Source organism: Nelumbo lutea, chromosome 2 (assembly GCF_056320005.1).
Source record: "Nelumbo lutea isolate HS-2025 chromosome 2, American lotus-T2T, whole genome shotgun sequence".
Classification (NCBI taxonomy): domain Eukaryota; kingdom Viridiplantae; phylum Streptophyta; class Magnoliopsida; order Proteales; family Nelumbonaceae; genus Nelumbo; species Nelumbo lutea.
The window spans coordinates 24,676,062-24,733,654 of record NC_142685.1 but is presented as its reverse complement, the minus strand read 5'-3'; the positions used below and the strand labels follow the sequence as shown (position 1 = coordinate 24,733,654).

At 39.0% G+C, this 57,593-nt stretch overlaps 2 protein-coding genes across 12 annotated transcripts; both read left to right on the top strand.

Moving 5' to 3' along the window:
- The first annotated feature begins 347 nt into the window (after positions 1 to 347).
- LOC148869271 (sodium/pyruvate cotransporter BASS2, chloroplastic-like) lies at positions 348 to 26,491 on the top strand. Of its 11 annotated transcripts, none has more exons than XM_088970196.1 (13): positions 348 to 959; positions 1,149 to 1,260; positions 1,454 to 1,574; positions 1,718 to 1,759; positions 1,892 to 2,005; positions 2,130 to 2,192; positions 15,663 to 15,790; positions 16,240 to 16,321; positions 16,788 to 16,839; positions 16,966 to 17,063; positions 17,189 to 17,347; positions 25,944 to 26,033; positions 26,139 to 26,491. In XM_088970196.1, exons 1-13 carry the CDS (start codon positions 839 to 841, stop codon positions 26,214 to 26,216), a joined length of 1,260 nt encoding a protein of 419 aa, XP_088826322.1. In that variant the 5' UTR covers positions 348 to 838; the 3' UTR covers positions 26,217 to 26,491. The 11 variants fall into 11 exon arrangements, with proteins under 11 accessions (XP_088826322.1, XP_088826320.1, XP_088826321.1 ...); XM_088970194.1 differs by having other exon boundaries at positions 1,451 to 1,574; XM_088970195.1 differs by having other exon boundaries at positions 367 to 959; positions 1,152 to 1,260; positions 1,451 to 1,574.
- Positions 26,492 to 40,733: 14,242 nt separating this feature from the next.
- Positions 40,734 to 44,126, top strand: LOC148869270 (putative indole-3-pyruvate monooxygenase YUCCA4). Its single transcript, XM_088971899.1, has 4 exons — positions 40,734 to 42,038; positions 42,179 to 42,427; positions 42,543 to 42,665; positions 43,430 to 44,126. Exons 1-4 carry the CDS (start codon positions 41,406 to 41,408, stop codon positions 43,739 to 43,741), a joined length of 1,317 nt encoding a protein of 438 aa, XP_088828025.1. The 5' UTR covers positions 40,734 to 41,405; the 3' UTR covers positions 43,742 to 44,126.
- The last annotated feature ends 13,467 nt before the right edge of the window (positions 44,127 to 57,593 follow it).

Below are 57,593 nucleotides of genomic sequence, written 5' to 3'. Positions count from 1 at the left end.
TAACATAATAATTTAGATGATTGAACCATTGATTTATAAAAAAAAATCATATTAATTAAAAATTAGTGGTTCAAATTACATTTTTTTTCCTACCAAAGCAACCAAATTTGAGTCAAGAAAACGTCTTGAGAAAATGTATAATAATGCATGTGAGCCACTTCTGTAATGATTTCTATCGGACAGAAGGTAGTATGTGATAAAGGTAGCAGGATTTTTGGAAGTACATAATAAATGTGAGGAAAGTTTGTACAGTAGGTGAAAGAATCTAATAAAAGATTAATTAGGGGTAAAACATAAATTTAATTAGGGGAAATTTAAATTTAGTTTTACGCCTAAAAAATTTCAGTGAAGTGACAAGTGAGTGAAGATTTTAGAACAGCTGATAAAAGATTCAGCCTTTCGGAAAATAAATAAAAAATCCAACATAAGGAGAGGACTCGTGCCATTAACGTATTCAATGATTCATTGTACCATTTGCAATTGCAAATAACAATTTACGGCTCTGAAGATTCCAACCTGAGTCAAGATCAATGGCACTTAATCGGGATTCCTGGAGCTCAGTAACGACACAACAAAGAGACTTTTCAGTTTTCACAGTCAAGTGTGTGATCGTGACCTGGCATGAGCTAATCTGTGTGGTTCATCGGTCTCCACGGCTGATGAACCATCCACAACAACAATTTTGGAGCCAACCATTGTCTCTCTCCGTCTCCTGCCCTCTTCGCTTACTCACAGAAAAGCCATGATTTCTTATTCCCAATGAACAAGAAGAACCCATCATCTATTTGACCATCTTCACCATCATTCTTTGTTCTGGTTAAGGTTGCTCTCTTTTATCATGGCTTCTTCAATGGGTTCCATGTCTAGATTTGTTCTGAAAGATACTAAACTAAAGATGCCAAGTGGTCTTCACAGACGAACCTCTTGTTCTTCTGTCAACGGACTTCAAACCCATTTGAGTATGTGCATTTATTCTTACTTTTATATGTAATGTCTGTTTAGTTGACTTTGCAATTACGCCTGCGATGTTGGGTTTTACTTATTTGAGTATATACTGTGATCTAGATTGTTTGAGAGTACTATGATAGATTCTTATACGATCTGCTGTTCTTCTCTTTTTCATGCTCTTCCCGTCTTCAATTTTTTAGTAGACTTGAGAAGCGGCTCAGTATCCAATAACGGAACTCAGATTGTTCTAAACATTGTTGGGAGTCCTATTGTTGCTTCCTCGTCCCCTTCCTTAATTGCTCATGCTTCACGGTATGCTTCAATATGGATTGATTGACATGCTTTCGAATGTTTTCTGTTCTTATACCAAAACTCGGTACTTGTGTGTGACCACACTATTAGATCTTTGTTCACTGAAACTGGAAATTATGTTTTTGTGCTTTGGCATAATGTTTAATGACCATCGCATTCCACTAATAATTTGCTTTGTGTTATCCGGCAGAAGCAATCAAGTACTATGCAGAGCAGCAGAAACTGTATCTGGAGAGGTTCCTAGTAGCACTCCCAGTGGAATGAGCAAATATGAGAGAATAATTGAAACATTAACAACTCTTTTTCCTGTGTGGGTATGTTTCGTACTAGCATTTCTTATAAATTCTTGGATGGAATTCAACTCCTCCCTTCTCATTTACCAGTTAAATTTTCAGTTTTCATTTAAAACATTGTTTGGTGAGGACAAGTTTTCTCATTATTCATTTCCTTTTGACAGGTAATATTGGGCACAATTATTGGTATATATAAGCCAGCTGCGGTAATGTCATCAATCTGTCTTTTCCAACTACATCAATGAATCTAGATTTTCATCTAATTGAAACATTGAATGAATTTTGTGAGTCCAAAACTCAAATTGCTTAAATACTTAATCTCCTGGGTCCTCCTGCAGGTCACTTGGTTGGAAACAGACCTTTTCACTGTAGGTTTGGGTTTCCTCATGCTTTCGATGGGATTGACCTTGACATTTGAGGATTTCAGACGGTGTCTGCGCAATCCATGGACTGTAAGAATCTAACCTCTTTGTGGATCCTTTGAAGTATCCCCAGCACTAAGCTAATGCCTGTTGCTATATTGCTAATTCCTTTTCATTTAACCCATTCAAAACTAGTTAACTCTTCTGTTTGCAGGTGGGTGTAGGATTTTTGGCTCAGTACTTTATTAAACCCATGTTAGGTTTCGTCATTGCAATGGTATGTCTTTACCAGTGATGTTAGTATCTCATACTTTTACCCCACTTACTGATATTGAATTCTGTCACAAATTGATTTTTTTTTTTTTTTTTGGGCTTTTCATTTAGACAGAAGGCATTCAATTTGATGCCCAAATTCTAGTATGTACGTTCCAGGTGTTAATGTTCGATTATGTCTGTTTTCTATCATTCTTGGTTGGAATGTAATCCAAGGGAATTATAATTTGCTCTTCCATACCTTTGCAATACCTGGGCTTTTATGAGGTCCCAATCAATTTAGAACTTATCCAAAAGATATTAAATGTTGAAAATGATAGAAGTAGGCTTTTCATTACCAACTTTGGTATTTTTGTAGTAGAAAATGCTTCTTCAGAGCTTTAGACATCTCAGTAGATCATTTCTTTACTATTCTTATGTTTGAATTCAGGCTTCCTTTCTTTAGTACCATTTTCATTTAAAGAGACCTATTAAGTTTGTATAAGTTTATTCTACTGGAGGATGCTTTCTTATCAAAATTTTGTCACCCTACCATGTTAATCCAAAGGGTTTCCTCCTCCATTTACTACCTAGCAGTCTAGCACTGTGCACAAATCATTTAATTTCAGGTTTTATTTTGGATATAAGTTGGGAATCATGAAAAGCAAGAGAACATGAGAATATGTACATTACACACAATATATGGGAAAGAAGCTTCACCCACTACTGAAAAATTATAATACAGTATGGAGCCGTCATTGCAAGGGAAAACCCTCCCTACTCTTTAGTGCACATCTCTGCATTATCAATACCATCCACTGCCCAATTCAGTTCTCTACAAATTGATCTTATCTGAACTTTCATGATAGCCAAGATATACTGAATTTCATTAATTAGGTGAACTAGACTTCAAGGTCCACTTCCCACATTTTGGCAGCTCTGCCAAATTCCCTTCAATTCAAAATGAAGAAATATGATACCGCATGGCAATTCAAATTTCTATTAGAAGGGTTGTGAGTTCTGCTTTTATGGAGTCTGGATCTCCTATGGGATGACTAGTTGCCAAAAAAAAAGTGCTCCATCAGCCCTTAAGAAAGATCATTCAAATCCCAGTTGGTCATAGTTCCCTTTAAAGCTTCTATAGAATTGAAATTTACTCTCTGTTCAGGGGTGCTGGATGTGGTAGCTATGTTAGATTTCCTAGGCAGGCCACCAGGAGATAATTGAAGGATTTAGTTAGATTCCTTCTCAAATCAGCAATATGAAATTGTAGAGAAGTTGGGCCGAATGGCCCATAGGTTGTTTATTATTCTTGTTATTTTGGGCTCATCTTGTCAATATTAAGTTATTTTTTAAGTTCTTTGTAAATTCTTGCCCAACTAAGGGTCTCCTTGTAATTACTCAAATATATCTAATAAAACAGTGTTAGAGGGCTGAGATAGAGAGAGTTCGAAATCCTCTTCTCAGAACCCTCATTGCAGAACACTCAACTCTCCTCTCCTCTCTTCAGTTTCAACATGGTATCAGAGCGTATCTGAACTTGAACATCCTAGGGCTGGAGGCTTAGTCACGTACTGCCTGATTCTTGGAGGTCATTGGACGAGCCCAAGACTAGAATCTCTTGGAGAAGGGGTTCGGTGACCAGGAAGAATCAGAGAAGAAGAAAAAAAAGGGGAAGGGGAATAGCTCGGTTCTGTTTTTGAAGCTTGACTGTGTTTGGACTGTTGAAGCTCGAACTGTAAGTTGTGCTCAGTTTTCTGGTTCTATTTTGTATTACCTTCGACTGTGTTTGGACTGTTGAAGTGTCCGAAAATCCTAGCTGTTCTGTACTACCTTCAACTGCATTAAATCTGGTTTAACCCAGAAATTTCTGGGCTGTTTTTTTTCTTCTTCTTGGACTGTTAAAACCTGCCGAAACATCCTTGTAACAAGGCTGTGTATTGTTACTCTTGTTCGGCTGTTTTAGGGGGCTGTACGAACTGTTTTTGGGGTCTTTTCTCTTCCTTGACAGTGGGGTTGTCTCTATTGCCCACACTGTGTTTGTGAAAAGGCCTATTCAGCAATACCGATTGGTACTTACTCTTCTTGGCTGAGTGTACAACCTTGAAAAGGTACTTCGGCTGAGTGCACAGTGCCTAGGAGTTTCTGATTACTTCTTGAAGCCTGAACTCAGTGAATTGTCTTCTTGTGGTCGGCTGAACTCAATGTGTTGCCTCCTTGTGGTCGGCTGAACTCAGTTATTGCTTGTCCTTATTCAGTATACTTGTAGAAGTCATCTGAAATCATATTTGGAGTGTTTACATGATGTACTCCTCAGAGTTTGAAAACAAAAGTGGTGCTGAATATGGAATGGGTTAGGGGACTCCAAGTGATTCCTTATTGACTGTGACCACAGTTAAACTAGATGGAACTAATTATCTGGCATGGTCACAATCAGTAAAGATTCATGTTTGTAGTAGAGGAAAGTGGGGGTTCATTTCCGGGAGTAAGAAGGCTCCCCCAGAAGATGATCCATCCTACGAGAAGTGGATGCAAGAAAATTACACTGTCATTGGGTGGCTTGTGAACTCAATGCAGCCACAAATCAGTCAACACTACCTATGGATGAATTCAGCAAAAGAAATTTGGGACAGTGTTGCAGAAACCTATTCCCAAAAACTCAATGTGGCCCGGGCATATAAATTGAGAAGTGATGTAAAGAATTTAAGGCAAGGAGAGAAACCTCTTGCTGTATATTTCTCAACCCTGAAATCCCTATGGCAAGAGATTGACCTAATAGAAGCTGTAACTTGGGACACCGCTAATGATGCAGAGACCTACAGAAAAATGGTTGAAAGGAACAGGGTTTTTGAGTTCTTAACTGGACTAAACCCGGAATATGATATCACAAAACATAATATTCTTTCCAAGGAGTGTATCTTTGTCACAAGCTTATGCATTGGTGAGTAGTGAAGAGAGCAGAAGGGTTGCTCAGGTTCAAGGGGCTGATATTAATGATCACTTTGCCAATATGGGGATTAAACCTAAAGGGAATGTTGGAACTTCTAGTGGCACAGGAAAGAAAGAAGTTGTATGTGAGTACTGCAAGAAGCCAAGGCACACCAAAGACAAGTGTTGGAAGTTACATCCTAATCTTGTTCCCATTCGGTTTCAGAAAAAAATATGATAGTAAAAGATCAGGAAGTGCAAATGTAGTTGTCGGGCCAGATTGTGAAGAGATGTCTATTTCTGCACAGTTGGCAGCCATGAGAGCAGAATATGAAAAGTTTGGGAAGATGATCAGTCAACTGAGTGATGTGACGTCTGCTTCCGATCCTTCAGGAAATTCTACTACTTCAGCATTTGCTCATTCAGGTATAAGGGCTTCTGCTAATCATGCTACCTCTTCAGGTAATCTCAAGATCCCTTGGATTATTGACTCAGGTACTTCTGACCATATGACCAATTTGTCTACCTTGTTTGTTTCATATGACTTACTTCCTGGACGTGATAAAATCACTTTAGCTGATGGTTCACTTGCCCCTATCTCTGGTAAGGGAACCATCAAGGCTACGGATTCCTTATACCTACCTTCTGCCATTCATGTACCTAAATTAAATACAAATTTGTTGTCTGTGAGCAGTTTAACCAAGTCACTAAACTGTTGTGTAACATTTTTTCCTTACTACTGTGTTTTTCAGGATCTGGAGTCTCAGAAGGTGATTGGGAGTGGCCATGAGGCGAACGGAATATACCTGCTTGATACTCCGGGACAATGCACTGATCATCTTGGGAATGTTGCTCTTGGATCTGTCTCTTCAGAGTCTATTAGTCGGATTATGTTGTGTCATTGTCGTTTTGGTCATCTGTCTTTTTCGGCCTTGAGTCATCAATTCCCTGAACTGTTTAAGGGAATTAGTCTGTCCAGTCTTCATTGTGAGCCTTGTGAATTGTCAAAGCATTGTAGAAGCAAGTATCCTTTGAGAAATAAAAGATCTTCTGTTCCTTTTAATATTGTGCATTCTGATGTGTGGGGGCCTTACCACTTACCCTCCATGGGTGGCTATAAATATTTTATCATGTTTATTGATGACTTTTCACGATTCACTTAGATATTCCTGATGAAATCTCGTGATGAAGTTCCAAGACTTGTAAAACAATTCCATGAATTTGTTCTAACCCAATTTGATACCAGGATTAAAATCTTCAGATCGAATAATGCAAAAGAATACCTTGAGAAAAACCTATCCTGCTATCTTTCTGACATGGGGGTTATTCATCAAAGCTCATGTGCTAGGACCCCAGAACAGAATGGGGTTGTTGAGAGGAAAAGCAAGCATATTGTTGAGGTTGCAAGAAGTATCTTATTTGCCTCACATGTTCCTACCAGGTTTTGGGGTGATGTTGTACTTACTGCTACCTATCTTATAAACCGCATGCCATCCGGGGTTTTGGGGTTTAAGTCTCCCTTCACTCTTCTTCATCCGGACAAAGACCTTTTTCCTGTTCCTATTCGTGTCTTTGGTTGCACCTGTTATGTACATGTTCCAAGTGTCCAAAAGCATAATTTGAACCCAAAGCCCAAAAGTGTATCTTCCTTGGTTATTCCCCCAAACAGAAGGGTTATTGTTGTTTTGATCCAAAGTCTGGCAGTCGGTATGTCTCAATGGATGTCACCTTTGATGAGTTTTCCCCTTTTTATGGTTCCTCTCCAGAAGGACATTGTCCACGGGGGGAGGATTTGACATAGGTGTTTGCTCTTCCTCTTCTTGTCCCTGTTGAGTCCCTTGATGTGTCTGCCTCTCCCTCAAATGAATCAAGGTTGGATCAGTCGTTCCATTCTCCTTGTCCCGGTACCCTACCCCTTCGTCCTATCCTCAATCCCAAGGTGTATCAAAGGCAAAGATCCAGAAATGTGCAGGTTGTTTCTCCTACAACACATAAGCCTCCTACACTTCCAGTCACAGAAGAGACAACATGTACTGGTTCAGCACCTTTGGATTCATCCTTCCCTGACCTTGATATTCCCATTGCTGTTAGAAAAGGAAAACGGAAGTGCACTGCACACTGCATTTCCAAGCACCTTTCTTACAGTTTGCTTTCACCTTCATATTTTGCCTATCTCTCTTCTGTTGCTTCTCATCCTATTCCCAGGTCTGTGTCAGAAGCTCTTAAGATTCCAGAATGGAGGGATGCTATGAAATCTGAAATAGATGCCCTACACAAGAATGACACATGGGAAGTGGTGGATTTGCCTGAAGGGAAGGATCCTGTTGGTTGCAAGTGGGTCTTTACTATCAAATACAGAGTTGATGGCACCATTGAAAGGTACAAGGCCAGGCTGGTTGCAAAAGGCTATACACAGACATATGGGATTGATTATTTAGAGACTTTTGCACCTGTTGCCAAGATGACATCTGTGAGGGTTCTTCTATCTTTAGCTGCTACTTTGACTGACCCCTTTATCAATTGGATGTGAAGAATGCATTTCTGAATGGTGAATTACATGAGGAGGTTTACATGTCTCTTCCTCCAGGGATGTATGGAACTGATATAAAAGGGAAGGTATGCTGGCTGAAGAAATCTCTTTATGGACTAAAACAGTCCCCTAGAGCATGGTTTGAGAGATTTAAAACAGCACTTGTTAACTTTGGTTATGTGCAGACACAGTCCAATCATACTCTTTTTGTGAAGAGGAGTGGACCTCTGGCAGTATACCTCATTGTGTATGTAGATGATATTGTAGTGACGGGTAATGATGCCTCAGGAATTCATGATCTAAAATCTTTTCTCCATACAGAGTTTGAGATTAAAGATTTGGGGGAATTGAGATACTTTCTTGGCATAGAAATGGCTCGATCCAAGGATGGGATTCTTATCTCCCAAAGGAAGTATGTTCTTGACTTGCTCTCTGAAACTGGAAAGATGGGTGCTAGACCAGCTGCTACTCCTATTGATATGAGTCATAAACTCTCAGCCTCAGAAGGGACATTGTTAGAAGACAAAGGAATCTTTCAGAGACTTCTTGGGAAACTTTTGTATCTATGCATGACTCGGCCAAATATTGCATATGCAGTCAGTTGCATTAGCCAATTCATGCATGCTCCTCGAGACACTCATTTGGCAGCTGCAGAGAGAATCCTATGTTATTTGAAGGGCTCCCCAGGAAAGGGCATTCAGTTTGCCAAGCATGGTCATATGAAACTTGAAGCTTACACCAATGCTGACTGGGCCGGGAACATTGATGACAGAAGATCTACCTCTGGGTATTGCAGCTTGGTAGCTGGTAATGTTGTTTCTTGGAGAAGCAAGAAACAATAGGTTGTTGCTCGGTCTTCTGCTGAAGCAGAATACAGGGCCATGGCACCTGGGATTTCTGAATTATTATGGCTAAAATCTTTGATGGAAGAACTTGGAGTTGAATGTGACAAGCCAATGATGTTGTACTGTGATAATCAAGCCGCCATCAACATTGCTCACAACCCAGTGCAACATGATAGAACCAAGCATATTGAAGTTGATCGACACTTCATTAGGGAAAGGGTCTCTTCGGGTGAAGTGTGTCTTCCTTTAATCACATCTGAAGGACAGTTGGCAGATTTTCTTACCAAAGGCATTCCCAAGGCAAAACTTCAGCATGATACCAGCAAGCTTGGCATGATTGACATCTATGCTCAGCTTGAGGGGGAGTGTAGAGAAGATGGGCCGAATGGCCCATAGGTTGTTTATTCTTCTTGTTATTTTGGGCCCATCCTGTTAATATTAAGTTATTTTTTAAGTTCTTTGTAAATTCTTGCCCAACTAAGGGCCTCCTTGTAATTACTCAAATATATCTAATAAAACAGTGCTAGAGGGCTGAGATAGAGAGAGTTCGAAATCCTCTTCTCAGAACCCTCATTGCCGAACACTCAACTCTCCTCTCCTCTCTTCAGTTTCAACAGAAATGCCTTCAAAATTGCCTTGTTGCCAGCATCCATGATCTAAGAAGAAAAAAAGAACTCAACCTCTTAAAGCAATATAAAATGCCTCTACATTATCAAAAGTGTGCCTATTTCTTTCTTCCCCCAGACTATATTATGTGTTTCCATTATATTTTCCCTTTAAATAGGTCTATACCCTATAAAATAGCTTCACATATCTGTGATGCTGCTTGGGCCACCTATTTGTAATATCCCACACTTTCACCAAGTCCAAAAAGAAGTCTACTTACTATGCAATCAAGAAGTAAACATGTGGTTGGTTTCCCATCCCAAAGGCACATCATGCATGCATGGGGAATGTGTAGTATCCAATACTTTTCCCTTGTTGCAGGTCCCTGGTGTTAATCTTTCCATGAATAGGTTCCCACATTAAAAAGGAAACTCTAGGTGGAACAGTTGAGACACAGAATCTTTTCTCTAGGAATTTTATAGATTTTATTTTCTTTCATACCTCTCGTTCTGTGCTTCTGGTGTTTTTAATGTTGTTTTATCACAGGAACAACCGGAACTTCTGACCTTTCATACAGACATACAGACATACATACAGACATACAGACAGACCAGAGGGAGTGTGCCATGGATTTAATCAGACCAGCAGACCTAACTAATGAGAAATATGTTGATACAACCATGGAGCTTAATGTGAAATATTCTAAGGATGGTGGTAATTTGTTGATGAGTGCTACTCTTTATTGTCAGCTTGTTGGGAGCCTTATCTATCTCGCACTCTCACTATAACTCACCCAAACATCTCTTATGTTGTCCAAGTTGTGAGTCAATTTGTATCAACTCTATGTTGATCTCACCTCTCTACAGTTTACAAGATCATTCATCACCTATGACCCAGGTGATTATTTTTCCCCTGTTCAACACCCCTTTAGCTTTCAAGTCTATGCTAATGCCAATTGGACAAGATGCCTTGATACTTATTGCCATGCTACAAGTTGGTGTATTGTCCTTGGTTGCTCTCTAATTTCTTGGAAGCGTAAGAAGCTGCATACTGTTTCTAAATTCTAATCAAAAGCTGAATACAGTGTCATGTCATCAACTTGCGGTGAAATTATTTAGCTCAGGCTACTGTTTACTGACCTCAACATTTCATTTACCTTTTTGATTGCTTTGTATCCTGATAATATGTGTTCCATCAAGATCACTTCAAACTGGGTTTTCTATGAGTACACCAAACACATTGAAGTGAACTGCCACTTTATATGTAATTAAGTCCTTGTTGGGGTTATTACTTTCCTTAAATAGCTATAGGCTTCCAACTTGCATATATCTTTACTAAAGCTATGACCAATGTTGCATGAACACAAACATGGGAGTCTGAATCTGATGTGTGTCCAAGAGTTGACTCAACAAGAAAATATGGACTTGTGAACAATGGAAAATTGCATACTATTAAATAGCTTTTTCCAAATTCTAAAATTATATACTTAAAAGAAAAGGGGTCTAAATGTTGCCTTTGTTAGTAAGTAACATTAAATATGAAAAATAGCAATCATCTTGTACATTAGCTGTTCATTTTTTCTTTTTTCAAATAAGCTAGGGAATAAAAAGGAAATGTTATGTAGAAGCATTCCTCAAGAATCCACAGTGTCAGAATCTGACGTGTCCAACACAAACACATCACCCGTTTAGAAGAGTCCATGCAGCACTGGCTGTAACGCACTGATGCCATGGTTTTCTTATTGGAAAACTGATGTTGTCACATCAGTGAGAGAAGACCCAACCAACTCTTCAAACCTTCTCTACCTGTTCTCTGTTTAAATTTTTTAAAACTATTATAAAGAGCTCAAACTGCCAAGAAGTAAGTAACATTAAATATGAAAAATAGCAATCATCTTGTACATTAGCTGTTCATTTTTTTTTCAAATAAGCTAGGGAATAAAAAGGAAATGTTATGTAGAAGCATTCCTCAAGAATCCACAGTGTCAGAATCTGACGTGTCCAACACAAACACATCACCCGTTTAGAAGAGTCCATGCAGCACTGGCTGTAACACACTGATGCCATGGTTTTCTTATTGGAAAACTGATGTTGTCACATCAGTGAGAGAAGACCCAACCAACTCTTCAAACCTTCTCTACCTGTTCTCTGTTTAAATTTTTTAAAACTATTATAAAGAGCTCAAACTGCCAAGAAGTTCTATAGCTTCCTTGTTTCAAATAGGAGATCTTTTTCTGCCCCCCCCCCCCCCCCCCAATTCTCAGCCACATGATGCAGCAATAAATAGAAATCTACAAGTGCCTGCTTCTTTGCCATTTTTTTATTGGAAACAGTGGCCTTCATTAAAAATAGTAATTAACCATCATATTACACTGTCAACCACTCAGAAAATGAGTGTTGACTGCAATCAAGTTCGAAAGTTACAATACAGCCCAAAAAAGTTCTCCCTGAAGGCCCCCCTGCTTTGCCAAACATACAGCCACAGAGTTGGCTGACCTCCTTACCCATTTGAAAATTACCCCAGCCTCCCTTGCTAAGCAAAGTATTTCCCTTATTTGTTGTCTAAAAGTCCATACACCCAGAATTTTTGTTTGCACCCATCCTATAACAGTTTAGAATCTCCATCTACCTCAAAGTTTTGAAATCCCCATTGCTTGGCCAATCCCAAGCCTTGTAGTAGAGCCATAATTTCAGCTCTCAGAGAGTCTTCCACACCTATGAGACCAGAATATAGTGCCATCAGTCTGCCCTCCCCATGCCTGAAGACTCCCCCAGCTCCAGAGGGTCCTGGATTACCAAAGGAACTTCTGGCAAAGTTTAATTTTCTACCCCTAGGAAGATTCCGTTGTTCCTTTCCTCCAAAGGATGGCTGCTCTTGTTTCCCTCCACATCACTTTACCCCTTTTCTTTGATAGTGTGAAGAAACTTGGGTCAAAAAGGCTTACCACATCCGGGGGAGGGGTCCACCTACAACCAAATAGGAAAGAAAACCAAGTCCACACAAAAGAAGCAAATGGACAAGATAGTAAAATGTGTAATTGTGTCACCATTTCCCAAGCATGAGGAGAGAGGCAGTGATTTGACCTCCTTTTTTTGTAATTTATCCATAGTATTGATATTCTGGAGCACCACCGTCCAGCAAAGGCTCTTATTTTGGGGGGTACAGGATTACACCAAACTTCGCTTGTAGGGAAGGAAACTACCGAGTGTGAGGATTGAAGGAGGGCAGAGTAAAAGGAAGCACAGGTAAAAGAGCCAGAAGGGGACACTGACCAAAACCTTGTGTCCTGACAAGAACGGTCCAAGAAAGCACTACTAAGAAGGGAAATGAGATCATCTACTAGGCCCATTTCAGATTCCCTTAACCCTCTCCTTAATCCCAGATCCCAGGAGTTTTTATTAGCATGCACAGAAGAAATCACTCTCCCTTTGTCGTGGGATAGGGAACAATGGACTCAAAGAAATAAATACTAGAATAAGAGCCAAAAGGTTGAGGAAACCAAATTGATGTGATTTCCATGTCTGATAAGATATTCTATTAATCTCTGACATGTCACATTACCATGTTGATCACATTTACAGATGAGCAAATCAAAGTTTGATAGGCTCACTATCTCAGGGCATCTTGGTCTGACTTAAGATATAGACTCTACTGTGGATGCTATCAATTTGTGGTCCATAAGGGATGGGGGGATTTTTATCTCATACTTCATGTTAGATAGCATAGTTTTTCCTAGTATCAATTATCAAACCAATTATCTGGTTATATTCCTTAACACTTTGCACTATCCTGGTAACTCAATTTATTTTATCATCTTATTTTATTGAGATGGTCATTCTGTTTTTTACCCCTTTTCCTTTCCTTCTTTTAAGTGGAAAACAGAGCACTAAACAGAATAGCTTAGTTTTGCTTACTATCAAACTAATTGTTCAATTGATAATGGACTGAGGATGATGTAAGGGTTAAATTAACCTGTAGTATGCATTAATTTTTTTTATTCTCCCCATGTAATCTTAAAAAAAAAAAGAAAAAAAAAATCAATTGCGTGTTAGTTTCCCTCTGAAAGTGGCATTTTTTGGTAACTCAAATTTTATCTTTTCTTGTGTTCATGATATGGTACTCTTTTTATTTCTTTCCTTTTCTTTTGGTGGTGGGAAGTGCATTAGGCCATCTGCTTTTTTTTTCCTTTTGAAAAAAAAGCTAATATATGATTGTATTAATAATGAAAATGTACAAGGTCCTCTTTACAGAGAATCTCTGTACATATAAACAACCCAACTAAGGACCCCCCACAAAAATTGACAGCCCAAAAAGAAGAGGATGCGCAATATCCTCTAAATAAGCTAAGAATTGGCATTCAACTTCTAAAGTGGAGGGCTTTGGCCTAAAGTAGAGGGAGTGGATCGGAAGCTGCTTGGCAGTGGCAAAGAGAGGTCTTTGCCAAGGAGACCCCTTATCTCCCTTTTTCTTTATATAGTACTGGAGGCTCTGAGCAGACTCATTAGTCGTGTAGTTTCAGGAGGTTATCTAGAAGGCTTTAAAGTGGCGGATGATAGTGATCCAATCACACTCCAGTTTTCTGATGATTCTTTAATCTTTTCAAGGCCAAGTTGTTGTGATCTGTTGTTCTTAAGGTGTCTCATCATCTGTTTTGAAGCTGCATCTAGTTTGAAAATAAATCTCCAGAAATCTGCTCTTATCCCTGTTGAGGAGGTCCCCCAATTGAATGAGTTGGCAGCTGTTTTGGGTTGTGGAGTGAGTTCCCTTCCTTCAAAAGTTGTGGACCTTCCCTTGGGAAAGCATTGTAAAGCAAAAGAAATTTGGAACCTAGTTATTGATAGAACAAAATTCAAGTTGCCTGGTTGGAAGAAGATTTACCTTTCAAAGGGGGAGTGATCACTCTAATCAATAGTGTCCTTTCAAATCTGCCCATTTATTTCATGTCTTTGCTTAGGGCACCGAGTACTATGTTAAGCTGCATTGAGAAACAAAGGAGGGACTTCCTTTGGGATGGCATAGAAGATCATAAAAAGCTACATTTTGTGGCTTGATCAGAGGTTTGTAAACCAAAACAGCAAGGGGGTTTAGGCATAAAGCCTCTCAAACAAGTAATAGTGCTTTACTTGCCAAGTGGCTGAAGATTTGCTACAGAGTGTGATGTGCTCTGGAAAAATGAAATTAAAGACAAGTATGGGGAAGCTAGTTGCGGATGGGAATCTGGCCCAGCTTCAGAACCATATGGAACTAGCTCATGGAAGGGCATCTTACAAATCAGGGAGGTGTTTTTCAGTTGTATCTCTTTCAAACCTGGTTCAGACAAAGAATTTTGTTTTGGAAAGACAGGTGATGTGGTACCAAACCCCTTTGCTTGGGCTTCCCATCAATTTTTGCTTTGGCTCAGGATAAGGAGGCCCGGGCATGTGATTACTTTGAGGTTATCTACAACCAAGAGTAGTGTGGATCCTGAGACTAAGAAGAGAGGTAAATGACTGGGATCTGGATTCATTGACTGTCTTGTTTCAAAGTTTGGAATAAATCTAGCTTCATCCGACAGAGAGGGACAGGATTTGGTGGAACAAAGAGAATTCTGACCTCCTTACAGTGAATTCTATGTTGCAATTTTTGCTAAATTCAGATGGGACCTCGCCCCCTTAGGTCTGGTTGTGGAAGCTCAGGATTCCTCTAAAGGTTCAATTCTTTATTTGGGCTGCTACAAAGAGTAAAATCCCTACTATTGATGTGTTTGAGAAAAAAAGGAGTGGCCCTAGTCAATCATTGTTGTTTGTTCAGGGAGGACGCTCAGCATCTCCTACTTCTATGTAGTTTCTCTCACAAGGTGTGGTCCCATGTTTTAAATCTTTTTGGCATGAACTGGGTGACATCTCCCGATCTTGCATCTTTTCTGTCCTCTTGGTGGGGGCAGGCATTCTCCAAGAGTGGTAAGGTCCTGTGGAATGTCTCTCCTTTGGTAGTTTGCTGGTGCATTTGGAAGGAGCAGAACAATCACTTGTTTGAAGATCGAGTTGCTCCATCAGAAAAAATGTGCGGGAGTGTGGAAAAAATTCTGATTAAATGGATGTTCACTGGTGGTCTCTTCAGGGGCTTTCAGTTTAAGCATCTTGTTGGCTCTTTTCCCCTTGTAGCGGGCTGTTGAGAAAATCTCTCCCTCAGCAGTCTCATTTTATCTTTTTACTATAATGAAATGTTCGCTGCTTCTCAAAAAAACTTCTAATCTCTTTAACAGCATAATTGATCACCACCTCCTCTGGAGTTTCTTTCCAACCAAATGGCCCAAAGGATTGCCAGAGGAATAACTGACCATAGGAACTTGCCTTTCCTGTTCATGCCTGTGATGTGCACCATGACAATAAAGCTTGAACAAATTTGTAAAATCCTCTGTTTTAGGTGATTTTCCATATATTATTTCAGCATTTGTAAAATCCTAAAATGTTGGGTTTCTGTATGAATCATCATTGCCTTGTTAGCTTTTGGTGCCAAAAATCATCTGGATTAACTTAGACATTCTTGATTTTGTGTCCAACATTATTGTGAAGTCTGAATCCTAAATCTGCTCTCTGATTTGCAGAGTCTAAAACTCTCAGCTCCTCTTGCAACTGGTCTAATTTTGGTCTCATGCTGCCCTGGAGGGCAGGCATCAAATGTTGCAACCTACATATCCAAGGGAAACGTTGCACTCTCAGTTCTTATGACAACGTAGGTCTACTTTCTATACTAGCTTTGGTTCGGTAAATTGGATGCTAGGTAATCTCTAATTGTAATTTGATATATTCAAGGTAATTTCTCTGTTTTGTATACATACTTTTATGTATTTATCAGATGATAGCAGTCAAGATTATGATTTTTTTAAACTTTACATGTGAAAGGTTTTTTACATGTCATAAGGGATCAAATTTGTGTCAAATATGCTGTTTAAACTGTCAATCTAACCTATAATATGATATTCATATTGGACGACGAATACTTATAACAGTGTTTAAAGCATGATATTTTGTAAGTGGCAACGAGTCATGATATTTTACTGCATGCTGATGTTTGGAAGTTTCTCTTTTGTCTGAGTGATTTCATGTTGGACAATTGGCTTAGGATTCATGTTCTTGATAAGATATTCATCACTAATCATTTCACCGGTTGGGATCCTGTAGGTGTTCAACAATCGGTGCTATTGTTATGACACCACTCCTCACAAAGCTTCTGGCAGGTCAGCTTGTTCCAGTTGATGCAGCAGTAAGAACATACCTCACTTGATATAGTTTTTCAGTAAATTGTCCATAAGTATGCTCACAAAGAAGCTGATAACTTTGAGATAACTAAGATATGTGTCAAGTAGGATGGAATCCAAACAGGAATTCTTGAATTCCAAAACCAACTTGGTTGGATGATATTGGCATCTAATAGATCATATTATTTTAGGATTGGAGTAAAAGAAGCAACTCTGAAAAAGGTCCAGGAAATTAAAAAAGAAGAAGAAAAAAGAAAGAAAAGGGAAAGCTATTACTTCTTCCTATTCATTTATGTATTACTATATAAGAGTTTCCTACCAAGTTCCTGTCAAATAGTTTGTAGACTGTTCTCTTAATCTTTCTGATGGAATACAGACTTCAACCAACGATGTCTTTGCAAACAGGCTTATTACGGAGAATTGCCTTCTGCCAACTACTAATGACTAAAACTAGTCGTTTTATTTTTGTAGGGCCTTGCCCTCAGCACTTTCCAAGTAGTGTTGGTGCCAACTGTTGTTGGAGGTAATCAAAAGGTTTTCTTCTCTCAGTAAAATTATGCCAGTGGTTCAACAGTTATCACTATCACTTTAATGCAGTTCATAGCTTATCTGAAAAGTGATGCAATCCTACATTTGGTCTATGTTTCAGTATTGTCAAATGAGTTTTTCCCCAAATTCACTGCGCAAATAATCACAGTCACACCATTAATAGGGGTTATCCTTACCACATTACTTTGTGCAAGCCCTGTAAGTTAACAAATCTATTGGTAAATGAAGTGTTGAATTCAGTTGTGAAGTGGTTATGATAGCCTTAGACTTGGTCATTCTAACTATATTTGAAAAATACTAACGTCAACTTGTATATATGCAAGATTGGGCAAGTTTCAAATGTCTTGAAGTCTCAAGGAGCACAACTTATAGTGCCTGTGGCCATCCTACATGCTGTTGCATTTGCTCTTGGTTATTGGGTTTCAAAAATGTCATTTGGGGAATCCACTTCTCGTACCATTTCTATAGAATGTGGGATGCAGGTATTTGTCTTTTTTCTTGATAGATATATCGATATTTTCCTCATCTATCATATTCACTGAACCTAGTAATTTATAATATCATATGAAATAGTGGTGTTTTGTGTCATGTTCCCTTCACAATGTATGGCATCTTGATCTGATAGAACATTATGTCTTACATCAATCATTGATATTCATATCTATTTGCAATCCACTATACTTTACATACCATTTGCTGGTAACCTGGAAAAGTTAGAATATTCACTATTTGGATGCTATGTGGGCACCATTGGAAGGAAAAGAGGTATAGGGACTTTCCACTTCAACTTCATAGGACAAAATTGTTTTTCAAATTAGTGTGACAAGACCTACCTATTACCTAAATAGAGATTTTTCTTTATTTATGATTTCTAGGAACACGTGATTGATATAAATTTGAGTAATAATTTGTGTGTTGTTCAACAAGGTTCTTGAGCACCATATCTTGTCTGCAGATGAGCCTGAGACATCAGATCAGACCATACAACTCTGTTTTTCATGGTTTTTATGTTGTGCCTCTCGAGGAATAGTTGACTATAAACTCAAATTCTGAGGTTCTTGAGCACCATATCTTGTCTGCAGATGAGCCTGAGACATCAGATCAGACCATACAACTCTGTTTTTCATGGTTTTTATGTTGTGCCTCTCGAGGAATAGTTGACTTTAAACTCAAATTCTGAATAGTAGGAAACTATTAAAGGTACTGACAGTTAACCACAGATGAATTAAGATTAAAATCCTGATATTGGACTCCATTGCACTTGAAGCCGATTAACTTACACCAATACAAGTCCAGCATGACTAAGAGATTTCCTTGTTTGGTGGCAACTTGTAATAACTGATACAAATTGTGACCAATCAAAACAAAGAATATTTAAATTGTCAAAGTCAAACCAATGTTGTTTTAAGTGCTATGGCATGGCAATGACTCCTATGAGAGTCAATGTTCAAGGAATTGGGAATGATAACAAGGACATAACATTTACACGACTACCAGAAGCATCAAAACATGGTTCTTTGGTAGAAACAAACTTGTTGTGCTTGTTCGAATAACTATAATTTCATATTCTTAAGACTTTTGGTACCGGTGTGATAGACATATTAATTCTGATGTAGTGTTCAGAGGAAACTCAATAGTCTCTATCTTATGAGGACGGAAACTTTTAGCAATATGCCTAGTGCATCAAGGACTGAAACCCCCATCAAATGGAAGACTTAAATTTTCTGGTTTCTCTATTGGCAACCTGAGAGATCAGGAATAGGTGGGGTGTATAGAGAAGCTAATGGGAAAATTTTTTTTTGTCTACTTAGGCGTGATAGGTGAGTGGGACTGATTAAAGTTTGAGCTAATCCCATTGGGTCAGAGTTTGGTTTATCCCTTTGCCTGGGGGGTCTTGGTGTGAGAGGGAGGTGACTTGCATGTTGTACTAGGTTAGATGATAGCACAATCAGATGGCCCATGGACACTCAATCATTAAATTGGAGAAGAAAGATCTTTGACATCTACTTGGACAGCTCAATCAGATGGATTCCAGGGAAACAAACACCATGACTGATGACTTGGAAAGAGAGAAGGTAGGGAGAAATCAGTAGTATTGGGGAGCTAAGAACTTGGGCTAACTGCTTGTACTATTACAGCTTCTTCCTTATTTGTTTTTTTCTTGATCTAGAAGTGGTAATTGTTACTGCCAAAATTCGCAACAAGGATAGAATCGGAAATTTTCTGATCTCAGCTAAGAGGGTGTCACCTTGGCTCGGTACCTCAGTTGCTATGGAGCACCTACAACCAGAGGAGAACGTCAAAGGCCCCAGGGTGATATCCGGGGGGCATGGACTCCAGCGGTTAGGTCAGTAATACCAAAAAAAGATGAACTGAAGAGCTTGGTGAGACATGATATTAGGTAAGTTGAGATGAAGTGAGGTGTGCTGAGGTGTCTAGTGTGCATCATGCATAGAATCTAGTGTTATGTATGGTGTTGAAACAAATGAGGGGCTCACCTATTTATAGGAGAGGAGCTTCATCCAAGAATGGGCACATCACTCATGTGGTTGGAGCTCTGCCCACTTGTCACACCCTGGGTTGACATGTTATGTGCATGTGGTAGGAGTGGGCCCACTTTGAATGTGGTGGCATTGATGCTCTGATGGATGTCCATGTGCTACTTTCTTGGTTGACCAGATGTACATGTCATGAGTTGGTATCAAGTTGGCCTGGTCAGGTCAGGTCAGCTTGGCTAAGTCAACTGGGCTTAGGTGAGCTCAGCTAGATCAATTCGGCCAGGTCAGTCGGGCATAGGTGAGCCTGGTCAATTTGGCTTGGCGAAGTTAGCTGCTTTTAGGTTGTCTCAACCTTCTAAGGTGAGTTTGGTCAGTTAACCACTTCACCCCCAGCTTGTTCCCACTTGGCGACTTCTAACTGATCGGTTTTGGCCGTATTAGTAATCATTGTGGTCCCCTCATCTAGAATCCCTACCAGATATCTGGTTGTACTCTTTGATCAATGTTATGTGTGTAATTGACACAGCGTGGAAGCAATGAGAAACCGGGCTGGCTATGCAAGCACCGGGCGATCGCTAGCTTCTAGCGAAGAGCACCGAATTCTCTAGGAGAGAGAAAAGGTGGCGAAAATTGGAAGAAGAGAATTTTAAGAAATTCTGAAAATATGAAGTATGAATTGATGAATAATTATGGGAAAATAGCAGTATTTATAATACATTTGGAAATTGTAAAAGAACTAGAAAATAATAACTAGGATAGATCCAAATATCTAATCTGATAGGATCGAATTCTTCTTGGTTTGATCTCCACCGTCCGATCTCCCTAGATGCATGAATCTTGGAATATCTTGATAATCTTGATGCTTCTTGGAGTCTTTCTTGATAATCTTGGAAGAGTCTTGGAAGAGTCTTGCTTTATCTTGCTAATCTTGGAAGAGTCTTGCTAATCTTGGATTCTTGGATCCCTTGCTTATCTTGAATTCTTGGATCTTAGTTAGACTTATCCTTATCCTAGGAGCTGTCGCCCCTAGGGGTGAGATGGGCCATGTGATGGGCCTCCATCATTCTCCCCCACTTGGAGAGAACTCGACCCCGAGTCATGACTAGGATAGGCGAGTGTTATTTCTGGCAGGTACCGTTGAAGGTCTGCAACGTTGAAGGTCTTGGATATACCCACATGATCTGGTAGGTCCACTACATAGGCATTGTCATTAATCTTCTTCACGATCTTGTATGGACCATACTTCTGAGGCTTCAACTTGCTGTAAGTACCTACGGGAATTCTTTCCTTCCTTAAGAAGACCCTAACCTCATCATCTACATCAAACACTTGAGGTCGACGGTGCTTGTCTGCGGCCATCTTGTACTTGGTGTTGGATTGCTCTAGCTTCTGCTTCACAGCCTCTTGGACGGACTGGATTTGTTCTGCCATTTGTTCTGCTGAGATACTGGCGTCGGGTACTCTGGGTAGCTTCACTAAATCCAATGCATGGTTAGGGACCTTCATGTATACGACGGAGAAATGGGGATCTGCTGTAGAATTGTGCACTGCATTGTTATAGGTGAACTCGGCTTGGGCTATGGAAAAATCCCACTGTTTTGGCCTCTCCCAACATATGCTGCGAATTAAATTCCCTAAGGTTCGGTTTACCACTTTTGTCTATCCATTTGTCTACGGATGGGCTGTACTGCTGAAATTAAGTGAGGAATCAAACAACCTCCACAGGGTCATCCAAAAGTGACTGAGGAATCGTATGTCACGATCTGATGTGATGGTCTTGGGTACCCCATGCAAACGGACAATCTCCCTGAAAAACAATTTGGCTGTTGCGGATGCATCTGCTGTTTTCTTGCATGGGAGGAAGTGAGCCATTTTTGAGAATCTATCAACCACCACGAAGATGGAGTCCATGTTCCTCTAGGTCTTTGGCAAGCCTAGCACAAAATCTATGGACAAGTTTTTCCATATAGCAATAGGAACAGGTAGGGGCATGTAGAGACCTGTGTTCTGGGTTTGTCCCTTAGCTGTCTAACAAACATAGCACCTGCTTACAATGGTAGACACGTCCCTTCTCAATTTTGGCCAGTAATATCGCCCCTTAACTGCTTCTATTATTTGATCCCTTCCCAAGTGTCCTGCTAATCCACCCCCATGCAAATCCCTGATGATCTTTTCACGGAGGGAAGTGCAAGGGATACACAGTTGTTCCCCTTTCATAAGGAACCCATCATAAATAAAAAAGTCCTCTGTTGGCTGCTTATTCACACATTTCTACCATACCTATTGGAAATCTTCATCCTGGGCATATAAGTCTTTTAGGCACTCAAAACCCACAATCTCAACACTGAGGGTCTTGATGAGAGCTACACACCGGCTAAGTGCATCAGCCACTTTATTTTGCTGCCCAGTCTTATACACAATTTTATATGGGAACTTGTCTAGGAATGCAGACCATCTAGCATGCAAATCACTTCTTAATTGCTTTTGCCCACTAAGATATTTTAGGGTTTGATGGTCAGTGTAGAGAACAAATTCTTTTGCAATTAAATAGTGTTCCCAAGTCTTCAGGGCTCTAATTACAGCATAGAACTCCTTGTCATAAATTGACCACTTTCTCCTGGCTTCACATAATTTTTCACTGAAGAAAGCAATGGGTCTCTTCTCTTGGGACAATACAGCCCCTATGCCAACTCCACTGGCATCACATTCAACTTCAAATAATTTATTAAAGTTTGGCAAGGCAAGAACAGGAGCAGTATATAATTTTTCTTTTATGAGAGCAAAACTTTGCTCTTGTTCTTCTCCCCATTGAAATTTACCCTTTTTCAAGCATCCAGTAATGGGAGCCATGATACTACTAAAATTCTTAATAAAGCGCCTATAGAAGGTTGCCAACCCATGAAAACGCCTGACATCTGTGACAGTGGATGGGGTCGACCACTCCCTAATGGCTTTCACTTTTTCTTCATCTACTTTTACACCATCATTGCTTATAATAAATCCCAAGAATAATAAATTATCACTCATAAAGATGCATTTCTTCAAATTAGCATATAATTTATTTTCCCTTAATGTTTTCAGGACCTCCCTAATATGTCCCACATGCTCAGTGATAGATTTGTTGTATATCAAAATATCATCAAAATAGACTACCACAAATTTACCAATGAAGGGGTGCAATACCTGGTTCATCAACCTCACGAAAGTGTTGGGTGCGTTGGTTAGTCCAAAGGGCATGACTAACCACTCGAACAAACCATCTCTAGTCTTGAAGGTTGTCTTCCATTCATCTCCGGGATGGATCCTGATTTGATGATACCCACTCATGAGATCTATTTTTGAAAAAACTACAGCTCCGCTTAGTTGGTCCAGCATGTCATCCAGCCTAGGAACGGGAAATTTGTACCCAATAATAATCTTGTTAATGGCCCTGCTGTCGACACACATTCTCCAACTGCCATCCTTCTTAGGTGTAAGTAAGGCAGGTACTGCACAAGGACTCATGCTAATTTGAATGTCCCTTCTTCAATAATTCTTCTACCTTTTCCCATAAGATTTCATTCTCCTTAGGACTCATCCTGTAATGTGGGAGGTTAGGTAGGCTGGCACCTGGAACAAAATCAATATGGTGTTGTATGTCTCGCATGTGAGGGAGTTCATTCGGTAACTCCTCTAGAACTACATCATTGAATTCATCCAGTAGTCCCTGTACTTCAGCTGGAATTTTATTTTCATCATTAACATCTTCTCCTTTTACTACTAACAAATGTATTTCATGAGTATCCTTACATTCTTTAACAAATTCAACATGATGATGGGTGATGGTAAGGAAATTCTTTTCATGTGTTTTTGGAACATTTCTAATATTCTTCTCAGCTATGGGTAACAAAGTATAACGTGTACCTTCTTTTTCAAGTTGATAGGTATTCTTCCTACCCATGTGCCTTGCATCTGTATCAAACTGCCAAGGCCTTCCTAACAAAATATGGCAAGCATCCATATCAATAATATCACAATATACTTCATCATGGTACTTACCAATCGAAAATGGTACCTTGCAATGTTCTTCCACTCGTATGCCGCCTCCTTCCTTGATCCACCCAATTGTGTATGGGTTGGGATGTTTTTCAGGAATCAGCTATAATTGTTGGATGACATCCCTGCAAATAATATTTTCTTGACTACCACTATCAATAATTAAATTAAATAATTTTCCCTTGACAGTACATCTGGTACGAAATAATCTGTGCCTTTGAGAAGTATCCTATTTTTCTGGGACAACATTAATTTTCTTACCACACAAGTATACTCTTCATGTTCATATGGACCCTCTTCATCCTCCCCATCAGGTCCACAGTATACTTCCTCCTCAATATCTTCTTCCTCTCTTTCTACCATATTAACTGCCTTCCTCCTGGGACAGTCACTGGATCTATGTCCCACCTCATTACATTTAAAACATTTAATTGGAGCAGGCCTTGCATAAGGGTTAGTGGGTTTAGGAGGGTTGGAAGGATTACCTCGAGTATGTCCTCCTGTAGTAGCCTTACCAGCGTTACTTGTGCTTGCCGGGTGAGAAGGTTGTACTTCCGGGACTGATTTGTTTTTGTCGACAGTTGCCGGTCTATTGTCGCTCCCGCTGTACCGGCGGTAATTATCACTACGTGCCTTATCTTGGAACATTAATTTTGCTTTCAAGGCTAGGTTCCTTGCTTCCTGCACACTGAGAACCATCTGTACACCAATTTTGTCCCTGATGGACGGTCTCAACCCGCTCAGATAACGGGCTGCCTGCTGATTCAGACAACTGGTTTCTTTTTGCTAATCTTAAAAATTCTGATGTGTACTCATTAACACTACGTGAACCCTGAGCACACCTCTGATAAGATTCAAACATATATTGTTCATAATCAGGAGGTAAAAATCTACCTCTGATTAATTGTTTCATGCACCTCCAAGTTCGAACAAGACCCCTTCCTTCTCTCATCCGTTCCCACCAAACAGATGCGCCTCCCTTTAATCGGAAAGCTACCAGTTTTACCCTTCGTTCCTCTGATATCTCCATGTAATCAAAGAACCTATCGACTTCTGTGATCCAATCCAGAAGTCCCTCTATGCCAAGATCTCTACTAAAAGTAGGAATATCTACCTTGAGTTTAAATTCTACATTGCTCCCACGGGGATTGAAATTACCTTGATTGTGCCAATTTCTACCGTTTCTTTCGTTGCCGGGAAGAACTGGAGCACCACCAAATTCCAGATCATCATCACTATCATCGTCCAGGACTGGTCGTCGTAGCGCAGTATGGGCGGGTGGTCTGTCGTGGTCGTCTTCCTCGATTTGTTGTGGATGTTCCCGGTTCCGTGGAGCAACCTCCCGTAACAAGGTTCGCAGTTGTTCAACCATCTCTGCCAACTGCTGCTCGATGTTACGTGTGGTTGTATGCTATTCTTCGATTGCTCTCCAAACAGCTGGAAACCCCTGATCTCCATCACGGGGTGGGTTGCAACTGCTACCGTCTGGGTTGGACATGACTGGGCGAATTCCTTGCTCTGATACCACCTGACGCAGCGTGGAAGCAATGAGAAACCCGGCTGGCTATGCAAGCATCGGGTGATCACTAGCTTCTAGTGAAGAGCACCGAATTCTCTAGGAGAGAGAAAAGGTGGCGAAAATTGGAAGAAATTCTGAAAATATGAAGTATGAATTGATGAATAATTCTAGGAAAATAGCAGTATTTATAATACATTTGGAAATTGTAAAAGAACTAGGAAATAATAACTAGGATAGATCCAAATATCTAATCTCATAGGATCGAATTCTTCTTGGTTTGATCTCCACCGTCTGATCTCCCTAGATGCATGAATCTTGGATTCTCTTGCTAATCTTTATGCTTCTTGGAGTCTTTCTTGATAATCTTGGAAGAGTCTTGGAAGAATCTTTCTTTATCTTGCTAATCTTGGAAGAGTCTTGCTAATATTGGATTCTTGGATTCCTTGCTTATCTTGAATTCTTGGATCTTAGTTAGACTTATCCTTATCCTAGGATCTGCCGCCCCTAGGGTGAGATGGGCCTTGTGATGGGCCTCCATCAGCAATTGTCCAATTTAACTGAATATTGGCTAGCATTGATGTTGTTTGTTGATTGCATATTCTTGTCGCAACTGGAATTGCATGTCTGAATTCACTGTACCTTGGAGCTGCATCCATCGAAGGTAGGAGAAAGTTAAAATAAATCACAATAAATGAACATTTATCAAAAGAAGGTGAATATGTATCAACTTATGCAGACTATGCTTAGTTAACACCTCAACACACACAATATGCAAAAATTGTGTATCACACAATTCAAAGGGGCAATAATCATTAATTTTTTCAGTCTAGTATTTCAAGGATAAACATCTTCGGAGGGGCTCTAATGTTTGCACACAAGGAAACCCCTTTACGTAGCGTTTCAGTGGGTTCAAAATTAAAATACCGATATGTATCAGATGATATGGTATTATTATATGTTGCAATATTTTGAACCTTGGTTAATGCATAAAAAATGCTCAACTTATATATTGGTCCATTTATGCAGAGTTCTGCCCTGGGATTCTTACTTGCTCAAAAACACTTCACAAATCCCCTTGTTGCTGTTCCTTCAGCTGTCAGTGTTGTTTGCATGGCGGTAGGACTCACACTCAATGAACTAATTTGTGATTTTTTTCTCCTTATTTTTCATCAGTGGCATCTGTTTAGGAATTCCTTTCTGAGGTCATCATCTTCTTTACAGCTTGGCGGGAGTGCTCTCGCTGTCTTCTGGAGAAACAGACCAATTCCTGATGATGACAAAGATGATTTCAAGGAATGAGATTTCTTTGACCTTTCCAGTTGGTATATTTTGTTCTAAAATATTTATCAGTTTAGGTCTTTCTTTTTCACTTAGAGCACACCTTTTAGGAAATATTTACACTAATCCCCTGACTCCAAATGGGGGAATAATTTTGGGTGTATGTTACAAAGAAGATTATTATCATAGGATGCAGAAAATTAGAATTTGAGATATTTGTTTCTATAATTGTGGGAAGATAAGATGGTTTGAGTATGTAATCACCAGTGAAGAATAATTCTCTTATTCTTGTTTAAGTGTCTTTGCATCTTCTTTTTGTTAAAATATTTTATTTAATCTATTCAAGTGCAAGAAGAGAAAAAAGTTATACAGAAAAGGATGTTTGTATTAAAAAGTTTAAAAGAAAGGAAACCAGTGCAAATGAGAAGCAATGAAGAGCCACATTTCTGCTGAAACGAATAAGCATTTTTATCCCTGATACTGGTAAAATTGATTTCTCGTTGAGGTGTGGTCTCAACCCCAATCTTCTCTTGTCAAAGTTCCATCTTTAATTTTAGTTCTACATTTAACTATGACCTCCAAAAGCAAATACCTTCTTTCACTTTGTAAACCCCAAAATACAGTTTAGTGGCCCACTGCCACCATTGTTGGTGCCCTCTATTTAAGCAAATATGCCCATCAATACAGACCGCCCATGACCTCCCCGAAGCATTCTTCTAATAAAGGAAACTACAAGTTGAAGACATTGACTCATTTAAGGACCACTATGGAGTTGTGGGCCTTTTGGAACATCTAACAGATGATATGAAGGTTGCAATTAGACCTGACTGGTGCAATGGATTTTCATATTGGGAATGGGACCAAAATATCAGCTCAGATTGGCTATTGATTTCAGCATGGATTCTGTCCTCTGAAGAACAACTGATTTTAATTCATCTGTTTCTTCTTCGAATAAAAGTAAGAAAATGCCTTCCTTTTCTCCTTTGGGCCATAAGACTACTAAGTTGAAATCTACCCTGCAGGCTGCAGCTAAGGTTGATGCCATGAACGTGCATGCATCTTCTAGAACTCTTTTCTTTTTGGTGGGTTTCTAGAACTTTATTTGACCTAAGCCTTTACAGCCTGAGAGAATGTATAAGCTATAGCTCTATACAATCTGTTCATCAAACTTCTTCCACCATTCGATCATGGAAACAGCAACAGCACACAAGCCTGCATGCAATACAGATCCTACAAAGCCCAAGTCAATAAACCCTTCAGAGGAATTAAGAAGAAAATGAGGAGCTCAACTTCTAGCTTGATCAGTTGATCTGTAAAAGTGAGCTTAGGCTTGGCTAAGAGGAAGTTGAGTTACCTTGATTCTCAACAGCTCGATTGACATGTGATTGTCATTGGCCCTATAAAGTAAGAAGGACGTGTACAAGACTGTTTGTGCTATTGTTAATGCGTGGGAATTTAATAAGGGGCCCTCAACTCACATCAGGGGAAAACTTTTAAAGCACCAGATTGGAATCCATTCAGCACGGATACCCCACATTTTATTGGAATATGTTTCCATTGGATACCAATCAACCGGTAAAAACTTCCCCCTCACGTGAGAGGCCCCTCATTAACAGTATATAGGGGACCAGGCCATATGTTGATTTTTTTTTTTTGCTGGGCCTACGGTCCCTGTTTAGATAGGGTGAGCTACAAAGACCTTGGAGCCTTACAGATGGAAAGCTTATTGACGGTCCAAAAGGGTCAGGAACCAATGAGGGTCCCCTTACTTAAAGCAGCACTTTTTGACCATTGGATCGACTGACGTTCATGAGAATGCAAGTTGGGTAGGGATTCCAGTCTGATGTACAAATTTATGAAAGGGCACTGTCTCATGTGAGAGTCTCTGCCATGTGGAAAGCGCCATTTTCCACGTGGCTATATATTTTCCCCCAACAACTTTTAATCTTAAAAAGAAAGAACGAAAGAAACTATCACTAATTTGGAATAAACCCATTTTTATTAAAGCAGAGAACTGAATGTGGAGTGGATAAGTGGATTGTTAAATCTTTAACAATAATGTTGAAGAATACCGCATCATGACACCACAAATGCAGCATTAGTCAATGATGGACCTAGATTTTATTAAAGTTTGTGGCCCATGGCCCACCTAACTCTTAAAGGCAAGAAAAGCCCCCATCTCCCTCTCCTTGGTGATAATGAGAGAGAACTAGATATGACAAAACCGAGCATCTTGTAGAAGAAATCCTTCAACCAAGTGTGATTCAGTCAGTGAATGGTGTAATCTCTACCATCTTTATCACTAATTGCACCAAAGGCATTTAAAACTAATACTTCCAAGCGTGTCTCAATTTTGGTGGGCTCACAGAGTTTACTTATGGAGTCACAATGACCATTCCTACATGATCATTGCCCATATATTATACCTCTAACAATAAAACCACTTTAAATCCATGAATTATGATCATGCTTTTACTAAATTCTTGCAAAATCTCATGAAATATTTCAAAATAGTCGAATAGATATGAAAAGCTTTGGGTGCATTTCAAAATGAAACTTTGGGGTTTCAGACTTCTGTATTAAAATTAATAAATATTTTTAAAAATAACAAATTTTCATAAAAATATCGTCCAAAGTTTCAAAACAAAATCATTTCAGATGTAGGGTCCAAAATGGTTGAATTTTCCAAAATTTAAGAACTTGATTGTGTACATTGTCAATCCATTTGGTGATATGTTTGCATCAGGGGCGGATGCCCTGATTTATTTTCTTGGGGAGCCAAAAGCTAATAAGGGGGTCAAACAAACATGGATGGGGCCAAAATATAAGTGGAAAATATATGGAGATTTTGTGGATTTTTAAAGCATGGATATGGTGTGGGGTGTGGGTGCCTCCCCTCCACTGGACTCCACCACCCCCTGATTTGCATACCACCCCCACATTGGTGTGTCTTTTGAGGTGGGGAGATTGCATTGTTTGTTAGGACAGATGCATTGGTTTGGATCAGTTTGGTACATCTCAGCTGACCCAAATTAAAATTGGAACAGAATCGGTCTATGAAAAAAGGTCATTGCCCAATGTTGGACCCAGCTATTTGGGCCTTCGGAGGGTAGACTGAGCACTGTCTTAGCATTTGACCTTTTTTTTTTTTGGCACAAAGTGGTCGCCCATAAACTCAAACCTGTGTTCTCATGCTTGCCAGTCCAAGATTTTACCATTATTCCAAGTTGGGATCAGTCTATCTAGGATCAGAAAAAACTGAACAGGTCCAGGCAACAGAACTTGGTTTTTTAGTAGAAGGGTGAGTTGGATCGGGTTGGAAAATATTAAGCCCAACCTTCTGCTGAGTGAAAATAAGCTTAGACAAATAAGCCCACCGGTTGAAATCTTGAGAAAGGAAAGATGAAACTATCATTCAAAGGCCAAAAGTGAAGAAAAACAGAGAGGTATGGGGCTAAGGAGGACATATATATCCACTATGTATTTTGCTTATGTGAAGGGATGGTCTGCGCAACCAAGACAGCAATCTATAAGGAAGGTTCTATCTGGATTAGTGAAGTGTTCATTACTGCATTGCATGTCAGCTCCATGGTAACCAAAGTTGGTTTCTTCTTTCTTCTTTGGCACTTATGTAGCTACAAAGGGAAGCATGATCAGATTCTCACTATTATTATTCTCATGAAGGAGAAAACGACCAATGGGTTTATCCTTGAGGGAAAAAGGAACTAAGAGGATAGAGAGATTGTGTTGGGTTTATCTCTGAGGTTTTCAGGTGTCTCTCAATTTCCCTTTTGTTTTTTCTGTTGGCCAAAAACCAAGTTAAATTCCGGGTGACAATAACATCTCATATGCACCTACTAGAAAAAATGATTTGTTACAAGTTGAAGAGACTAGAAGAGGGACAGACTGAAAAGAACTTGGGTGGAAGTAATAGGAATGATTAAATGTGGCACTAAAAAAATTGAATGGCGAAAAAGGATGTGTAACTGACCCCATGTGGTTGGGACAAGACTTATATGATGATGATGATGATGATGAATAGCATCTCAAATAGGATGACGATTTAATGGGGCCTGCACATGAGGGGGAAACTTTAGTGAAACCAGATTTAATATAGCTGACAATTAGCACCCATAGTGCAACTTGAAGTCTTGATGGTGATATGTCCCATATAAAAAAGCAAATAGTATGGAGAAATTTTCCTAATGTGAAAGACCTCTTATTTCTTTCTCTCTTTCTCTCTTTCTCTCTCTCTTTTCATGGGCCATACAAAAGGGTAGTCCATCCTCCAATACCCATCAAACCCTAAACCCTAATGACAATTGGATTTGATTCCAGGTCTTTCCTACAACTAGCTAAAGAATCTACCAACTGAGCCATCACTTGGTTCCTCTTATTTTATAATATCCCTCCTTATGGATATAGCAAGCTCACAAACTTCAATCTTGTTCTATTTTGTCGAATACTTGCGGTTTGATTGTAGAATGCAATTCAATTTTTAGGAAAAGGCCAAAGATATGGTAGGCTTTTCAATAATAGCCAGTAGGTAATTTAATTTTTAATTAACAAACAATTTGAAGTCGATTAAGATAATTTGATCACGTTCATATAAAAACCATCTACAGCATCCATAAAAAGAAACAATCTGTTAAAGCTGAAGGGGTTAGAAGGGCCAATGACAAATCAAAGAGGACATGGTTTGAAGTAACAAGAAATTATTTAAGAGTTCATTTCATACGTGATGGTGATGATGATGATGATGATGATGATGATGACGATGATGATGAGATGATGATGATGATGAAAAATCAACAACTTGGCACATATATAAACAAGGGCTGCCTTCAACTTGGGGTAAGTTTAAAGGCTTAAAGAATAGTTAGTGACTTGACTTGATGGCTTATTATGTGGGTAAGGAGTCTTGAATCAAAAAGTGCAGTGCAAATAAATGAGAGTACAAATATGCTGAATGAAATTTGCACTGATGCAAATGTATGAGAGTGCAAATCTGCTAAACGCAACTGATTTGTTTTTGCTTCAAATTTGACTTTGTCTCGTATCAAATAAAAGTGCAAACCTTAACCATATGTAAAGTTAAACTGGACGCAAAATTTTTCTCCAATTCAGTTTTGCACTGTAAACAAATAACAAATGTGAATTTATTTTTGTCAGAATATATGGGGTTTTGGAGTTGTCATGTCTTGTCCTTTTGTGATTTAAGGCCTCCATGTATCTGATAGCTAATTTGACCAATTTCCACTGCATTGGACCCGGGGCCTCAGGATGGGCCCTTCACAATATAAGAAATGCTCAAATCCAAGCCTGCCTAACTTGGAAGCACTCACTCTCTTTGAAGCTATCATCAGCATATTTTATATTACACTTTAGTCCGTCCAATTTTTGAGTGTATTTCACTATCAAATTTTTCTTATGGCTTAGTTTGGAAGGAGTACAAATACAAATATGTAGAGTGCAAAACTTTTCATTTTGTATTGTACATATTTGTATTTATACTCTTTCCAAACTGAGCCTATAGAAGGCAAGAAAAACAAAATTGTATTGCCATGCAAACAGATTTATGAAATGTAAACAAAATCTATATTATATGGAGCAGATGCTTGCCGTGGATTCTGTACAGGTCAAAATAGTTAAACCCAAATATCTTATATTAGTATATGCTCTTATATATTTATTAGTATATGAAGGTAAATCTGTGTATGAACCTTAAATATACAACTAGGAATGGGCCAATTCGAAACCCAATTAACCTACGGGTGTCAATTGGATGGATTTGGTCTAATCCGGTCCAGTCCAATGCGAGTCCATTATAAAATGGGCCTGGTCCAATCTAATCCAATGAATATTTTGGACCGGTCCAAAGACTGTTCAATCTGTTCAAATTCCTGTTAATTTAGATTTGTTTCAATTCAAACCTGGTCCATTGACACCTATGTTTTTATCGTCTATCAATGGACCAGATATTGACTCAACCTAATATAAATTCATTATAAACAGACCAGATCCAATCCAATATGTCATATTAGTCTGTCCAATCCGTCCAAATTCAATATGTCTTATTGGTTCATCCAATCCATCCAAATGGATTTTGATTTGGATGGAGTCCAACCCAAAACTGCTTCATTGACACCCCTAAATTAACCCAACTTGATTTTTTTAGAGGGGATAAGTTGGGATTAGGAATGTCTATTTATAATTCTATGTGTTGATCAAAAAGAAATGAACATGGAAAGTAGATAAACCTCAGGATATTGCTTATTCTAAAATTATCCAATGCTGGTTCTGGCTATACAAGATCTTATAAGGGTTGTTTGGATACAGATTAAACCTTTGGCTTCTTTTAATTCGGACAAAGCCTATCACTTTCAGATTCAAACCCTTGTTTTTCACTCTTGTTTGCTCGAGATTTTACCACTGCACCAAATAATGATCCCCATTCGTTCGAGTTCAAATCAGCCCCCACAAGATTGCCTCTCATAACGTCCCATAGCACATTCCCGCCGTGTATTGAGAACATCTCCTGATGATGACATCATCATTTCTGGGATTATCATCAGGAGATGTTCCCAATACATGGTAGGGATGTGCTGTGGGAAGTTGTGGGGGGCTGATTTGGTCTCCATTCGTTATTAGAACATATAGGAAATAAAACATATATAGAATCAAGAAAATTATAAAAAGATACTTGAATCGTTATGAAATGAGTAGTAGTAGAACAAAGGAGAACCTTGAAGGAATATCTTCGAATAATTCCCCTGGGCTACCCATGAAATGATTCAAAGCAAATTTCTGAGAGAGCTATGAGAATAATTATTGGGTGCTTACCCAGTGTGCTTACCTAGTAGATCCAATCTCACTTCAGAAATGATGATAAGATGAATGAGTGCCATGCTAAGGATGTAAACACTAAACTGGTCGAATTTGACAAAATCAGATTTGCTCCTCATAGAGTGCACCTCATACCAATCTCACAGCACATTGCAGCCTTGCATTGGAAACATATTTTCAAGAATTAGAAAATCAAATATGAGAAATGTTCTCAATGCACAACTGAAAGTGCTCTGAGGTTGGTGTGAGGCCTGCTCTGTGAGAAGTAAATCTGAATTCGAACTTGGCATGGATCTAGTTAAACTCAAACCAAAGCCCCACTCTATTCTGTAAATACTACCCCCAAGGATTAAAATATCAATATGATGTGCCCCATATCATATTAGTGTACCTAAATGTCCTTAGATACACCAATACACAAATTTAATTTTTAAAATATGATTTGTCAAATCCATAACACAATTAAGACTGACCCAAACTCGACCCAACCGAAGTAGTTTTTGCCACTCAACCTGACCCACTGACATCCTTAGCCATTAGCCATTGACATACCAACAGGTTCAGCTAAGAAAGAATATACACAATATGACTTTACTAAGATGGAAATATAGATTCAACAATGATTGAGAACCCAAAAATCCCTTAATTAATTGTCTTTAGTATTGGGTTTCTCATAGGGAAGGGATTGAAATATGCCATCCAATGGATTACCTTGTTCTTCAAGAGTGCGTCTTGTCCATATGACACATAGTAGCAAGAGCTTGTGAAGAAAAAGCATTATATAAGATAGCTACATAATTAACCAAGAAGGAGCACGAAAGGGGTGGTGTGTGAAACTGTGGAGGGCCTCGTTTGAGTCGAAATTAGATATATCCCAGCTAGCTATCTATCAAATTGTATAATTAAACTTGTAATCTTTATCTAAGAATGAGTTAAAGATAATCACATTAGAAGTAGATGTGATAATTATTTCAAATATAATTAATTGACTTTAGGGGCATTTTGAGATATCATATGAAATGCTGTAACAAAAGCCTACATATAATAACAAAATTTAATAGAAAATGATACTTTTGTCTTTTGAAGAAAAAAAAAAGATAACCCTTCATAATGGTGTGCCCAAATATCACCATCCAACAATCTTGTATAATAAATGGGGACATATTTGCTTAACCAAATTACTCTTACCAAAAGGGAGAAGATAATCCTGCAGGAGTCCTCCATGTGATAGCTTGCTTTAATTTTGATGGCAAGAGTAGTTTAATGGGTTTCTCACATTAATTAGTTGCCCTGTGGAGAGAGAGTGTGTGTGTTAGGGACTGCCTAACTCAAGGATTCTTTCGAGGGAACTTGCCTCCTGAATGAGAGAGAAAGGGAGATTGTATTCTCAAATCGATAATCTCCTCCTAGCTTCATTTCCTTATTTATATACTATTGTTACAATTCTGTTATACCCACCTCTCCACTTGTCTAGTTTGTTAGTTCGTTTGTTCTAGTGGTTGGTTGTTAGTTACATTCTTTAAAGGCTGATGTGGCCTTTACTTGTACACTTGTATTCCCTTTATTTGTGTCTCAACAGTCTCTCCTCCCTAGAAAGCAACCTTGCCCTCAAGGTTAAGATGTAAAAATCTATTATGTAAATTCAAGTAAGGTTCCCAAGTTGCATCTTCAATTGGGAGACATGACCATACCACCAATGCCTCTGGTTCGATATGATTCCCTTTGCGTATCCACTTGAAATATGTTCCTTAGGTTCTTGGAAGATCACTGAGAACTTCTGAAGTAGTTGTTGTAGTTGTGTGCGACCTTCTTCGGATCTTCTTCCTTGGGCTAGAATGGGGTCATTCCCGTGGGAGTCTATCTGCATTAAAACAATGTGGGTTGGGTCTACTGCCTATTTCCTTAAGGAGGTAAGACTAATAGGTCCTAGACCCTTGGACAGCTACCCTTGAATATGCACTTGTGGGTTGCCCACTTGAAAATCCATGGTGAGACGTGCCCAATCACATATCACGAGCCCTAGTTGCCTTAACCATTGGACTCTGAAAACTACATCTGCTCCACTGATTTCCAATGGGTGCAGATCTACCTCGAACTCATGTCCTTGTATCTTCAACTTTAATTTTGTGCACGTATTGTCGCACACCAGGTTGCTCCTATTAGCTACGTGCACCTGGAAGGCTGTATATGGTTGGACCGGAATCCCTAGTTGTCTGACCAATGTTTGGGTAATGAAATTGAGAGTGCTGTCACTATCTATTAGAACTGACTCATGGCGCCCTTGTACCAGTCTGGTTACTCTCATAGTTTGAGAAGAAGCAAGACTTGTATTCCTTTGTCCATTGCCCCCATTCTTGGTTGTCCATTGGCTCTTCAATGTCTGTTGATTGCTCGACATATTCAGTTTTCCTGAACCAGAGTTGGCATCCTTGCCTGTGATTCCTACTCCTGATATGGGCTCTGGTTTACCCAAGATACTTAATTTTGGGTTCGGTATACCTGGTATGATCGCAGCTCCTAGAAGTTGATTAATCCTTCTTGCCCGATTCAGTTTGTCTTCATGTAATCGAGCTAATGTTGTTGCTTCATGAACGATGGTGGGTTGCATGCCTTTTACCTCCAGCCACAATTATTCCCTGAGTCCACCAACAAAACCGCCGACAAGCGTGTTTTCTGGCCAGCCTTGCACGCGCATAGCTAATCTTTCGAATGCCATCTGATAATCTTGGACAGAGTCGGTCTGTCGTAGCTTAGCGAGTCTTTCATCATAGTTCTCAAAGGCTGAGACTCCAAATCGCATGGTTAAGGCGTTGGTGAAGTCTGCCCATGTGGCTCTTGGGTGTCGTCGTCGGTACCACTGGTACCAGACGATCGCCTCTCCTTCCAGGTGTGTAGAAGCTAATGGGACACAATCAGGTCCCTGTGTGCCGTGGTAATCGAAGTATCTTTCTGATTCGGCGCAGGTGGTGCTTGTGCCAATCGTTCAAGCAAGGATGCGAAGCTTTCTTTGATTTCTTTGACGCCAACCGATATTCTTTGCATTTCTCCTTCCATGTTGTCGACTCTGTTTTCCATTGCGGATGACCTTGTGCTTGGCATCTTGGCTCTGATACCAACTTGTTAGGGATTGCCTAACTCAGGGACTCTTTTGAGGGAGCCTACCTCCTGAATGAGAGAGAGAGAGAGAGAAGAGAGATTGTATTCCCATATCGATAATCCCCTCCTAATTTCCTTTCCTTATTTATATACTGTTGTTATAATCTTGTTATACCCGCCTCTCCACTTGTCCAATTTGTTAGTTAATTTATTCTAATGGTTGGTTGTTAGTTACATTCTTTAAAGGCTGACATGGCCTTTTTTTGTACCCATGCATTCCCTTTATTTGTATCTCAACAGAGAGAGATGCACTGGTAGGTGAGTGAAGAATGGTGAGAATGTTGATGAAACATATCTCACTTCCAAAGAAACTGAGTGGAAAGGATCATGAAAACATTACAGGAAGAAGCCAAGTAATTAAGGCTGTCTGCTTGCATGAATGCTGGGGGTCACATTGCATTTGGGTGCCAGCCATTTATATATATATCAAACCATGGTAGCTCTTATCATTATCTTTTGACTATTTTAATATCATCTCTTCACAATAATTTCATGATTTGTTGTTTCTCTTCACACACTCTCCTGTCATCCCTTTATTAAAGGAAAGGGCAAAATGAATAAGAATAATTAAAGTACAAACTAATAATATTACAAAGTACTGGCTAGGCTGAGAGGCACGTACAATAATATTTCACGTGCCAGCTGACAAATATGTGACAGTGCTTGGTGAACAGCCATCTGTGATCTGCTGCCTCTCCATTCCACCCACCACTCACAGCCCTAAACTTGCTGAGCAAAGAAAAGCTTATTTCTCCATCACTTTCTTTGGCTAATGAACACCATGGTGAAGTGAAGTGAAATAAGGGATTATATTGTCGCAAAAAGAGAGAGAGAGAGAGAGAGAATGGGTCCATGGAGAAGATGAGCTGAAAACAGACATGACAAGATTAGACGGAGGAGACATGGGGAATTGGCCGGGGATTGCAATTACAGGTGTTGAGCTCGATTGCCAACTAACAAGGAATATCAAGATCCCACCACCCACTTGTGGTTGTCACCAGAATCTTAAGATAGGAGAGGTAGAAGAATATTTCCTTCATGATGAATCATAGAATACTTCAAACAAAAAAAAGCATATTTTTCATCCTGACAAAAACAATGATCATTCATACTCCCAAGATCTTTTTCAATGACATGGTGGGCCTCCCTCTCAATAACAACAACAACAATAACCAACAGATGCTGGTTTGTTGGTAATTAAGTTCTTTAATTAGTTATAGTGAAGACTTAAAATCAATCCCATTGGCAGTAGGGTTGGGGGGTCATGGATATAGGGGACGGGCTATCCCGCGGGATTATGCATAGCCCCGTAAAGAAAATAAGAAGAAGAAGAAGATCAATATTGTTTGAAGCATGCAACTTGCTAGTAGATGATAGATGAGATAGCTAGCATTGAAAAATGAAAACCATCTTGACCAACTAAAACGAAAACCACGGAACTATATATAAGAAACAAAAAAAAAAGGTTGGATAAGAACTATGAGATAAAAGATTGATTTGGGTATTTCTTATGTTTCTTTGTTGTCTTCTCTTTGTATTTTTCTTCTAGAATGAGTCAATGTTAGCCTGAGATACCCAATAGATGTCAAGCAAAGATACCAACCTCTCTTGGAAAAATCCAAATTGGGCTTGTATATTTGCATGTGAAAGGATACTCTTTGAGAGCCTGGATCCTCTGAACCATTTGACTAGAAATGACTATTCTAAGTACGCAATACAAAGCACATATGTAGTACTTCCCTCATAAGACAAGCGAAATTAAACAAACATGTACTAACTAGTAATTGGGCAATTCTATGTAATGTAACTGCACCATTTTCTTGGATATATACAGCCCTCTTTAGACGACTAGACCAGGGTGGCTTACTCAGTGAAATGGTTCTCAGGGTCTGGACGACTAGACCGGCCGGGTAATTACATTAATTCTATGTTATGTAATTCAGCATTTTTATCTAAGAATGAGTTAAAGATAATCACATTAGAAGTAGATGTGATAATTATTTCAAAATGAAGTTTTTTTTTTCTTTTTCCAAAAGTTGTTCTCACATAATTGGAAACATTCGATAGTTTTTAATTGCTTGGAAACACTCAACCAAACAAAACAAAAAAAGTGAGAGACACTACCATGGCGGAAGCAACTTGGAGAAATGATTCTGATACCAAACACTCACTTAAATTTCTTTACATGTGATTATGTGAAAATTGGAGTTCAACCCTTCATTTTTCATTACCTAGAGAGATGACATGGCAAGTCCTGATTGGCAAATTTCACACAAAACATATCAAATTCTCTTTTTTGCATTCATCCCACTTCTCTAATATTGGAAAAAAAAAAAAAACTAATACCCACAATCATTGAATTTTCTTGAAATAGAACCAAATTATTCTTTTATCTAATTAAAGTGAAACTTGATATAGACCATTGGGTCAACTCCCACAATAAAAACCTAAACCATTTATTAGCATTGCCACCTCAGCTACCACGTGTCAAAACATCGTGGGTCAGGACCTCAATGCTGAATGCATGTCACAATTAAATCCGCCATCACATCAATCCACCGCATGATGTCATTGTTTTCAAAAAATAAACAAAAAAGCAAGATTTTGAAATGACGGCATTCGTAGTATTTAATTAACCAAATCCATCGATTTGACGGAAACTTAAATGGAGAAATGAAGAATTGGAATTGGGGATTCCGTCCGGGCCATAGAGCCGTGAGGCTAGAGCTCCCTACTACATCTTCTCTTCAATAAATTCGACGGAATGAACGAAAACATGTTAAGTCAAACAACCACCAACGCAAGTCAACTGACTGAGATTCACTTGGGAATTTAAGGCTCCAAAAAAAATCCCATTACGTGCCCTAAAAGGCTAAAACTCCCGCCCATTTCCATAATTGGCTAAAACTCGCACCCACGCTCTGACGGAGTTAGGAATTAGGATTATAGACCCAGGACTAGAGCGGCAAGGTAGACCAAAAGTCCTGACTCACTGCCGAAGGACACCTGGCAACCTATTCACAGGGATTCTATGACCAAAATACCCCCACCATCAAACCAGGCGATCAATACGATACACCGTTTACAACGTCGGTGGTCGTCGAGGTCGTTTTGGTCATTCTCCGAAGCGTGGGCCCTACATCGGGTTGCTGAATGGCTAAATGCTAACCCTTCCACCCCGTACGTACTCCTCTCCCCAACCTCACCCAATAGGGCGAATGGTATGCATATCGAGATTCGATTGGCTACTAAATCGTGTCAGTGACACGTGACTGGCAGGGGTGACGGTGGCTGAGGTCACGTGACCTCATCCTCCCGTCCGGTCGGTGCACCGTGACGTCAACCCTGACTCTTTCTGCCCTCCTCCCTCCCTCTCTCTCTCTCTCTCCTCTCCCTTACGTTGACAGTGCGGAAGCTATCCGTACACCCCTTTCTCTCTCATCCACAGTGATGGATTGGATATACGTGTATATATCAGACACGCAGAGCTGATACGGGGGTAGAATCGTAAAATACAAAAATCTCGTGAGTGATTGTTGTCACGTATTCTGGGCCTCGGGCGACGAAAAGATCTTTTACTTGGGCAGCAAAGATCTCAGGGCAAATCGGCATTTACTACTCCTTCCGAGTTCCAACTCAAAACCCCAGCCCAAAAAAGCCCAGAGTCCCGGGGTCCAAACCCAGCAACCCAACGAGGAACAAAATAAGAACCAGACCCTGAGAAGTCCTCCCAGGACCGACCGGACCGCACCAGAGACTAGACGAGACGGGACGAGACGACGTAGTGCGGGGGGGGGGGGGGGGCTGCGTAGTGCCCGCATGTGGGCTATAGAGTGTTGGCTATGCGTGACAACGCGTGCGCACTGTTCGACGGGTGACGCGAGAGAGGGACCCATTTCGTCTTCCATATGCAACCCTGAGACTTCCTATTTATGGTTATCTCCTAAGTCTAACTGTTCGACATTATTACTAGCCCATCTCGTGTCACTTTCCCGAGTTTCGATATCAATTATCAATTGCCAATTCAATTGAATTACTCTGGTGACTGTTAATTCATGAAGTAAAGCTTAAGGTGGTTTATTACTTTATTATCAAACATGAAGCTGACAAATTATTCCCAAAAGTTAGATTTTGTCACCTGGGTCTCTCTCTAAATCACCCAATCTTGCTTTTTTTTTAACCATCGATGATCAATGGGTACTTCACCATCAAGCTCTCCGTTGGTTCCAGGTATCTGTGGACTGTGGACCGCCAAGTTATTGCCACGTATCTGTTTGTATGAGAGAGAGAGAGTAGAAGAAACAAGCTTGATTTGATATTACTGAGGGGCTGCTGGCAAATGGTGTCAAAAGTGTTAGTTGGATGCAACTTCTGTTCTGTCCTTTGTTTGAGTTGCAAACAATGAAACAAATGCCGATGTCGGTTACAGGCAACAAAAAACGGAGGGAAGGGAATGAATAATGATTGATGATATTTGTTCTCCAACGGGAGGATTTGTATAAGACCCCAGAATTCCTTTGTGGGGGGAGGGGGAAGAAGTATCATCGTGTATTATCATCATCATCAAGTTTGTTTGTGTTTGTATTTGTTTGGGGGTGGGTTATGAGTCTATCCAGTATCGACAATGGTCCGTCTGTCTCCTATGTCCTGTCATGCAAATGCAATACTTCACATGTCCTAGTGCCTCCTGCCTTCACTTGTCACCGTAAACATTCACAACGAGATATTGCCGAGAAAAGAGTCTTAAACTCTTAACTCGCTTAACTCTAACTCCTTTTCCTTTCCCTTTTTTTATATTCTGATAAATAAATCCCACAGGCCGCAGCCTTTCTACATAAATACCAGGAGTCGCTCTTTGCCCATGTCCAACCATTCACTCTGTCTGAAGTCTGAACAAGCTAAGGAGAAGCCTACTAAATCCCTTTCTTAAACCTTCACGCCTCCCTATTCCCTAACCTCTCTCTCACTCCGGCCATCTTTCTTTATAAATGCTCTCCCTCTCTGTTTTCTCAGAAATGGACCAAGTTCCCTTACTCCATTGATCCATCTCCCGTCGACCACTGGCACCCTTCTCTATCTTCAATACATCCTCCCGTTTTAAATCCACAACTCCCTCCCTTGCATACCCAATACAAAGTTGGCCAAAACGTAAAAGGTTGCACGAAAACAGGGGAAAACAGAGCTTGCCAGAGTGGTTCTTGAATCTTGATGGGTTCTTGCAAGGAAGACGACGGACAGCTCAAATGTGTTTGCGTACTCGGACCCATCATCGTCGGTGCAGGCCCTTCCGGTCTGGCTGTCGCTGCTTGCTTATATCAGCATGGCGTCCCTTGTATCCTGCTGGAGAAAACCGACTGCATAGCTTCTCTTTGGCAGTATAGGACCTACGACCGAATGATGCTTCATCTCCCCAAACAGTTTTGTGAGCTCCCTTTATTGGGTTTCCCCGAGGAGTTCCCCGAGTACCCATCTAGGCAACAGTTCATCTCTTACATTCAGTCTTATGCTACCAAGTTTTCCATCAAACCCAGGTTCCAGCAGACAGTTAAGACGGCTGAGTTCGACAGGGCATGTGGCCTCTGGAGGGTCCGAACCCAGGACACCGAGTACTTCTCCCGGTGGCTCATTGTCGCCACCGGAGAAAACGCTGAGCCTGTAATTCCTGAAATTTCAGGGATTGACAAGTTTCACGGCCCCGTTATGCATTCAAGCGTTTACAAATCCGGTGCCGACTTTCAAAACCAGAAAGTTTTGGTTGTTGGGTGTGGCAATTCCGGCATGGAAGTTAGCCTAGATCTCGTTAGTCACAATGCAATCCCTCATATGGTAGTCAGAAGCACAGTAAGTTTACTCAATCCTATCAATCTCTCATATTTCAAACCTGTTAGCTTAATAGTATTAACAAAACCGGAACCGTTCTTGTTTAAAACTTGGTCTTCATCTGGGTCTATTTGTTCTTATTTCAAACCTTGTCGGTTCAGGTACATGTCTTACCCAGAGAGATGCTTGGACTGTCAACGTTTGGAGTCGCCATGGGTCTTCTGAAATGGCTTCCTTTAAGACTAGTAGACAAGATTCTACTACTAGCAGCAAACGTCATCATAGGCAATACTGACCGGTTAGGCCTACGCCGACCCAAAACCGGTCCAATAGAGCTGAAGAACGCGACCGGGAAAACTCCAGTACTTGACGTCGGAGCTTTATCACAGATTAAAGCAGGCAAAATCAAGGTAAACCGACTGAAATCTTAAATGGGGTGACGTCAAGTTTCATGTTTATATTCGTCTAGCTTTATCTAAACGAGTATGTGCTCGGTGTGTCTGATTTTTTTTTTTCGTACTGCAGGTGATGGAGGGTGTGAGAGAGATAACGAGAACAGGAGCCAGGTTCGTTGATGGACAAGAGAAGGAGTTCGATGCTATAATCCTAGCAACTGGTTACAAGAGCAATGTCCCTTGTTGGCTCAAGGTTAGAATTGCTGCTTCACCATTTCTGTTATTTTTTCTTTCTGCAAATCCTATTATCACTCTTCTATCGCTTTCACACCTACAGACACACACGGCCAAGACTAGCAAAGCGTCTCTTTCCTATCTTCCAGAAAAAATCAAATGGATTCTCCGGATCCTTTTACTGGGTTTCGTGACGTTTGTCCTACAAACAGAAATTTCTTAGGCTGTTCTGTTGAGTTACTTTCATGAAAGATTTTGGACGTTGAGGCAACTTTCTTTGCAAAACCTCGTTTGTATCATCATATCTAAAAACATTTGTATTGGGATTTTCTCGGTATTTCACTGGAAGTTCTAGCTACAAAGCGTCTCTTTTCTCTTTCACAGGAATAAAAAAAATGGCAAAATGGGTTTGCAGTTTGTACCCAGAACCAGTAATCTTTGGTCTTTGATGTGTTGCTATCATGGAGTTTTGGTTACTGTGAGATTCTTCCATGGAGATTTATTTGAATATCAAAAGGCTTCTTTTTCCTTTCCCTTCTATGTTCCTACAAAAGATGAAACAAATAATACGGGTTGGGTTTGTAGTTTTCACCTGGAAAAGTTTTTTTTTTTTTTTCTTCTTTTGAAACTTTTGGGTTTTTTGAGGAGGAGCTCTTTAGAAATTTGAATATACAAGGTTAGTTTAGAACTTAGAAGACGGTTACGTGAGTGTATCTGCAAATCAGAATGAAAGCAAGACTGAGTTGGGTCTGATCGGTTTTCTGTTGATTTGTTGTTTGACAGAGTTGCGATTTCTTCACGGAAGAAGGGATGCCGAAAACGCCATTCCCCAACGGTTGGAGAGGAGAGAACGGGATGTATAGCGTGGGATTTACGAGGAGAGGCATCTTGGGAATGTCCTCAGACGCTGTTAATATCGCTAGAGACATAGCTGCGCAGCGGATACACATTAAGGATCTCCTGCCCACGAAAACCATACCCACTCCTACCCACAAGACATCGCAGCCGCACATCGGGAGCATCTCCTCCTGTAATTGTGTGTCTTCATGCATTGGGAGATGTTCCCGATGCACGGCTGTAGTGTCCCGTGGGTAAGAGGAGGAGGAGGAGGAACGAAAGTGACAATAGTGTCCTCGATTTTGCTACAACAGAGGGAGGGAAGTTGGCTAAAATGGGTAATCGCCCTAAGAGGGTTGGTTTTGTTAATATGGGAATCAGTTAAAACAGTTATGAAGGCTCACGCAACTGTAAATTGGGCTGTTTCATGGATGCATGTGTATCTCAGCTCTGCAAGAGCAGCAAATGAACAAATCTCATGATTAAATTCTTAATTCTGAGCCCATAAAGGCCCATTCATAGTAAGATAGATGGTCAAGGCCCGGACTTTCCAGTGTGTATCACCATCAGTAGCCATTCAGTCAGTCTCATTAATGATGGATATGAATTTTATGATATAATGAAAGTAAAATGATTTATCTAATTGGGATTCCCAGGGTTGGACCTGTCAGTCTCATTATGTTCATAGCTTGGCAAAATCTATCGTGCATCCGATGCACCTTGCAACAAATAGTAAACAAACATTGTAAAATGTGAACGAATACTTGGTAAAATATAAATCAATAAAAATTATCGATTAATATGTGGATTTAATATTAGTGGTTGATGTTTACGAAATCTTATCTATGCTATTAGATATTAGAACTTAGAGAAGTTATACAAATATAGAGCATTGGTTCAGATATAAATTTTTTCGTAACTAATAATACATATTAAAAGCTTAATATATTACCAATCAACACCCCCATGATATTTTATGAATCCTACTTGATTGGTCACCTCTTTTATGATACTGGTTGATTCACTGTAGGTTTTTCCATCTAATATCTCTCCGGTATTATGGTCGAACCTTATTTTTATTATAAAAAAACCTAAGAAATGCAGCCTGGGTGCATTTTTTATGCATGTGTATTCAATATCATTTTTGTTTTCGATATCTTTTAACTCTATATCTATTAATGAATCATCCATTAATCACTATAAATGCATGCATATATATATATATTGCATAAGAGATCCGGACCCAAACGTACAGTTCAAAGATTTACATTAATTCTTGATTTTTCGGGCTTATTCAACCCATGAAGAGCTTGTTTAATACCCATTGCCATTTTCTCATTCAATGAAAGCTTCTTGAAAAACATTAAATTACTCTAGATTATGTGCACTCTTTTGACATACACTAGGTGACACATTAGCAAGAAGTGGACAATGATATCAAACACCATCAAAGTGGATATTTGGCACTGTAGCGTTTCATTAATTACATTTCACAACCTTGCCGCATCAGGAAATTAAAAACAAATAGAAATGCTAAAAAAAAAAAACAGGTTTGGAGCCTTATTTTTCAAAGAAAAAAAAAACTGCTAAAATTATTAAGGAAAGGAAGCATTTCTTAAATCATCAAAATTGATGTTTGTTGAATCACCGTGGTACAATAAAATTTAAAAACGAAGACACCACCTTTTTTGAGATGTCATATAGTTGTCATTATAAATATATTATAATAATAAATTAAAACGCTTTAAGCATGCAGCAAACATGCGTATCTACCAAATACAGTTTTTTGTGTATTCAGAAAAATAAGAAAGTGAAACGAATTGCTTGTAAATAAGGAACACTTGTGAAATACTACAGTGCCAAAACATCCTCAAAAATGGCAAGCTGGAAGAATTTTACCTGCCAAAACGATTTTTTGATGTTGCTCCTGGGGGTGTTCGATAACATGATTTTGTTTTTGGAAGCAAAAACAACTGCTATGTTGGCAAAAACTATACAATTTTACTAATGTAATAGTTGTTTTTTTGTTTTCAAGAAAAAAAACCAATCATATTGTCAAAAACCCCCTTACCTCATCACTATAAATAAAATGAGATAGGGATTGTCAAAAACCAATCTATTAATGTCTTCGGTTCTGTTAATGATTTATCATTAGGATAACATTTTACGCTATGCAATGATTTTATGCAGCTCCCACTTAGTATTTTGGTTTTAAATCTTGCTAAATTTTGAAATATTTCATAATGTTTTAACTTAAATTTCAGAGTCAATTCACTTTTTAATAGTTTAATAGCATCAAAAATATTTCTTAATGGTATTGCAGCCCAAGGAACCAAGATCACCAAAAGTTTCAGTTTTGAAAACCTAGCTGATATTTGTTGCCCGCAGGAGGACAGAGCCCCACCATCTGGGGTTAGTTAAAGACGATTCAGACTGAGAGGGGGAGTTATCAATGTTCATATATTTGAATTTAAAAGCGGAAAAAATGGACAAAAGAAAGATTTTGAACCCATGAATGTAAAGAGCCATATGTACACAAATATTTTAACTAAATTATTTATGCTTTTTTATTCTTTTTGGTAACCACCGTAATCAATTACTACTAGTATGGGACGAATTATTCTTCTAATAACATTTTTTATTTTATATAAAAAAAAATGAATGTTATTAAATTCTCATATAGGATGAACGAGTAATAATCACTAAGAGGGCGTTCTGCAATATGAATAATTTTCCTATTGTCAGTTTTATAAACAAATCAAAATGTTCTTGGTTGTGTATGTGTGTGTTTCCAAAACTGAAACCAAAATCATGTTCTTGAATCTCTGATTTTAAAAGAACATATTTTCATCTGGTTAATATCATATTTTCATAAATCATATAATTATATAATTTCTACACTAAAAATTTGTTTCATTTTAAAAATTATTATTTTGATGGTTTTAAAAACATGTATTATTTTTTAAAACAAAACCAATCTATTTTTGCCGTTCAAAACAAGAACACAAAAAAGATTGGTTGTATATGTTTTGGATATAAATTGTTTATCAATGACTGAGACATTGTTTGATTTTAAAATTCAAGGAATTTGACACTAACGATGTTTTGGATATTAGACCATTGATTCACACATTCATACTTCATGGACATCTGCAGCTGTATTAGCTTCACCCATGTGCTTTGTACCTCACTATCCTCCTAATCGATGATGTTGATGTGAGTGGTGCCACACATTGTCACCATTCCAACCCTAAACCTTGTGCTGATGAAGGAAGAAATTTCACCATTTTGTTTCCTTCTTTCTTTCTCTTTGTTATTCCTTGGTATGTCTAATATATTAATTCCTTGTGTTTCTTTGATAGCCAATCAGAAAACAAACCCTAGATAAGGGATTGGTCATTTACCAAATTAAGTTTAGAGGGTTTCTAACTAGATTCCATAAGACCAACATTGTAGATGATAGGTCCAAACCAATGCAAAGGCCGGAACAATAAAGAAAGTGTTCTAACAAGTACTAGTCGTATCATATGCAAATAGAAGAGAACTATTAGGCATATTCAACACTTGTATTGTTATACAACATAAATATAACTGCAATCAATGGTGTCATCATGGGGTGCAAGCAGACAAACAAAAGTAAATAGTATTTGACAAACAAACAAAAGAAAATGATCAACTGATTTGTGCTGGTGGATTCAGGTTCTAACATGAATGTAATATGATGGATTCAGCTTCTAACATGAATGTAATGAAGCATTACATATGGGTCTTCCAATACAGAAATAACTTCAGCCCCAAGGTCCTTCTGGCTCAGCTTATTGAATGAGATTTGAGAAGCTATTGCATTAGAAAAGGGGTCACCCCCACTAACAATGACCGATTCACCATGGCTTCTGCTTGGCATTCGGGGAATGGCTACCATGTTAACATCAGAAGTTCCCATATAAAACTGCTTTGCACTATCAAGATCATTCAAGAAGCTAATAAGAATCCCATGTTAACATCAGAAGTTCCCATATAAAACTCCTTTGCACTATCAAGATCATTCAAGAAGCTAATAAGAATCCCATCACTTTCTTCATAAATTACAGTAGGGTAAATTCCCAGCCATTGCCCAAAAAATGTGGTTTTAAAAATCAGATTAGCCCGGATGGTCGGACCGGAAAAACTGAGAACCGGTCAGGTGACTGATTCTGGTTTCCCCAAAACCAGATTTTTGTCAAAAAAAAAAACGTTGATTTGGCCAGTAAACTACTGACCCGGGTGGTTGAACCGTTCGATGGTTTTAACCTTTTTTCTTTTTTGTTAAAATGGGCTGTCTGATTCGTTGTCTGGGTCGGTTTTAAAACCTTTGATACATGTCCGAAAGAAGCCTTTCTTTGAAGGTAAATTTCAGCCTGATGTGGACATGGTAAATTGACACATATTAGCCATGTAGAGGGTCCCCCGGCCCTATCTGTTGGACCATACAAATGGGTGCACATGATTCCTTCATGTGGAGGAAATGGCTATAATGGAAAGAAGGTCCCCCACAGTCCTACACTCTGCAGAGACAAGAGAGAACTACGTTGGCCTGATTCATAAGTCACAAAAGCTAAGGGTGCCTTGGACTGTTGGACATGTGAGCTTGCCAGCTCCATATCCCAATTCCGAGGCATGTTCTTGATATGGCCTTATGGGCTGTCTACTACGCCAGGGACCGGCCTAAATCGATTGTCCTTGCCGTCGCCCTAGAACTTTCCCTTGTGGACTGGGGCCGTCGCCCTAGAACTTTCCCTTGTGGACTGGGGCGTACCAAATTCTAAGTTAACCACTTCACTGGTCACTCTTCACTCCATATAGCCTAGGCCACCATTCCACTCTGCATGGCCTCTCTCTCTCTCTACATCACTGATTATTGAGACAATGATGGGGCTCTGGCGGATTTCCATAGAGGATTCGTACGCTTTTCTGAGAAGGAATTGACAGCCACTGGGAATTTGGACTTTGGAGGCTCCAAGCCTCCAGCCCTCAGAGATGATGCAATCAGCCCTCTCTCTCTCTCTTTTTCTGCCTGAAAGTCAGATAGATGAGTTAAATGAGCATTTAATGCGAAATCCTCATCACACGCTTCCAAAGCACGCGTTACGGTGAGATGACGTAAAGGAATACTGGAGACTGGAGGGAGAGAGAGAGAGAGAGAGAGATGAGTGACAGTAGAGGATCAGATTGCATGGTTTATGAGGAGGGAAAGCGTGTTTGATAGACTCATGTCATCCCCACTTCGCCATGCATTCACTAATGCAAACCCCCAACCCCCTCCCCAATAGCCCAGTGCTGCCGCCCAGCTGAGCGGCCTGAGACTGAGCCCTCAGCCCTGCGCTCTGCGCCTGTGGTATCGGAATTGGCATGATAAGTTAATGTCATGGGTTCATGGCGCAAACTAGCTAGTACCTTCGCTGATGATGACCAGCCACCCTGTTTCAGTGGCATCTTCTGATCAGTTTCTCTGATACATCCTTGATCCTTCTGCTGCTCGTATTGCTGCTATTGCATGCATGCTTCATCAGCCAATCAGCCACAGAAAGATAAGAGATATATACACACACACAGAGATCTAGAGAGAGAGAGAGAGGTATATCCTTTTTGTCTGGTAGTAAGTAATAAGGCCCACCATGAACACTCATCTAGCTACCTTCTCCCATTAATTCTTTGTCATTTACTGTGAGCTCTGTGTGGCTTATGGATTTTCTACTGTTTTGTCTTTTGGAACTTACGATAAGATCAGTCCGGGGTCCCGGAATTCTGTTTTGGTTTCGGTTCTTCTTCTTCTGCTCCTTCTCTGCCGCAGGCTCCACTTCCAAGTTTTTCTCCTTCCTCCTTCCATTCGAAACGGTAGAGTACTTCCAAGGACAGAGCATCTTACTAATTTGGCCAGCCCCCTGCTACCATCTACAGCAACTAAAACATGCTTCGAGAATCGAAACTGACACCCAAACAGATTCCCATCTTAATTTAATTAGAGTCACACCAGTCACCAGTACTGCTGAGGGGCCAACTAACTAAGCTAGCTAAGCCCCACTTGACACTTCTTCATCTCAATCTGCCACCAAAATCCCTGAATGTTCAACTGATCGAAGGAAGAAAAATAAACTCCTTTTCTCTCTTTCCCCATCCTTATCCTATATAATCCAAAACCTAAGCATGAATGTTTTCTGTTTTCTTTTTTTATATAATCCAAAGCATGAATGCTGAACTGCTGACTGAGAATGAGAACAGATGTCAGAGGGTAAATGTCATAAAAACAAGGAAATAAATCAATAATATTGCTCTCCTTCTTTCCCTCTTTACCATTACAATTATATATACGGTGAGTCAAGCTAGGCTGCTTATCTTGAGGACGGACCACCATTTTGGATGGTCCCTGGCATCCAAAACCTCCATTTCTCAACTAGCATCCAACCGGTTTGGGTCTACTTCCCAGTTTTCATAGTTCAATAATCAGCCTATCCGGTTTCAAAGCATTGACCCAAACCCCATTATATGCATGGAGATGGGATCCAAAATATGAACAGGATAATTTCAGACATGACCTACACCTACCAAAAAAGGATCTCTTGTTAAGTATTCAGCGCATAATCTGAAACAAACTAGGGATGGCAATTTACACCCTATCCATCCCCAATTTTTGGATTTTTGGGGCGGGGATGGGTTTTGGGATTTTACAATCCATATAAATATGGTATAAGGTTAAATCCGACCTATACCCATATGTTGAATTTACTAAAACACTCATGATTCTTACAATTAAAGCATTGTTGTAAGGCATATGATCTATGTATTATGTATTATGTATTATATATTGAATTTAATAATGTTTTAAATCTTATGTGAAGAATAATTAATTATTTATGTATTTTTTTACATATTTTAATTAACTAATTAAAATTTTTAATATTTGTTCATATTAATTTGATTATTTATTTGTTTATATATAACATGGAATAAGATGTGGGTTTTGGACCGGAATCACCCCTGCCTCAAATGCATAGGAGAGTAGGATCATAGAGGGTTTTACATTTCCATGTGTGTAGAAGATTTGGATTCGAAAATCCAACTCACGGAGAGTTTGAAGAAGGTATGAATTGGGAGGTTTGGAAAGGTGAAAAGAATCTAAAATTTACAAAACCCTTCCTAAATTTATAAATATAAGGAATCTTGATTCTATCTATGACTGCAGATCTAGACAGCCCAAAGCAACCTCGGATTTGATGAGCTGAGCCCAATATTAACCTGGCCGATTAAAGTGGCTAAGAATTCCCTAATCCCCAGGACCAACTAAGTTACCTAGGTCATGTGATGCAGTCCGGTTCTGAGCTATTTCTAGAGAACCCACGACTAGGATCATCCATCTATCAGGCCCGTGGTCTGCCACAGTCGATTGAGGCCCAACCCAAAGTGAGCCGGCGTTTGAGTGCACCTCTGGCCAGTGAGTGACCCACTGCAAGGGAGGATTTGGTACCAGACACATTCTTGTAACCGCGTCTAGAAACGAGCCGCGATGATCCGAAATTCTGACTACCAGAACCAGATTAACCCAAATATCAAATTCCACATTGGGCCCAAGCTTTCTTTTTGTTTAAAGTAGGCCCAGCCACACACTGCCCATTAGCTAGAGTTGCACTTGCAGTTTTGCATGTTTAAGTGGAACATATCCATCGCGGTTTACCACGGTAATGTTTGAAACGGTTGCCATTTCCAGTCGAATTTTTCTTCTCTACATCCTCCACAGTTCTCAGTCCTTACACTCTCAGGCAGTCATACAACCGGCGAAGTGGCGAATGTTCACCGGCGCAACAACTCCAGCAGTGAGTCCTCTCTCTCTCTCTCCTTCTCTCTCTTTTTATCTCTCTCTCGTTCCTCTTCTCAAATCTCACTTCTCTTTCAAATCTCAGACATCGGCGACGGCGGTGAGCGCTCTCTCTCTCTCTCTCTCTCTCTCTCTCTCTCTCTCTCTCTCTCTCTCTCTCTCTCTCTCTTTTTCTCTCCTCTCTCTCACAGACTTGAATTGATCATTGTTAAAATCACAGGTCACAGCTCACAGTCATCACGAACTCAGCTCCGATGAACACAATCATCGGCGGTGAATCCTCGGGCTTCAGGCTTTTTATCAGGGCCGGGCTTGGGCCCAAGTTGTAGGCCCATTGGTCGGGCCAAGCTCGGGCTCGGGCTTAACAAATTTCCATTAATGAAGAGTAAAATCCCAGCCCGAGCCCGACCCGGCCCAGCTCATGAACATGTCTAAGTATATATACATACAAAATATAAGGTTTTGCACCTATATATTTGTATTTGTACTTCCAAACTAGCCTAAGGAACAGATCATCTAAGGCCTTATTCATTTCTTCGGAAGTTGTTTACCCATGTAAAGTGCACCCATCTGTGTTTTTTTACCGGAAAATGTTAGTTGGGTAAATGAGACAATTTTACAAATGAATCATAATTTTTGTGGGAAAAAAAATCCTCTATATGAAAAGGCTAAAAGTCTAAAACTTATTTGAGAAAGTTGTCCAACAATTAAAGAAGTTTCACTTTTCATGGGCCCTTCTTATCTTTAAAAAGAAAGTCGACACCCATATCGACCAACTCCCCCCACCCCCAATTTACCAGAAAACAAACGGGCCCTAAGTCTAACAACAGTGATTCTTCTTTTTTTTCCCAAACACATTCAAGCTAATTCACATCTTACTTGCATTGTTCGTGGCTGTAGCAAATTTTGCAATGGACACTAATAAGGGATATCACGGGTAGGCTGTACAAGATGAATCCGGATCCCCTACCCACGTTTATTGCAACCACACATGGAGAACATCTCATCCTCTGCATGGTATTATGCAAGGGAGATGTTACGATTTGGTACAAGACACATAGACGGTGTTTGGTTCCGTGGGCATTTATTCAATAAACGCTGTCATATAGGCACCACTTCAGCAATACCCCTCTAATGCTCTTTTGTATGCATCGAGAATGACAAAAGTGGACTTTAGTTTTTGTGCATGCCTATCATTTGGGAAAATTATTTTTTAAAACTTCCATAAACGGTTAGGTGTTTTTTCACTGTTACACTAATGTAGTGGAGCCCAAGGTCGATCGATATGTATCGTTTCAGGTTCTGACCGGTTCAGGGGATGGAGGAGCCTTGAACCAGCCCCCGAACCAGTTTTGAAAAAAAATAAAAAAAAATACCAATATGGCACGATATGCGGGCATATCAATATTTTGAACCTTGGTAATGCCTAATTGTTATAAACATTTATAAGTATTACTTTTTTAGGTTTTGCAAACAAATAAAGCAACGTTGACAAAAAATTGTAAACGAAATCAAACACATACATAATTAAGTCGCGTATGAGGCAAGAGGGCTCCAATTGAGATCTGCTCATACAATATGCTACATAACCCAATCAATAGTCAATAGTGAACGATCCGTATTATACAACCAATAATAAGACTTTTATAAGTTATAACTCGCCAAAGGATCAAACACTCCATACGCCATGGGATACGTTTCACCACGGCCAATCAGCCATGTTTGGTTTTCATCAACAAAATGCTAAGCAAAAGTTGTGGAAAAAATCTGTTAAGGCATTTTATGAAATTTATTAACAACTTTCTCTTTTACACATTTTCATGTGAATTTATCAGAAAATTGGAGATAAATAAAAAGTTGAGAAAAAATGGGAAAGTTTTTAATGTTGCGTTTGGAAACAATGCAAATAAGTGTAAATGCAAATACGTGAAGTATAAAATGGTTCATATAAATTGTAAAATTTGGTTAGTTTTGCAAATTTAAAACATATGCTTTTTTTTATTAAAAAAACACTTGAATGCAAATTTACTTCTTTTTTATTGATGTAGTTTTACATCTTATTATCAATGTAAATATGCATTGATTTGTCATTTGCCAATGCATAAATGTAATATTGCCAAATATAGATAAAAGTGAACAATACAAATTTACCCTAAACCGGGATTTACACTCCACTTACATCATTTCCAAATGCAGCCTAAACAACAATCATGTTCTTATTTTATGATAAACACAGTGGATTTCTAAAATCTGACATGTGCAGCCCAACAACTTTTCCATCTTTATCACTCTCCATGCTATTTCCAGTGGCTAACCAAGGCCCATTACATGTGTAATACAAGTGCCCAAGATTGCTATAGTATAATTAAATTTGAAATCGAATTTATTTCTCACAGACTGCACCGAACACCAATCTCACAATATAATGCAACAATGCATTGGAAACATCTTCCCACATGAATGACAAAATTAATTACGATAGATGTTTATAATGAACGGCTGAAAATGTTGTGAGGTTAGTGTGAGGTGTGCTATCTCAGGAGCAAATTTGTATTTTATAACTACATGGTAGGATAGTCCACTTGAAATCATTCAGTGTTGGGTCCTGACCTTTTGAGATAGTCCACTTGGAAATCAAAACTTCACATCCAAACTCATGCTTTTGCACCCTTAACGATTAATTACAAAGTTGGAGTTCTTAGACCACACTCTTATGTCTTATTTTCTGATAAACCCAGTGGGATTCTAAAACAGCCCAACAATTTTTCCATCTCTATCACTCTCCACGCTACTTCCACGTGTCTAACTATGGCCCATTACACGTGTAATACAAGTGCTCAAGACTGCTGCAGTATAAATACGTGTTAGGGGAATCCACTTGGAATCATTCAATGGTGGGTGGGTCCTAACCTTTTGAGATAGCCCACTTGGCAATCTAGACTTTCTATCCAAACTCTTGCTTTTGCACCTTATGACCTTACGGAATACAAGTTGTAGCCACGTAGGAAGGTGGATTCTATCAACAATTCTTCTACATCATTATCCTGTAGACGTGTAAGGATAATATATAATGTCTATCTTATGAAAGAAGTTTTTTTTTTTTTTTTACATTGTTTCTATTTTATTTTATTTTAAAATATAAAAAAGTAATCATTGCCTATATTGATTAGATCAATAAAGTTGTGCACTATTATAATGAAAGAGATTTTTGGGTTTTGTAAGGCCTCTTATTTTAATGCATGTTATTATTACATTTAAAAAAACATTTAAGAGAGACAAAGATGGAGGGAGGGAGGGAGTAGTAATAATCTTAGTTTTAAAAAATAACTCAAAAACGGAATTATACTAGCCACCGGTTTTCAGGTTGATAGTTCAACTATCCGGCTTGAACGGACGGTTTGTTCTGACAAAACAAATAAAGAAAAAAATAATTAAAAATAAAAAAAGGTCAAAATCATTGAACAGGTCAACAAATCAATGGTTCAACTGCCCATGGATCATTAACTAATTTAACAATTTTGGCCAGGGAACGAGTTTGGGGTAAAATGGAACCGATTGCCTAAACGATTCATAGGCCAGACGGTCTGACCGTCTGATTAGCGATTATTCAAAAACCATGGTAATAATAATTACAATATTTTAAAATTTACAATATTAATAATAATTACAATATTTTTAATAATTAACAACATTTGTATTAATTAACATACTCTTGTGTTAATTACGAAATGCTGGAAGAGACCCCTTTATTAATTAACAACATTTTTATCAATTACAGTATTAATAATAATTACAAAATCCTAGAAGAGGCCCCTTTGTCTTAACATCAGTTGAATCATGAATTTAGGGATATCATGGTAGCAAGTACAGATTCATGGTAATCCATTAATCCATTCGGAGCAGGAAAGAATAAGGAATAAACCCAAGTGTGTACTTATACAATAAGGATCTAAGCACTTCGTATCTTATCAATTGGTTTGGAACTTTGTCTTACTAGTGTTGCTATTTAGGAGTGCAAATGGATCGATCATGATCTGGTCCGATTGAAGATCTAATTTTATTTGGTCAAATTCATATCATCTCTGTTTGGATCCAAATAAAAATTGGATCAAATTCGGATCATTCCCTATCTGATTTGAGAAGATCCGATCTGATATATTATATATTTATAAATATAATTATATATGATATATATATATGTGTTATTTATTATTTATAAATATATTTTTATAAATTTGTTATATTATTTATTTTTTATAAAAAACATGTGTATATATATATGATGTATTTTTTATTTTATTTAAATTAGTATTTTTTATTTTTTATTTAAAATTTTATTAAATTTAAAAAAAAAAACAAGTCGAATCAGATTAGATCCAAAGATCCAATTTACCAATAGGATTCGAATTCAAACCGAGTCCTATTAGATCCGATCATATCTACAGATCGGATTGGATCCTTCATGAACAATGTTAAATCGGATTCAAATATACCTTGTTTTGAATTCAAACCGATCCATTTGCATCCCTAACTATTATTGCTAATTGGATAGCCTAGGCCAGGTTTTCAAAAGTGGACCGGAGCAGACGGTCCAGACCATAAAACCGGGGACCAATCAGAGTCCATCACTAGTGTGATTAAGATTTAAGATTGTATTTAAGGTTAATTTCCTATTTTGTTTGTTCAAAAGTCATGGTAAGTAGTTTTCATTGCAAACTGCATTTAGATCCACAATGAGATAAAAGATTCCAATCTAACATTGCTTGGATACAAACTACAGTAGTTGAGCATGAATCTTTCTGATTATCAATCCTTGAAATAGAAAATTCTTATTCAAAGTGGTTGTAAAGAGCCGGTACATGTCTTTGTCATCTCCTTCCTTTTTTTTTTCTTTTCCTCCTTTTCTTTCCTTCTTCATTAATTACCCTCTCTTTGTTTCGGTTCAAATTGTGGGCTGGAGGTAAAACTTTACCTTGTCAAGAGGTACACATTTAGCACTAACAAGTTATGAGAAAATCTATGTATCAGAAAGATATGATACCGGAAGAGACTTGACCAATCAAAGCATCGTCGTGAATTTGATGAATACCATCTGATTGGCCACCTATTTTATGATATCGATTGATTGGTTGCAAGTTTTTTCAAGGTTTTTAAAATCGAACGGATAACGAACCAGTCAGGGGTCTGATTCCCGTGTTGAATGGTCCGACCATTCGAATTGAACGGATGATCCATTTTGACAAAAAATAAATAATAATAATAAACGGCCAAAACTGTTGGACAGTTCGAATGATTCAAACACCCGAATCAGCGATTTACTAATCAAATCAACCGCTTTTAGCGAAATAACAGTTCTAGAATAAAATGGAACCACTCAGGCACTCACCTAACCCATTTTTTATTTTTCCAGTCCAACCATTCGGTCCGATCCAATTTTAAAAACCATGAGTTTTTCCGTTATAATGTCTTTCTGGTATTATAATTGAACCTAAACAGCTTCCTCTCATGTTATTTCCCTCTCCCATCTTTTTTCCTTCTATTGGAGAGCCTTACACCAGCAGCAGTCTATGGCTGAGTAACCATCTCCAAACTAGTAAAAAAAGGCCATACAGTGCTTCAAAATCTATAATGGTTCTAACACACTAAACCAATTTATTAATGTAAATAGCTTCATGAGTCTTTAACTCAATGCATAATTAATGATATTGTAATAGAAAACAAGGGATTTCAGAGGTACCCAACCCATAACCAGATTTAACTATTTGGTCTATATGGCTGAATCAATTTTTACCATATGTTTTTATTATCTGCATTCTACTAATTTGAAGACCGGCATATCCAAACTATCCATTTGATATGGGACTATTTAATCAACCCCCTAATTATTGTCCTTATTTGTTTGCTTCACTATGATTTAAAGGTACACTTCTCCCATCAAGTATAGTTACTGGATTAATTTTCTACCTTAAAAGATCCTCATTTCTTGCCATTTGATTGGAGATGACATGAACCCTTTTTGTGACGCCTTCTATGTTGTTTCATGCAACGTTTTCGAACCACCGTTGATTTGGAGGTTAGACTGTTTGGCTTAGGAATTGTTCAGGCAATCGGTTTTATTTTACTCCAAACCCAGAATCTGGTCAAAAGCCATTGAAAAAGTCAATAAATCATTGATTCGAATGATCAAACTGTCGACCCGTTAACTCGTTCAACGATTTTTAACTGTTTTTTTATTTTTTTTTAATTTTGCTATCAAAACAG

Coding starts and splice junctions, on each gene's coding strand:
- LOC148869271 (XM_088970194.1), top strand. CDS start 839: ATGGCTTCTTCAATGGGTTCCATGTCTAGATTTGTTCTGAAAGATACT. Junction 960..1,148: donor CGGACTTCAAACCCATTTGA/GTATGTGCATTT, acceptor TCAATTTTTTAG/TAGACTTGAGAAGCGGCTCA. Junction 1,760..1,891: donor GTATATATAAGCCAGCTGCG/GTAATGTCATCA, acceptor GTCCTCCTGCAG/GTCACTTGGTTGGAAACAGA.
- LOC148869270 (XM_088971899.1), top strand. CDS start 41,406: ATGGGTTCTTGCAAGGAAGACGACGGACAGCTCAAATGTGTTTGCGTA. Junction 42,039..42,178: donor ATATGGTAGTCAGAAGCACA/GTAAGTTTACTC, acceptor TTGTCGGTTCAG/GTACATGTCTTACCCAGAGA. Junction 42,428..42,542: donor TTAAAGCAGGCAAAATCAAG/GTAAACCGACTG, acceptor TTCGTACTGCAG/GTGATGGAGGGTGTGAGAGA.